This window comes from Carassius carassius, chromosome 48 (assembly GCF_963082965.1).
Source record: "Carassius carassius chromosome 48, fCarCar2.1, whole genome shotgun sequence".
Taxonomy (NCBI): Eukaryota; Metazoa; Chordata; class Actinopteri; order Cypriniformes; family Cyprinidae; genus Carassius; species Carassius carassius.
The window spans coordinates 2,913,844-2,985,020 of record NC_081802.1 but is presented as its reverse complement, the minus strand read 5'-3'; the positions used below and the strand labels follow the sequence as shown (position 1 = coordinate 2,985,020).

Here is a 71,177-nt window from a genome sequence, read left to right as displayed (position 1 = left end):
AGTGCATCAGATCAGTTGTAATTGTTAGTTTGAAGGTGAAGAGTTTCATCCGGTCCTGCTACTATATGAACAGCTTTGAACTTTAATCTACAGAAACATGCCGAGAAACTGCACAATAATTATATTTAACACTCAACAGTTGAAATGAACACTGAAATGCTTTTATAATTTTATTATTTTGTTTTAGAAACTGATTAATTTGTATCATCTTGGCAATAAAAACACATTTTAAAAGGTGTACAGCTCATCTTATATATGCATATAGTGTTAAATTATTAAAAGAATTTACTCTATATATATTTATGCAAACCTGCATGCAAAATCAAAAGAGACTGGTGCCATTACACAATCCTGGGATAATCAAACTGTAAATATGAAAAGAAAGAAAACAAATAAAGAAAATAATAATAATAATAATTAAAATATTAAATAGGAATAAATTCTGTGAAAATCACCAAATGTTTACTTAAAAAAAAAACACTGCCTTTTTCTGGTGCTATTCTATGATTGGTTCTACATCTACCAATCAGTCCACAAATTGTTCAACACACGGGCTGCTTCAGATTGACATAGGCCTATGTGATGTACACATCCTGTTTCCCCTTCAGCACGTATGCATGAAATCATGACGTCAAGTGTCAGTTTATTGTTTGTCAAATACATAAGAATGCTAAATGCTAAAGCATAGAATGCATTGTTTCCATAGGTTTTTTAGCTCTGTATATTACTCTGTATATTAGCTAATGCTTTAAGTTTAATAAACGAATTTCAACAGTCGTTTACATAATTATGTTATTGTTATATTGTTGTTGTTGGTATATGTTGATTTTGTCACACAGTTTTATGTTTTCCAAGTCAAGTCAAGTCACCTTTATTTATATAGCGCTTTAAACAAAAATACATTGCGTCAAAGCAACTGAACAACATTCATTAGGAAAACAGTGTCAATAATGAAAAAATGATAGTTAACGGCAGTTCATTATTGAATTCAGTGATGTCATCTCTGTTCAGTTAAATAGTGTCTGTGCATTTATTTGCAATCAAGTCAACGATATCGCTGTAGATGAAGTGACCCCAACTAAGCAAGCCAGAGGCGACAGCGGCAAGGAACCGAAACTCCATCGGTGACAGAATGGAGAAAAAAAAAACCTTGGGAGAAACCAGGCTCAGTTGGGGGGCCAGTTCTCCTCTGACCAGATGAAACCAGTAGTTCAATCCCAGGCTGTAGCAAAGTCAGATTGTGCAGAAGATTGTGTTTCCTGTGGTCTTGTCCTGGTGCTCCTCTGTTTATTTTTTCCATAAATAAACCATATTGTACTTTACAGTGTTGTCATTATTATAAAGCTGCTCACCTCTAGAAGAACTGTCATCCACAGAGGTGTTGCTCGTGATGTATTTAAGTGTCATCTTTATGTGTAATCATCAGCAGAACAGTCCCATACTATGAAAACAGAGGAGGAACTATGGCTCTGCATTGTGCTGATGCTGTTTAACTGCTGTTCTTCAAAAACACACCAGATGGTGATATTTGCATTAAATCAGTATCATACATCTGATGATCAATGTAGAAAGATGTTAATATCTAAAAAAAATTGTGCTGTCAAACAATTAATCGTGATTTATTGCATTAAAAAAAATTATTTTCTTTTAAGTTTATGTTTGTACAAATGTAAATATATATTAGGGCTGGTAAGTGATCAAATGTTTTAATCTAATTAATTACATGATGTGGTGATTAATTAAGTCCACATCAAATTTGGAGAAATTACTCTGAAAAGATAATTTAAAGTCATTGTTGTGCAAAGCATCAAACAGAGATTACAAAAAGTAGGTTCAGCAAGAAATATTTTGTTTGATAAAATGTATTATAGTCTTTTGGAACATGTGAGTAAATGATGACAGAATTGTCATTTTTGGTTGGGTGAACTATAACTTTTAATATTTTATTTTCTTAATTTTATTATTATTACTATGAAAATATTAAATTATTTATTTAATGAAATCAAACTCTAAATAATAAACTAAAACTGCCAGTAGGTGGTGGTAATGTCTTAATGATTAAGTCATCGATTCAAATTACATTCTTGACATTTACTTAAGACTAGCTGATTAATGTCACATGAACAGAAGAGGATGACTCAGAGTTAACTTTTACACCAAGTCTTTATTAGAAAATATTTCAGATAAGTAGCAATGCAAGCAGGGGAGTTAATCAGTTCATAGAATGACTTAAGACACAACTGAGTGAGTAACAATTCTTTGTCTTTTTGCGGTTGCTGACTGGTCTAGGTGGAGTTGCTGACAGTATCACCATGCCTTCACATAACCATAGAGACAAAGGCACATATGTGCATTGAACTTCCTTTAAATTGGGACCCTGCCCTAAAGTCAGGAAGTGCATGAAGACAGAAGGTTAATGTGTCAGACACCTGGGCTGCTTGACTTGATCTTCTTAGAATGTCATAAACATTACCTCAAAATGTAATACACAATGTACATAACCTTAGTTTTTCATGTGAGGCTATGTCAGAACATAGGATCAGCATATTTTAAACATATTCTTAAATTTGTAATCCCACAGTTCCCCCTTTGAGAGTCCTAATAACTCTCATATAAAACAAATTTAAACCTTCATTAGTACATTCTATGGCATATGTTTATTAATCTTGCAGTCATATAGCTTGAAAAGGTTACATGCACAGTGTCTTGTTCTAGATTTACTAGTGAAGTCTGATTTCTGTAGTCTATTTCCCACGCAGATTCTCTCAGATGACTCTTTGTCCTCATGAAGCTTGTTCATGGATGTCATGGAAGGTGATGCTTTACATCAGGGTGCTGCACACATACCTGCAACACAAGAAAACAAAGAAACAGCAGACCAGCAGTATTCATGCATAGACATTTTTAGACTTCTGTTGATCGTATAGTGGTTTTAAGTCTGGTGATCGTAGTGTTTTTCTCAATCTAGTTTTAATAATTTGACACCTATGGACCAGTGAGGTGGGGATAAATCTACAGGTAGGGTTAACCTATGAGGAATTCTTCACCAAAGAGTTGGTCCCCGAGGCCTGTTGCACTTCGGTTCTTCCCTGGGCCCCCAACTGGTCTGTGTGTGTCCTAGTCTGTCCCTGTAGTTGGTGTGTGAACTTTACTGTACAACATCCCCATTCTCTAATGGAACATCAGTCATAACACATATCATAACCCAAAAAGGATTGGTGAGTGACTGGAGTGTGCTATAGTATAGCTTTGAAGACTGTGAGTGTACTTAACAAGTGTTCTCTCAATGGGAGGAAGTGACAGTCACCTTCCTGTAGTTCTATTTACAAAGAATCTTTCATTTTGTTGTACATTACCGGGGAAGTTAAACACTCACCGCCCTAACAGTTAAAACCTCAGCAAGCTGCTCCAACAGTTAGGTGAAGAGGGAAGGGGCTGCTTCAGAGAGGTAAGTAGACTGAGTAGGTGCTGAGTAAAGATGTTAATGTTCTCCTAATGTCTTCTTGCTTTCCTACACTCTTTCATCCAGTGTCCAGTTTTACCACAGCTATGACAACTGCCATCTCTTTCAGGACTTTTACATTTCTGTCGATTCTCTGTGTTGACCTGAATTTGTGACAACTGTGTGACTTCTGCTAACGACATGTCATAGAGACGCATTTTGCTGATCAATGCTCTTCTAAATTCAGTAACATCTGTGCATGCAGAGGATAAGCTCTGGGATAGTCTCTCTATATCTTTAGGTCTTAGTGGTTTGGTAACAGTTTGTACTTGGACAACAGAAGAGTTGGGAGGAACACTTTCAATTCCCTCAGTTCCTTGAAATCTTCTCCTAGCGCCACATACGTTCACTGAATCTACAGACACATCAGTTACTGATTGGATGGCTACATCTGTTTCAAAGAAAGCTTGCAAGTCAGAATAATCAACTAACTTCTTCCACATTAGTTTTTGCTCAGCTTTGTTGTGGTTAAATTTCTTAGTCAAAGAGTTTACTCTAGCTCGGAGCTCTTTGTTTTGTTCCTCTAGCTCTGAGTTATGCTGAGATTGTGGTGTAGCTAGCGCTAAATCAAATTCTCGATGGCAGCAGATAATGCCTTTCAGATTGTTCTTGCAAATACATGATCCTAGTACCTTTTTAGATTCTTCAGCTGACCATACTTTTTCTGAATCAATACCAAATTTCGTTATCAAGTCCAATATGACTGACTCTGTCACTACTGAGTCCATGTGCTCTCCTAACAATGATTTGAACTCATTGTCTGTCCATGAAGGAGTAGCTAGTCCAACTTTCTTAGTTGTTGGAATCAGCTTAGAATTCCTTCTCAACATTTTGTAAAGTCTTTCTGACACAACGGGACACTTCTAACACTTCCCTGGCAAGCACAGGATACACTTGTTAACACATAAAAACTGTTAACTTTCCCTGGCAAAGCAGAGGATGCACCAATAACTTTATGCTAAACTTCCCTGCCGAAACAGAGGGTAACAAAATATTAGCATGTGATGCTAATCTTCCCTTTGTAATACACATAACCTTGGTTTTTCATGTGATGCTATGACAGAACATAGAATCAGCATATTTTAAACATATTCTTAAATTTGTAATCCCACATACTAAAATGACAATACCGTGATGATGATTGAAGCTTCGAACGTCATGCAGTATCAGAAGGGAGAGCTGGTTTAAAAAAATCGCCAGTTTGCATGTATTTAATTTTAAATTGATTTGTTTGTGTGTATGTGTGTGTGTGTGTGTGTGTGTGTGTACACTTATTTGGGATTCAGTAGAATAGTTTTAAGTCAAATGTAACTTCAACACGAAAAAAAAACTTAATGCAAGTATTTATTTATTTATTTATTAAGTCATAGTCATTTTGGCCACACAGACACTGCGAGTTTCAGGATTGACAACCACATTCAAATGCGGGAGTGAGTCCTGTTAATTAATGTTCCATGTATGTATGGAACATGACTCACTTTGAGGTCATTTTGAGTAGAAAATAAAGTTCAGATGTCACAAAACAGTATGTTACTAAACCTAATGACAAAATCAACCATAAAACAGTGTAAATACAACTCGAAAACTGTGAAAATCTGTACATTTTTAATTATTCGTGCCCCAGTGCATGATGGGAAATATGGGATCATAACTTTGATATTTACTTAAAGAATCCTTGTAAACATAACAAATGGTTCCACGTAAACTATACTTATAAGTTCCAACTTTAATTTCTACAATTTTAAATTGAGAACTAACATAGAATATACTTTTATTTTTTTTTAATTCTTGCCTTAACTAAATTAATGTAGAAATTACATGTGTATTTATGTAGTATTTACTTCACTTCAAAATAATTTTTATCAGGCATGATATCATGTAGATTAACTTTAACTCTATTCACTTTCTTTGATAAAAACTTAACTTTTATGTGTACAGAATTTGGCTCGCCACCATGTTCGTGTGATATCAGAAACTAGACAGGCGACTGCATCAAAGTTGACTTACACGTGAGTTGTAGGCCTACATCTGATGTTAAGTGGTGTTATGTAACTTTTTTTCTTAGTTAAGGTAGGAAATAGTGACTTCCTGAGTTGAACTGAAAGACGGAAACCTACTTATGTGTGTAAACTTTCTTCTACAGTTTCAGTCTAATGTTTCTTCAGAGCTTTCTGTTGTTGAGGGGACGTGCTGCTATTATGCTATTTTATGCTTTCAATTTCTGGGTGATGAATCAGATGAAAAGTCCCTTAGAAGCACAAAACCCATGCCATATAAACATTCAACATACCAGAATATCACAGAAAAGTGGGCTTTTGACCAGTAACTAACTATGTTCTAAATAGGTTCTGATATCAACCAGTACACCATACTAACCTATTTGTATAAACTATAGGCCTATTTCTTAATAAAATTAAGTATTTCTTTTTTTTACCCCCAATAAAATTAAAAAGCAAATGGTTTACATTTTATGTTTGAATAGCAGCATTGTTATGGTACTGAAAATGAAAAATAAATAAACGATTAGCATCATTGCTACTTTTTGTTAGTTTTACAGTACCTCAAAACTGATTAAAACGACAGTAAATTTTAACCATCAATCATAAACTGTAAATCATATATTACATTTATTCATAAAATGACTCCCAGACATTGACAGAAAAACATGATATCAAGAATAGTTCTTAGAAGGTATTACAGAAGAGCTGGAAATAACTTGTGAAAAAAGCAACGCTTAGCTGCAGGATCACTGCAGTAGCATATATATAGAAGATCATAATATATATGCACACAAATTTATATTTTTATATTCCACACTAAATTCTCTGTGCGATTTAAGACGATTTAAATGATTTCATGTGAGCAGGAATGGAAAAAGCATTTCAACCACATGCTATTAATAAATATGCACTTTCCACACCTCAGAGACACACTCACAGACAGACACTGACCACAAGACACATTCTCATGAACAAGCAGTCTGTGACTGTCACAGATCAAAACACATTTGTGTAGAGATAATGTGAAAACAGCAAAGTCTTCCTTCCTTATGATGAGTATCTTGCATTTTATTCTATTTTCATGAGTTTACACACATTTAAGGGTAAAACAAAAACTTGCTCCATTTGATTTAGAATTGTATTACAAGGTAAGTGCTTTTGATGTTTTTAAGAGACCATTTCATTTTTTACCCCTCAGGATGACTGATTCTCACCCAAGATTCAGACTCAAAAGTTGTCACAGACAACACAGCTAAACTGATGTTTGATAAGCTTCTCTTTGTGATTGGTGCATAAGCCACATGATCCTCCTCTTCAGCTTTCTGTATAAAAAGAAAAAGAAAAAAAGGAAGAATGAAATGTGATATATACTAATTTTCTGGTATGAAATTATGCTGAAATTATACAAAGACACTCAAAAAAATAATTAATTGTCTTACTAATTTATGTGTGTTTGTTTTGTTGAATGTTGGCTCAGCATATGTGATCTCATCTTCATGAGTCTGAACTTTTTCAACAACAAAAAGTAGATGCATTAAAATTGCATTAACAAATTTAATTTGACATTAGGCGATTGACATAGTCTTTAAACATAATTCTTTAAAAAAATTGAGGATGTTAACTACAAAAATGCTTGTTAAAGTCAGTCACACTTGCCTTGTTGTTCAGTATTTCTGTGTTTCCTGTAGATGCAGACGATCCCAAATCCAGCCATAATCAACAGAGATGCAGCAGCAGCAGCAGAGATCAGCACTATCAGAGAGACTGAGTCTGGAATGGTAATCATTAATGTAAGTGAATGTGTCACAACAGAAGACAGAGATCAGGTCAGAAAATAAACACTAATATCAGCTCTGCTGTACCTGAACATGTGTGACAGAGCTGAGTGATGTCCAGATGTTGAGTCTGGTTGCCGATGGGATTGTTGAGCACACAGCTGTAGCTGTTTTTATCCTGATATTCCACCTCCAGAGGTAGAGAGAGACTGATGCTGAGATCAGACACACTGATGCTGGACAATAAACTGTTTCCTTTGTACCAGGAGAGAGTCACATGACCCACATTCACCACTGAACACACCAATGAACAATTCTGCTCTGAGGATGATGATGAGGATGATGAAGAACATTGTGAAGAGTTACTTCTGATAACAGGAACAGGCAGACGAGCTGAAAACATCAGAGAAAAAGGAGAAATCCAGGTAAATCTTGGCAACAGTCGTATTTTGGGCTCAATGTGTTCAGAGTGTTGCCATTATTTATTTTTAACTAATACTCGGCACTAATGTGTCACATTGGTTTGGATTTTGGTTAACTTTTTTTCTTATGTCTTTAACGTTGTAATTTTGTTCATGTTTCCTGTCAAGTATTTCCTTGTACCTCATGTTGGCCTGCCATGTGCTCCCCATATATGTGTTATGTTCTGATTGGTTAATTTTTTGATTGTTCACTGTTGTTATTTGTTAGTCATTAATCTCTCTCTCTCTCTCTCTCTCTCTCTCGCTCTCTCTCTCTCTCTCTCTAGCACTCATTTTTCGGTTGTCTCGTCTAAGTATTGTTAAAAGTAATCTACTGTTTGATGAGTCCATGTCTAGGTCAATGCTCAGGTTTATGCTATGTAGGTCTATGTTTATGGATATTTTCAAGTCAGGTCATGTTTTAAGTTTAGTTTTCCAATTATAAATTTGTATTTGTTTTAATGTCAATAAACTGCACTGGGGTTTATCAAGCTCACCTCCAGTGGAGTATGTTACATAATGACAGTTGTGAGTTTGTGAATGTCCTCACATGCCAAAATCTTAAATCACTTTAAAATTTAAAAAGTTTCAAAAAAAACCAAAAAAACAATAATATGTTGAAAGATAGGACAAAAAAATGATCTCTACTCACCATAGACAGAAACATTGAATGTTTTTTTTCTCGCTCCACTTATCTCTAGTTGATAATCTCCAGTGTGTTCAGTTGTGATGTTTGTGATGATCAGAGATCCAGTTTGATCGTCCAGCTTCAGTCTGTCTCTGAATCTCCCGTCAGGAACATCAAATGTAGAGAACATTTCATACTTTATATTGATTTCAGCTATAATGAACTTTTCAGCTCCATATTTCCACAGCATACTTTTATCTTTCTGTATTTTAGTAACATTAATGTATAAAGTGACAGAATCTCCCTCCATCACTGACACTGACTGTGTTTCATTTGTTTCAGCACCAAACACACCTGAAACACAGAATTGACAATTTAATACATCAGCTGTAAATTTTATTGTTTATATGTGAACTTCAGAACATTTAGAACAGCAACAGAAATGAAAACTAAATGAACGTTGAAATTAAAAAAATGGGGGGTGACAGTTAAGGTGTTAGGAACAGACAAATGTTTTTTTCTTTATTCTACAGTTCATTTTGACCGCCTTGTAATTAAACATCAGTAATGTTAATTTTTCCTTTTTGACTGACTAGAAGAAAGTTTCTTTCTGACATAAGTAGCTATTGCAGACATGGAGAAAATAAATGTGTAAAATAACATCTGTCTTTATAAACCACCAACGTTACAGAGAGAATTCTAAAATCAAACAGAGAAAACATTCTGTTTATGGATTTCCTGTAAATATTTCTTGTGTAAAAAATAATAATAATAATAATCATATATATATCCTTAATCTTTAATTTGTTTTAAAGTTATATGCTGTAGAGGAAAATATGTGTTTATAATTACATAATTTATTAACAACAAATACTTGATAATTATTGCAGGTTTAAAGTACAAGTCAAATTGTGCTGGATATTTTCAAAACCTTTAAAAATTAATTAATTACACTTTCAACTGACTAATTCAGACTGATTCAGGGTCCCTACGCATTTTGAATATACATTTCCATAACTTTTGTACATGTCTATGATTACTGCAGAAGTATATATAAATGTAATTCTTCAATAGAATATAAAAATGGCCTGATATATGAAAGCAAATAAATAAAAGGTTTTGACTTTCTGAGCCTCAAAGCAGAGCAAAAAACAGAGACGTTTACATTTAGTGTTATCCTGTCCTTTCCATATGTGGAAGTTTTAATATAAAATTCGGAATCATCTGGTACAGCAAAAATATGAACGGTATGCTGTCAGGAAAAAGTACCCTTTCAAAAGGTGCACTTGTGTGGCTTATTTTTATACAGGTATATACCTAAATAGTGCACATTAGTTCTTAAAGGTATATATATATATATATAAGAAAAGTGTGCACAGTAGTACCTAAATTCATATAATAAACCATAATAAAATTATGAAATAAACCACAAAAATGTTTTTAAAACTTACCAGTCAGACTCAAGCAGCACAAAAAGAACAAAACAAACATGTGAAACATTTTCTTCAGTTGTTCAGTGTCTGAAAACACTGAAGCTATATGTGAATCCCCCTTTGATCAGTCTGACCTTCCTTGTTCATACACTGCATTTGCATACAGAGTTGGGGCAGGGGGTACTTTTAAAATACCGTAACATTTACAAGTCACTGACATCAACGTCACATGCAAATAAACTGTTGTGATTTTAAAATTATGTGTAATTCTCAATTTCAGTGTTTGAAGAAAGAAAAAGTACAAAGTTAACAGCATGTATGCTCTAACAGTGGCAGTTTTACTGAGGTTCAAACTGAAACCTACTGTGGTTGGGTTTCTTCAGAAATGTGGTTTTATTTGGACAAACATGTTGAGGTGAGAGTGCATCAGATCAGTTGTAATTGTTAGTTTGAAGGTGAAGAGTTTCATCTGGTCCTGTTTCTATATGAACAGCTTTGAACTTAATTCTTCAGAAACATGACAAGAAATTGCCCAATGATTTTATTTGACACTCAACAGTTGGAATGAACACTGAAATGCTTTTATTATTTTATTATTTTGTTTTAGAAACTGATTACTTTGTATCATCTTGGCAATAAAAAACACCTTTTAAAGGGTGTACAGCTCATCTTATACAGTAAGTAGACATTCAAAAGGCCCTTTTTACCGCCGCATGTACCGCCGCAGCGGCGGTATAAAATGCATTTGCAGCCTTTGACTGCTGAGTGGCGCTTTAAGCACAAGTTATCAAACAAGCGCATCAAAGCACATTTTCGCTAATAGACGTCAGTTTTGCCTCACTGATGTGTTAGATTTGATGCTTTCAGTCAGGGAAAATGAAAGAAAAACACTGTAGTTAAAATATTTAATACATTTAATATTTAGTATCCACAGACAAAAGTTTGGTACTTATGAAGTTATGTGCATTTCTTAGAACGAATTCAAGCAGGATAAATGTCAAGCCTGTGCCTTTGCTTATATTTTCTCTAAGCTACATGGTATTAAACCATATTTTAGATTTGACACATTTAAAAGGTGTGCAGTATTATTTATGTTATATTAATTATGCGTTATATTAATCAAAAGAAATTGTGGTTTACTTTGCATCAGAGCATTAAAAGTGGTAGCCTATTTTATGGGGGTAGGCTACATGGATTAATATGCAAAATGTCAATATTTTCATATATTATGCCTATATTTTAATTTATATTTTCAATATAAAAATATTTTTTCCTTTAATAAAACAACATGCATTTTTGTTATTTGTTACCTGTCCTTTAACTTATTGGGGAAAAACATTTGTCTGTAAACTGATTAAGAAATTGTTGCATGTTTAAACATGAAGCAATGTATAATTTCGTTCCCATTATTTATGCCTAATTAGCCTAAAACAAGAAATGAATAAAATTAAACCTGCACGATTAAATCTTTGAAACTCTAATAAATGGACGGATTAATAAACTGTCCTCACGATTAAACTCAAGTTCTCTCATTAAAATCAACAAAATACACAAGATGTAAAAGATAGCTTTAGTAATTGACAACTTAAGTGATTTTAAAGGGAGCCTTCTTTACTTGCTTTTAAAGTCGGGCAATAGCATATGGACAAAAAAAATAAAAATAATTGCAGATTAAAATCTGATTTATGATTTAAACCGATTTTTAAATCAATATTCAAACGACGAGGAAATTTTACAAAACAAGTTTTAACATAGTTCTTTATCATTCATTTAGCAGTCAAATTTATAACTGCAACAAGATGATAAAAAAAAACAGTAATGTTATTACCTTAATGCTGGAAAGACCTTTATTTTTATTTATTTATTTTTTTAATACTAGCCCATCATGCATCTAACCATCCACTCGGTGTTAAGAGCTGTTCAGATTAAAACTGGCAGCTCAGCAGTGGGTCAGTGTCATGGACGGAGGACCTGTTAATATATTTTCTAGTCTATATATCCATCTCGTTTAGTTTTTTTTTTTTTCTTATAGAACTTATTTGTAAATAGAGCAGACACTTTCTGTGTGTCTACACCAGACAGGTTAGTTGTCATCTGTGCCCCACAGCGAAAAGTGTGTCTAAACTTGATGACATCACACTATAGTGTCAAATCATCTGAACACAGTGTCAGAACATTTCATCATAAACAGAACGAGCATCAGTTCACTGATGGGGATCGTGTCCAGTGTATCCATCACTGTGTTCTGTTGTCTTTTGTTGGATGACCCCAACCCATGTGTCCGGTGTAGACCTGGCATGCGTTTTTTATTGTTTTATTTTACCGCCCTGCTTGTTTTAATGTTTTTATTAAATATCTGTATTGACTGCATGGTCATATTATCGTATTATTTACTGCCATGCGACCTACAAAAGTAAAGCTTGGCGAGTCTATCAACAAGGATTGCTGCAGGTTGATTTTCGGCAGATGTGCTGTGCTTGTGTTCCCGCGGTCATCTTCATTTCGTCAGGTGAAACATCTCTCTCACTCGCAGCAGAGTCTGTGAGCAGCAACAACTTCCCCTGCGCGCGCTCTGATACCAGAAACTCGCTCTGCCTTCACTCCGTGAATAAAGTATTTCAGTATGTTTGAAATGTTATGTTCATAACGTAGCATATAAAATAATAGTAATAATAAAAAAATAACAGCAAAGTGTTTCAAAAGTTTCAAAGTTTCAAAGTGGCTATTTTGTGTAAAGTTTTTTCCCTATATCACATGCCAAACAAATAACATTGTAAACATTAAATCTTTAATTGCTGCTTTCTGCTGTGAACATTTTGTTTGTGATGAAAATAACAGTACATTTTTGTCAGTTATTTTATCTAAACAGATCAATTAACTTCTTCAAGATTTCAAAATCAGATAGCATGCTGATAATGTAGTAGCACTGTAAGATTACATTTGTTTGAAGGCATTATTGCGAAAGCGATTGCGTGTGAATCTGTTTAAATCATGCTTTAACCCGAAAATAATCAGTAAAAGACTCTTGACTCTCGACTCTTGCAGTCATTGTAACCATCTGGTCAAGCTATAGCTAAATATGTTTAACAAAAAATTATTGCTGAATATGCAGTTATATTATGGGCTGTTGGCATGAATTTTACTCGTGATGGAGCACTCTTGAAGCGAGTGAAAACCACGACGCTCATATTCAAGTGTTTGTGCAAAAATTATTAATGTGCATTAATGACAGAGAGGTGCCGTCTCATCACTTTAATTTTTTTCCTGATAATGAATTCATAATTTTTTTTAATTAACATAATATCGTGGTGTATCACATACATTAAAAAATCTACAGAAAGCTTGAAATGAAAACGAATTGTGCAATTTGTGAATGGTGCATTTCTCTCGTCGGAGAGAGCCAGCACTGTGAATTTCATCCTGCAGCCGACAAGAAAACATTTGTTTATTAATAAATAATTGAAATGTCTAATTTTTCACAATTATTATGCTGCTTCTGCGTGTGCTTTGTTGCAAACTTAATGCATGTGCTTGAGCGCGGAATATATTAAGATTTGATTATGTAATTTTGATATAAACCTCTGATTAGTTTAAAAATCTTACTTGGGGACAGACCATTTTTAGTGTATAACCAAAACAACAGTCCTATATAAACCAGCCTCATAAGACACTGTCCATATGAAAGAGCAAGAGATTCACACCTTTATCTCGACCCCCACAAGCCACACATAACTACCCCCAAAAAACCCAACCCCCTCCAGCTGAACTGAATTCGGTCTGTTTTTTGGCTCTGAGGAACGATGTGTTTTCATGTTACTGAGTTGAAACTTGCCTGCACTGAGTAGCACTACTCTCTGTATTCATTATTTTCTCGCAGCCCATATTATTATTTTCACAAGACCATAATGATAATAACAAATTATCAATTGATATTGAATCATTATTTTATGAAAATCATTGTTATTTGTGAACATAGCGTTTGCGGCAGGCTTTAAGACCAAGCGGAATCCTCTGTTCCCGCCTCACAGCGTGCGGATCTCAGAGGCTTCACTGTCTGCTGTTTGACTTTACTAAATCAGATTGAGGCGAATACAACTTATTGATCACGAGACCAACATTTAGCAAGGCAGGAAAACATTCATTCTAATGGAAGGAAGATGTATTTCATTGAGCTAATGCTGTTAAATAGAGAGAGAGAGAGAGAGAGAGAGAGAGAGAGAGAGAGAGAGAGAAACTAGTCTAGGGCTATTCTTAAACTTGGAGCTCAATATATTGAAGTACAAATCCAAACACCAGAAACATTTTGCATTTAATCAATAATGAAATGTTATGAAAATTATGCATTTTATTTTTTCACATGCTGTATGGTTGAAATAATATTTTTGTTCACAACTTTAATTTCCGTTGTTTAAAAAAATGCTTTATTGGCTAATGTTTCATAAACCTTCAGTTGTTATGCTCTAAAATCCATGCCATTATTAATTTCACAGTATTTTACCACCTAAATCACTAATCTTTAAAGTCACAATTCTATAATGGTCAAAATTACTCAGGCCAATGGTATTTTTTAATGACATTATTTTATTATTATTATTATTATTATTTTTTTTTTTTTTTTTTTTTTTAATAATTGTAGCCTACATAAATAGGTGAAGCAAAACAAATATTCGGATCGTCCCTTATTTTTTCCCTTATTTTCTTAAAGAATAAACAGGTATTTTCTACAAGAATAAACATTATAACATATTATTAATTAATAAAAATAATTTAAGCAATAAATTATTTTAAAACTTGAATTTAAATACTATTGAACTAACTTTAAATTATCAAGGAGTTTATAAGTAAAAAAGGATAAAATGTCACAGTGCATGTTAAATAGTCTAAATGAACTTGTGTTAATAATATAATTAGAACTAACAATATAATTCGATTTTTTTAAATGAACAATTCCTGTATAAAAACTAAATTACTTAAAACTAAATTAAGTTAGTCAGAGGAAAAAATATATAAGTCGTCTATAGGTTGCATTTTAACGGATTCATCACCTATTTTCTGTTTGCTGCATGTTTTTTTTTTAAACACGCTAAAAAATTAATCAGAGTTTGTGAGAGGAAAAAATATAGGTATAAGTAGGGATGTGTACCGAAACCCGTTATTAAACTGGCCCCGGGGCTAAATTATGAAAGACCGTAGTATCAGTAAGATCTGACGCTATCGGTTCTGCTTTCGGTACTGGAGGGGGGAAAAAAATAAATGTACTATGTATTTTTGCTTAATAATGTTATCGTGCACATCTTGTCTCACCAAACATTTCTAATGTACGATCATATTAAGACATTTGTCTGTGTTTATGGATATTTTCAAATCAATTTATGTTTTAAGTTTAGTTTTTCACATCTATATGTTTGTATTATTATTTATTTTCATGTCAATAAATGCACTTGGGTTCATCAAGCTCACCTCCAGTGGAGAATGTTACATAATGACAGTAATGAGTGTATTTGACATATGTTACAAAATATTAAATCACTTTAAAATGTTAACAGTTCCAATAAAATAAAACAAGAATATGTTGAAAGATATGACAAAATGATCTCTTCTCACCATAGACAGAAACATTGAATGTTTGTATTCTCGCTCCAGTTATCTCTAGTTGATAAACTCCAGTGTGTTCAGTTGTGATGTCTGTGATGGTCAGAGATCCAGTTTGATCGTCCAGCTTCAGTCTGTCTCTGAATCTCCCATCAGTCTCATTATATGTGAAGAACATTTCATACTTTATATTTATTTCAGCTATAATGCACTTTTCGGCTACATATTTCCACAGCATATTTTTTTTGTAAAATCAATGTTTAAAGTGACAGAATCTTTCTCCATCACTGATACTGATTGTATTTCATTTGTTTTAGCACCAAGCACACCTGAAGAACAGAATTAACATGGATTAGTACATCTGATGATTTACAGAGCCTGAAATCAGCTGTAGATTTTTATTGTTTACATGTGAACTTCAGAACATCCAGAACAGCAACAGAAATGAAACCTAAAGGTTGAGGTATATGAACAGACAAATATTTAGTGTTGGTTGCATAACTTAAAGACAGATGAACAAATCAGGGGCTATAAATCTAACCTGTGGTTATGTGTTAAATTTCAGCTCATTTTGGCCGCCATGATTTGCAATTGTAATTAAGCATCAATAAGATTAATATAAAATTTCCTTTTTGCCTGATATCAATGTGTAAAATGTCATTTGTTTTTTCTGAACCACTAAGGATACAGAGAGACTATTAGAAAAACAGTGCAGCTGCGCTTTTGAACTACATGTTAATATTTATATGTGTAAAGGATATATAAAATGCATCCTTAATCTTTCATTTGTTTTAAAGTCATCTGCTGTAGAAGAAAATCAGTGTTTATAATGACATAATCTTAGGAAAACAGATACTTGGTAATTATTACAAATTGAAAGTACAAGACTTATTGTGTTGGATATTTTCACAACCTTTTTTTTAAATGCTAATTTTGATTAATTTATCATAACTTTTGTAGACTTTTTTAGATGGCTTTATATTTGAAAGCAACTTAATGGAAAGTTTTGACTTTCTGAGCCTCAATGAAGAGCATGTTGATATTTCCTGGGAATTTCAATAAAAAATTCTGAACAGCAAAATTAAAGTTAGTGGATTTCACAATAGGATTCATCAGAAAATAAGGTACAAAAGGGAGTGGTACCCTTTCAAAATGTTCACCTGGACATTCACATACATTTTAAAAGTGTCAATGACCTTTAGTTTTGACTGTGTAGCAGCCACTCTTTTGCTCTAAAATGAAAAAATAAATAAATAATCATAAATATGTGTTATAACTTACCCGCCGGACTCCACCAGTACAAACAGAACAAAAAAATCACGTGAAACATTTTCTTCAGTTGTTCAGTGTCTGATCTAAAAAAAAAAAACTACCTGCTGAAAACATTCAAGCTGGTATGAATCCTCCCACGACAGAGTTTGACCCTCCTAGTTCTCTCGTTGCATTTGCACAGTTACAAATTACATTTAAAAAGTATCCAGTAATGTAATCCAATCACCACAATATGCAAGTCATTTAATCTGATTATTTTGGATTCTTTCAAGGTCACATATGTAAATAAGCTGTTGTGAAATTCTTTAGAAATGTGGTTTGATCTGGACGAAACTTTGAAGTGAGAGTGTGTATTCAGATCTAGTGTGATTGGGTTAGTTTGTAAGCGAAGAGATTCTTCCTGTCCTGCTTCTTTGAACTTTAACCACAGAAAATTTCTGCAAGCCTTTTTTTAAGTCTTTCATGCAAATGTCCACAGATATGCAAGGGAACATGTGCAACAAATCCAAATCCAATAACAGCACTATTAACAAATCACATTGTTCATGTAGAATGTTGTAAAACAACATTATACACAAAATGCAACAAATGCGCCCTACGAGACCATGCAGATAAAGGAATTCTTTTTCAGGCTGTATATCGTTTCTCTGCATCCATGTTAGCTCAACCCATAATGCAACTCTCCCACACTCAACTCAACCTGGTCATGTGACTTGATACACTTTAATAGTAAATCTTTCTTGAAGAACCCCTAACTAACATTTCAATGGAACACATTCTCTAGTTATTACCTTCTGAATATCACATTCATACATTTTAGTCAAACATTTTAAACAATGAATTATTTCAATATATATGAATTTATAACAGAAACATAAATACACATATTTGTGAAAATGTATTTGACAATTACAGCCACTGTGTTCAAGAAATAAACAGATATGTCTGTGATTAGCTCTTTAGCTCAATGGTGCAAAAAAAAAAAAATGTTGTCAATAGAGACCTTTGGTGCTCCACAGAGTGCAAACACAAAAAATGCAATGGGCCTCATTCATGAAACTTGTATAAATATACGAGTAAATTCTGAGTAATTTGCATGTAAAACAGAACTTCCCGAAAACTCTCCTCCAGATTCACAAACGTAGATTTAATGTCTGATTTGATAGCTAAACGTGTGTGTTAATGAATTCCAATCATTCAGAAATAAGGCGCTCATGCACTGTGCCTGAGTAATTATCTATCCCCCATCCTCCCTGCAGGTCTACCCTTCTTTCCAAGTTAGGATTTAACCCACAACCCAATGTCTAATGCAATACCTTTTTTTTGTGATCATCAATAAGGCCTTAAAAAAAAACAGAAAAGCCTGCATTTGTAACCATTTATGCATATTTTTATGTTCATTTTGTTTATGCTCGGTTTATTTTATTTAGTTTTTGTGTTTAATTTTATTTTATTTATCTGTGTTTCATGTTTATCCATTTACTTAAATTTTTCATGCTTAGTTGCACTCTTATATATTTTGTTATCTGTTTAAAGGGGTTATCTGATGCTAAAAAGAACTTTATTTTGTATATTTGGTGTAATGCAATGTGTTTATGTGGTTTAAAGCTCAAAAAACACATTATTTTCCACATAATGCACATTATTGTGGCTCCTCTATGCCCAGCCTTTCTGAAACATATAGTTTATTTACAAGGCTCATTGTTCTGAAAAGCGAGGTGTGCTCTGATTGGCCAGCTATCCAGTGCATTGTGATTGGCTGAATAACTCAAGCGTGTGATGTAAATGTTATGCCCCGTAACATACATTCCGTGTCCGGCACGACAAGACAAAAACAGTAAAACCCATTACAAACGAGGCATTTGTTGCATCCAGTGGGGACATAATTACTAATTATAATGACTTATTCAGAACAGCTGAATTGTTACCTCTAGTTTAGATTAGGTCTCCTGCTAATATAAGCCTGAAATGTGAATTGAAGAACAACAGCAAAGACACATAATTAAGATATTTGGAAAAACATGTTCAGAGTCTGATCTAATAACAGCAGAACGATTTGTGAATATTCCCACAACATTTAAACCCTTTTTAGTTCACACACACACACACACACACACACACACAAATGTTTATATAAGTTAAAAACTTTTTATTTTATTTAAATTGATTAAAGATAGCAGTCTATGTTAAATAGCTAAATGTACAGAAATATTTTGTGTAAAATTGTTTAACTACATTTTATATATATATATATATATATATATATATATATATATATATACACACACACACACACACAGTGGCGGCTCCTGCCAATACTCTCAGGGGGGCCAAATGTTTGCTTGATTAATGAGGATAGGTCACACATTAAATTGATAAATTAACGGATAGTTAAAGATGTAAAGGGAACTGAACTACTATAGTATTAATTAAAAATAAACTGACATTAGGAATCAATCTCTTGTTCTCCTTATGTTTCTATATGCGTGTTAACACAATTCAGCAGCAAATGAAGACTGACGCCAGGATGTGGTTTTTCAAAAATAAACCTTTTTACTTCAATTTCAGTTTAATAAGAAATTAAACTCACATAAATCACTGTTTACACAACTCACTTATATAACACTGCTCATTTGTATTACACTGCTCATTTATATCAAATTCCTCACTTACATTACACTTCTCCCTACTATCCATATGCATCTTTGCTCTTTCGTGTTTTTTTCATCTTCTCCGAGAGATGATGCATTTCGGTGACGCCTGTAGTTGTCCATGCGATGTCCGTCACGATCTCGGGATGGAACAAAATGCAGCGGTAAATTAGCAGAATAAATCGTCAGCTACTTCGCAGCCTGCTAGCCTTTTCTCCTCTCATACCAAGTCCTCGAAAATCCTAGTTTATACGACTTTGCTCCCTTTGTTGATACTTGTTTGATATTTAAATTTGGTCTTGGTGGTCTTAATTCTTTAATTGTCAATTTATCCTTATTGCTACGACAAATTTATTGTATTTCTTTCAATGACACGATATAATTTATCTGTGCTGAGGTAACGTTCGCCGTGATGTCGATCAAGTTCAGCTGAATTTGAGTTGGCAAAGGCATAGCTGTCCCCGTCTCTCTTTTGTTTTTTTGTTTTTTGTTTTGTTTTTTGATAAAGATATTAAAGAGTTTTTTTTTTCTTGTTGTTTCTTGTTATTATTGGATGTCACTGTCCCACCAGTTGTTGCACAAATTAAGGTTACGCACGATGACGAAAGCACATTATGGATAGCCCTCCTAGAACTCATTGAGATTGCATTGCATTGCATTGCTTTTGAATGGAAATCTATGGCTGCATCCGAAAACTGAAAATTATGTTTTCGGAGGTCGCATTCCAAGGTAGGAAGGCATCAAGGCACGTCCGAAATCAATGTCAGCTTCATTTCCTGTCTCCTGAGATGCCTTCATCTGGTCGATTTTTGAAGGCAACAGAGATGTATCCTTCGCTGCCTTTGATATCCCACAATCCTGTGCGTTCCATTCTGTGAGAGTTAAGCCAAAAAATAAAGATGGCGTCTGAAAGTTGTGGTCTGTGGTCAGTTTGTGTGTAAATGTATGTTTCTGAACAACCTTTTCCACTTTTTATGTAATTTCTAGCGAGAAATTAATATTGCAGTAATGAAATATTTACTTAGTTATCACCAAAGCTCTTTATATTTTGCTGTAGATCATTAAACCATTACTCCGCCTCAGAAGCCTGTCTAAAATCAGTTTCGTGAGGTGCCTTCAGGCAAAAATGCTGCCTGCAAAGTCAATAGTGAAAGCTAGCATAGCACTGTGGTTGAATGTAAAGGAAACAAATCCCCCCCCTTTCGCGCTTTTGGTGGTAACTATAGTTACAGTTTTTGTGTATGGAGTCATCAGAATACACTGAAAAAAGGTAACCTCAAAATGACAATATCCATTAACTGTTTAAGTTTAAATTACTTTAAGATCAATGAACCAGCCTAAACACATTCATTTATACCAACAACCTAATAAATACTGTGGTTAAAACAGGTGGAAATAGGTCTTTAAAGTAACAATTGCAGGTTACAGCTTTTTAGCGTCTTCCATCTCACATGACCAGGTTTACTGAAATATACACTGACGCTCACAGCTCAGCCTCTGAGTAAAACTGAAACCTGTGGTTGGTTTTCTCAAGAAAACTTCTTTGATGTTTTGGGTCACATAGCATCTTGTGCATGACATTGGGTGGGTGTTTAGTTTGTAGGAGAGGGGCTTCTTCCTGTCCTGCATAAGTCTATACAACAGAACAAGATGAGAACCTGCATTTGACAAAGAAGGAGAAAACACTTATACAATGGCTGACATCATTTATTTAGTTTTTAAAAGAAATTGCTAAATGTTCAGTGGGATTTATATAGAATATTTACTTGTGCACCTTGTGTATGTTTATTGTATATATGCGATTCTCATACCCAGCGATACAACGTTTGCAGATACCTCAAAAAATTCTACGATACAATTTTTATACAGTTCGATCCAGGAGTATATTGATTGATTTATAGATATTATGATATTTAAAACAATATATATATATATATATATATATATATATATATATATATATATATATATATATATACACACACACACACACACACACAATAGAACAAAGACACAAATCAAATAAGCAGTGCCTTTCAGGTTCTTTCAGGTAGGTCTAAAATAAATTTCAGATACAGAAATGTAATAATTATTGGTAAAATAACCCTTCATAATCTTCACTGTATAAATTAAATATATCCTTATTAAAGTTACAAAAGTTGTTCAGTCAAGAGCAGTTAAGAGATTTAGTTTTCTTTGACAGAGCTTTATTGTCTGCTTCCACTTTAAGAGGGAAAGCACAGATCCAATATACTGATACACACGTGTTTTCTTTTTCAACTGTTTACTGTAAGACATAAGCCTAACCAACTGTGTTTACTAAGACGTGCATGCTAATGTGATCTTGTCTGTAGGTTAGTCTGTTTGTTCATCCAAGCACACACACACACACACAAAGTAAAAACGGAAGAGAAGTCAACTTGTGCACTATTTGTGCTATGTTGTATTTTACACCCCTGATCTTTCAGAGAAATACTCTGGGGTTCACATTAAATACAAAGGTGCCTTTTTACATTATAGTTTATTAGGACCCTCTCAGAGCACAGGATGAGCTCCCCCTGCTGGCCTCACTAACACCTCTTCCAGCAGCAACCTGTTCCTCCCAGGACATCTCCCATCCTGGTACTGACCAGCCTCAGCCCTGCTTGGCTTCAGTGAAGATGCAGGTGAAAGCTTTTCTGGTGGTATATTAGATAGTGAATCTAGAATATCAGCGTCCTTTGCTTGATAGCCTATGCATTATAGGAGAGTACTGTAAAGGTTGAAATGAGTCATTTTATATGCTTTTCAATAAAGGTAAATACATTTTAGGCTTTAATGTTATCTGATATTTGTTTGCCAATTTATAAAAGTATCTTTTTGTGTTTGGATTTAAGCCGCGGTCTTTGAGCACGCAAAATTCCTTCGGATGCTGAAAATATATGACAATGCAAACAATCCAAACTGTTGTTGGATTGTTGGAAGAAGTTGCTGTTGGAGGGTGTTTTGGTACCATTCTTTATTCATGGCTGTGTTTTTGGGCAGAATTGTGAGTGAGCCCACTCCCTTGGATGAGAAGCAACCCCACACATGAATGGTGTCAGGATGCTTTACTGTTGGCATGACACAGGACTGATGGTAGTGCTCACCTTTTCTTCTCCGGACAAGCCTTTTTCCAGATGCCCCAAACAATCTGAAAGGGGTTTCATCGGAGAATATGACTTTGCCCCAGTCCTCAGCAGTCCATTCACTATACTTTCTGCAGAAGATCAATCTGTCCCTGATGTTTTTTTTAGAGAGAAGTGGCTTCTTTGCTGCCCTTCTTGACACCAGGCCATCTTCCAAAAGTCTTGGCCTCACTGTGCGTGCAGATGCACTCACACCTGCCTGCTGCCATTCCTGAGCAAGCTCTGCACTGGTGGCACTCCGATCCCGCAGCTGAATCCTCTTTAGGAGACCATCCTGGCGCTTGCTGGACTTTCTTGGACGCCCTGAAGCCTTCTTTACAAGAATTGAACCTCTTTCCTTGAAGTTCTTGATGATCCTATAAATTGTTGATTTAGGTGCAATCTTAGTAGCCACAATATCCTTGCCTGTGAAGCCATTTTTATGCAACGCAATGATGGCTGCATGCGTTTCTTTGCAGGTCACCATGGTTAACAATGGAAGAACAATGATTTCAAGCATCACCCTCCTTTTAACATGTCAAGTCTGCCATTCTAACCCAATCAGCCTGACATAATGATCTCCAGCCTTGTGCTCGTCAACATTATCACCTGAGTTAACAAGACGATTACTGAAATGATCTCAGCAGGTCCTTTAATGACAGCAATGAAATGCAGTGGAAAGGTTTTTTTTGGGATTAAGTTAATTTTCATGGCAAAGAAGGACTATGCAATTCATCTGATCACTCTTCATAACATTCTGGAGTATATGCAAATTGCTATTATAAAAACTTAAGCAGCAACTTTTCCAATTTCCAATATTTATGTAATTCTCAAAACTTTTGGCCACGACTGTACGTCTGCTTCAGGACTGAGTTTATCTGCCATAACGGACTACTGTGCCAATGACGAGCCCACCATACAAGGACATTCTTCTGTATTGACCGTATTCTGTGTTCTGTAAACACTAGACGAAGTGATGAAGTGGCCTGTTTTGCTACGCACAATAATCATTGCGTCACTCATCGCTTCAAATCTGCGCTTTCGCTGAGCAATAAACAGCCTGAGTAATATTATTTTATAGAATGACCAGTAAAGGCTCTGTGGGAAGCTAGCTGAAAACCAGGAGGGGGCACAGAAAAAACCCGCAGTATTTAAAAGCTGAAGAAAATGCCTTTGACAGGAAAATACAACAAAGAAAATCGTTTACATGTAGCGCATCAATTCTCTCTCTCTATGGGTGTCATGCCATAAAATATTGTTAATAGGACTGACTTTGTATTTAATGTGTATTTAATAAAAATATTGTAAGTTACTAACATTTTCATTTTACAGAGAGCAAATAACATTCACAATATCAAAGAACATTTTCACTTCAGTCTAGCCAGAGTTCAGGTGCTTTCAAAACTCCCATTTAAATCACTGAAGCGGTTTACACTGTGAAATGAAAATCTTACTTTCATTCGTACGCACATCTGTACAGTCAGCGAGTAAGTGAACAAAACACAGCGTTTCTGTCACGTGTGGTGATACAAGAAACACGGAGAGATCCAAGTGCGGGTATGATATTTATTAAAGGGTAATCCGAAGGGGTAAACAATCCAGGCAGGGTCAAAACCAGAATATCCAAATCCAAAACATAAACAAAACATGAACACAAGGCAAGGGCACGACTAGATGACGGACATGAATTAACATCACATTAAACAAGGACTCCGTAACACAGACTCAGACAGACCGGGTATAAATACACAGAAGGATAATGAGGGAACAGGAGACAGGTGGGGAACAATCAATTACTAACAAGGAGGAAGGTGACCAAATAAGGGAACAGGAAGTGATAAGGTGACAGACACCGTGAGAAAGGGGGACATCTAGTGGAAACCCAGGGACACAACCCAGACACTGTGACAGTACCCCCCCTCTACGGAGCGGCTCCCAGACGCTCCACGACAGACACAAAACAGAGACCAGGAGGGAGGCGGACAGGTGGAGGCTCAGGGGGAGGGACGGAGGACCAGAAAAAAAAAAATCATGGGGAACAGATACCAGAAGTGTAGACACAAAACAGAGAGACCAGGAGGGAGGAGGACCGGAGGAGGTTCAGGGGGAGGGACGGAGGGCCAGGCTCACAGAGAGGAACAGGGACAGGAGTGAACACAAAAACAAAAAACAACATGAAGCCCCTCCAGGGCGGGGCAGAAGACCACACCATCCATGTGGTGGAGACTGGAGTCCCCCAGGGCGGAGCAGAGGACCACCACAACCGTGTGGTCAGGGCGGAAGCCTCCCAGGGCAGAGCAGAAGACCACCTCAACCGTGTGGTCAGGACGGAAGCCCCCCAGGGTGGAGCAGAAGACCACCACGTCCTTGTGGACGAAGTCAGAGTCCTCCAGGGCGGAGCGGAAGACCCCCACAACCGTGTGGTCAGGGCGGAAGTCCCCCAGGGCGGAGCAGAAGACCACCACAGCCATGTGGTCAGGACCAGAGCCCCCCAAGGCAGAGCAGACCTCCGTGCGGCTGGATCAATGGGACAACAAAACTCTGGTAATCCCCTGGTGTCCTTACTGGACTCCAGAAGATTGGTGCTGGCCTGACACTGCTCATGAAGATTATTGGTGACTTGCATTTGCTCATGAAGATCAATGGTGACTTGCCTTTGTTCATGAAGATCAGAGGTGACTTGACTCAGTCCTTGAAGACCACCGGTGACTTGACTCAGTCCTTGAAGACCACCGGTGACTTGACTCAGTCCTTGAAGACCACCGGTGACTTGACTCAGTCCTTGAAGACCACCGGTGACTTGACTCAGTCCTTGAAGACCACCGGTGACTTGACTCAGTCCTTGAAGATCACCGGTGACTTGACTTGACTCTGAAAGGTCAACGGTGACCAGCCTAGTCTCTGGAGGATCCGCGGTGACCAGCCCTGACTCTGGAGGATCAGCGGTGACTAGCCCCGACTCTGGAGGATCAGCGGAGACTAGCCCCGACTCTGGAGGATCAGCGGTGACTAGCCCCGACTCTGGAGGATCAGCGGTGACTAGCCCTGACTCTGGAGGATCAGCGGTGACTAGCCCTGACTCTGGAGGATCAGCGGTGACTAGCCCTGACTCTGGAGGATCAGCGGTGACTAGCCCTGACTCTGGAGGATCAGCGGTGACTAGCCCTGACTCTGGAGGATCAGCGGTGACTAGCCCTGACTCTGGAGAGTTCACTGGCACCTGACTCGACTCTGGAGAGTTCACTGGCACCTGACTCGACTCTGGAGAGTTCACTGGCACCTGACTCGACTCTGGAGAGTTCACTGGCACCTGACTCGATTCCGGAGGGTCAATTGGCACCTGACTCGACTCCGGAGGGTCAACTGGCACCTGACTCGACTCTGGAGGGTCAACTGGCACCTGACTCGACTCCGGAGGGTCAACTGAGACTCTCATCCTGTGCAACGGCGCTGGGCAAGCAGCCATCTTGGGCCATGACTCTGGACAGGCGGCCCTCTTGTACTGTGGTGCTGGGCTGGCGGCCATCTTGTACTGTGGCGCTGAACCGGTGGCCAATTTGGGCATTGGCGCTGGGCTGGCGGCCATCCTGTACTGTGGCGCTGGACCGGTGGCCAATCTGGGCATTGGCGCTGGGTTAGCGGCCATCTTGTGCTGTGGCGCTTGGCTGACGGCCATCTTGTGCTGTGGCGCTAGGCTGATGGCCATCTGGTGCTGTGGCGCTAGGCTGACGGCCATCTTGGGTTGTGGAGCTGAACCGGTGGCCAATTTGGGCATTGGCGCTGGGCTGGCGGCCATCTTGGGCTGTGGTGCTGGAACGGTGGCCAATTTGGGCATTGGCGCTGGGTTAGCGGCCACCTTGTGCTGTGGTGCTGGACCGGTGGCCAATTTGGGCTGTGGCGCTGAACCGGTGGCCAATTTGGGCATTGGCGCTGGGCTGGCGGCCATCTTGGGCTGTGGCGCTGGAAAAGTGGCCAATTTGGGCATTGGCGCTGGGTTAGCGGCCATCTTGTGCTGTGGCGCTTGGCTGTTAGCCATCCTGGGCAGTGGTGCTGGACTGGTGGCCATCTTGGGTTGTGGCGCTTGGCTGGTTGCTATCCTGGGCAGTGGTGCTGGGCTGACGACCACCCCGCCGGAAGAGACCGAAGTGGCTGGGGCATCCCACCGAAGCCGATGCTGCAGGTAGCGCACGAATTCCCAGAATTCCAGTGTCTCTAACTGCGCCATCTCCTCATGAGACACTGGATCATCCAGCCCGCCATTGAAATAGTCCTTGAGGGCCGCATCGTTGTAGCCCATGCCCTCGGCCAGGGACCAGAACACCTGAGCCAGGGCACCCACTTCATTGCCCTCTTGGCGGAGGGCGATCAACCGAAGGTACTTGGTTCGCCGCTCCGCCATCTTGGCTGGGGAACGGAAAAATGACATACCGCTGGTTCCTAGTGTGACGGAGTCCTTCTGTCACGTGTGGTGATACAAGAAACACGGAGAGATCCAAGTGCGGGTATGATATTTATTAAAGGGTAATCCGAAGGGGTAAACAGTCCAGGCAGGGTCAAAACCAGAATATCCAAATCCAAAACATAAACAAAACATGAACACAAGGCAAGGGCACGACTAGATGACGGACATGAATTAACATCACATTAAACAAGGACTCCGTAACACAGACTCAGACAGACCGGGTATAAATACACAGAAGGATAATGAGGGAACAGGAGACAGGTGGGGAACAATCAATTACTAACAAGGAGGAAGGTGACCAAATAAGGGAACAGGAAGTGATAAGGTGACAGACACCGTGAGAAAGGGGGACATCTAGTGGAAACCCAGGGACACAACCCAGACACTGTGACAGTTTCAGCGGTGACTCATCTGAACGTTTCTGATTGGCCATTGCATTCATAAGCTCAACAGAATCGTGTGATTGTTTATAATGCAGCACTGTACAAACACATCTGTCTCTGATTCAGTTCCAGCCAAAGCGTGAACACTGATTTGAATTTTGCAGATGATGCTGTGCCGCACTGAACCGATGTGATTGTATCAAATATAGAAAAAATATAATATAATTTTCTACAATCGATTCTGAAACTCAATCCAGGAGTAAATTGATCGATTTATCGATATTATGGTATTTTAAAGAAAATATATATTTTATTAACTCAAAAATGCAACACAATTATATAATAGATTTATAACATTTATCTGAAATGTCCACATCCTGTACCTCAATTGGAGCATTCACAACAACAAAAAAAGCCTATATTTCTTTCTTTCATAATAAAGAAAAATAAATAGTTGGAAATCAGACTTAATAAGCTTCTTTTTTTCTGGTCAGTCTCAGCCATGCTTAGCTTCAGTGAACATGCAGGTGAAAGCTTCAGCTGTAGCTGTTGAGGTCTTGTGCAGCCAGTCTCCTCAAGCATCCCAGAGCTTTCCAGATTTAGACCAGCATCACTGTCTTTGGAATGTTGTTAGCATTTAGTAGTTCAACTTTATCACTACAGATTCATGTCTGCAGGAACATGTGATGGTATTATAGTTATTCTGCTGGTAGCTGAAACTGCTGTGATTTACGGTCACCACAATAACTCGACACAAACATGACGATGGCAAGCTTACATGTATAGTTGAGCCTGATATAATAACATACAGCCTCCATCTTTGATTTACGCAAGTAAAAATAGACTCAATCAGGAATCTTGCTGTTGAGACAGGCTTTAATAGCAGTAGCCTACAACAATTTTTCGTGCATTGTTTATCTACAAATAACCTACTGACAATTTTGGTTTGATTTGTTTTGGAAAAACTACTGCTGCAGAACTTATGGTAACAATAAATAGTTGGTCGCAATAGCCTCTGGGTTGAGAATGAATGTCTTTGACACAAAAACAACTTCAAAGATATTTGTTGTATCTCATCTACAAATTAATGCCACTAAAGTTTCACCTCAGACAATCATCCCACATGAAAAAATACTATAGTAACTTATAGTAAATACTGTATTGTTTTTAACCATACAAAAGTGTATTATACTGTATATATTATAGTATTTCCAACACTTTTTAATGAATGCTACAGCATACTGTATTATTAACTATAGTGAACTGATAAACTGTAATAAATACTGTAGTATAATTTAATTTTTACTACAGTAAACTGTAGTGTATTTTTTTATAATATAAACTTAATACAGTATTGGGTAAAGTAATTTGTTTATATTAATATAGTTGTTATATTACCACATCAACTATAGAATTACCACAACAAATGAATCGAAGTCCTTTACTATAGTATGGTTCAAAAACACTATAGTATTTACAATAAAGTTCTATAGTATTTTTATTTTTTCATGTGGGATGAACCGCAGAGCAGCTGCAGCTCGATGCCAGACTTCAGCACAGGCTTCCTATTTCTAATCATTTTTGGTGGTATATAATATTTTTGGACAGTGAATCTAGAATATCAGCGTGTTTTCTTGATAGCCTATGCATTATAGGAGAGCACTGTAAATGTTGAAATCATTTATTTTATGTGCTTTTCAATAAAGGTAAATACATTTGAGGCTTTAATGTTATGTTACGTCTCCACGTCATCGAAGTGCGTTGCTGAGCGTACCAAATAATATTTTTTTTACTGTGAGACACTGCTCAAATACGCTGAAAGTCAAACAGCGTAAAACCATAATAATAATAATAAGACAACACGATGGCTTCGGGTTTAATGAAGAGGAACAACATTGCACTATTATATATCAAAATCTGGTTTATTTTTTAGAAAACCTGGTGAAAATGAAGCTTCTCTTTGTTTCTCCCTTATTTTTCTGGTGTTTTCTCGTCCATGGTAAGATATTTATGCTATCTCTATCTCTCTGCGGTTAAAATCGTGTTTTCATTAAAAACAGCAGGCTATCATGCGTAGGATGCTCGTTTGTACAACAAAAGATGTGGTCTACGTCTGCGTCAGGGATGAGTTTATCTGCCATAACGGACTAGCCTACTGTGCCGATGACCAGCCCATCATGCAGGGACACTGTTGTTCTTCTGTATGACAGTATTCTGTGTTCTGTAAACGGTAGACGGAGCGATGAAGTGGCCTGTCCCAGCAAAGACTCGGACGTCTTTTGACCGTTGAAAAGACGTCCGTCCGACACGTCCTGTAATGGATCGAAAAATATTTCCAAAGTATGGCGTTCGGACGAGGTCATTAAAATGACTTTTTATAACATGCACTCGTCTCACTGAACGTCACGTCTGCGTCTGTAGAACGTGACGTCTGCGTCTGCCGAACGTCACGTCTGCGTCTGCGTCTGCCAGGGTGTCCGCGGATCCTTAAAAAGTCTTAAAAAGTCTTAAATTCCATAATGTAAAAATAAGGCCTTAATTAGCATTAAAATGTCTTAAATCCGCCTTTCAAAGGTCTTAAAAATACAATCAAACAGACACCATAAAGATTTTATTTTCATTTTAAAATCATGAAACATTTCGTCTCTTTGTCACGCAGAAAAAAAATAGGCGGAACCATCTAATAAATTACAAGTTCGCGGGGAAATTTGATATGTGCGTGACTGGATATTAACGTTAGCAAATGGTGAAAAATTCTTGCTTTAACCATGGAGAAGTTCAAATATAATGAAAACTGGTTACATAACCCTAAATTTGCGTCGTGGTTAAGACCAGTTTGTGGCAATGCTTTCGAGGTCCGGTGTATATTGTGCAAGAAAGTTTTAAAACTCGGAACAATGGGGATCAAAGCTTTGGAGACCCACATGCAGTGCGAAAAACACAAAGCGGCTGCGGAAACCTGTCGAAAAATACCAGGTATTTCTCAGTTCTGTTCCGTTGCGCCCACCTCAGTACCACAGAGCGCAGCTCCATGCCTTACTCCGGCATCTGCATCAGCTTCAAGCACCGCGGTTTCTACACCACAAGACATCCGAACAACGTTTGGCTCCACCGCAACGCTCAGAGCTGAGGTACTCTGGTGTCTGCGTACTGTAACAAAGCACCAGACCTATAACGCTAACGATGCTGTCGGGGACATTTTTCGAACCATGTTTCCTGACTCAGAAATCGCTCGTACATTTGCGTGTGGTAAAGACAAAACTGCATACATTGCCAGATTTGGACTAGCTCCTTACATAACCAAACTCCTCGTTGCAGATGTTACCAAGGAAATGTTTGTTTTAATGTTTGACGAGAGCCTTAATGAAACGTCCAAAAATAAGCAATTGCATGTCCGATATTGGGGACAAGATCACGTCCAGTCAAGATACCTAGGTTCACAATTCATGGGACATTGGACAGCTCAGGATTTGCTTCACCAATCCAAAGTAAGTACCAACCCATCACTAATCATTTTTATACATTCTAGCTAGCAGTAATTATTCTTTTTTGATATGTAGTGTATATGTATATATTAGACACATTAATATTTGTAATGTTTTTGAAAGAAGTTTCTTAGGCTCATCGAGGCTGCATTTATTTGATCAAAAATACAAACAAAAATAATAATAATAATTTATTAAATATGTATAGCCCAATTAATTTATTCCTGTAATGGTAAAACTGAATTTTCAGCATCATTACTCCAGTCTTCAGGTCACATGATCCTTCAGAAATCATTTTAATTTGCTGATTTATTATTAATGTTGGAAAACTTTTGTGCTGCAATATATTTTATAACCTGTGATACTTTCAGGATTCTGATTAATACAAAGTTATAAAGGAAGAATGTTTATTTAAAATAAAGCTTTTGACTGACACCATCAGAAAAGGAACGCATAACTTTTCAGATTTTGATGAAAGATTACCATGGCAAACAATTTTTTTTTCTGTGTATTAACTTGCACGGATTAATTGTTCACCACAAGATTAGTAAATTCGCTAACAAAGTAAATAGGGTCAATTTTGATTTCATGCCGACTTTGAAATAGAAAACCATTGTTTTAAATTGTAATAATATTTGGTAATATTACTGTTTTTTTTTTCCATTTTTGATCAAATAAATGCAGCCTTGGAATATTGGCATACCAATATGCCAAACTTTGATCTCATTATTTTATTTAACTTTTGTTTGTAGGAATGTGCACAGCAGCTAGACTTGCAAAAGCTTCTATCTGTTTCTATGGATGGTCCAAATGTAAATTGGAAGTTTTTAGAACTGCTGCAACAAGAGCATCGTGAGCAGTTTGGTGGCACACAGCTAATTGTGGTGGGGAGCTGTGGCCTCCACACCCTACATAACGCCTGCAAACATGGTTTCTCCATTTGGAAGCTAGAGAAGGTTCTGAGGGCCTTGCACATACTCTTCCACAATGCGCCAGCTAGGAGGGAGGATTTCACTGCTCTGACCAAATGCACAAAATTTCCACTTCCATTCTGTACACAGGTGGCTCGAAAATCTACCAGTCGTGGAGAGAGCTTTGGAATTCTGGCCATCAGTGACCATATACATGGATGCAGTCAGGAAAAAGAAGCTACCAAATCCGGGAACAGCATCGTATGACACTCTTGAAGTTGCTGAAAAAGACCCTCTTATTCTGGCGAAGCTACATTTCTACATGGCTATCACAAGGACCTTCAGTCCTTTTCTTACCTTCTATCAAACGGATGTACCAGTGATTCCGTTCCTTGCCAAAGACTTGGCTGAGCTGATGAAGGTAACTCTATTACTGCACTCTACTCTGATAATGCTAATAATTAATCTGGTCATTTTAATTGTAATATTATGGAAGTTTGCATAGCTTAGCGGACAATGGTATTAAGCAAACAAAAATAACAATACTTGTTACAATAGTATACTACAATAGTCGTTTTATGTTGAATGTCAATTAATTAAATTGAAAGAAATTAAATGAAATATTTGGGTAACATTCTTTGTGTGTCTTTTGGCAGAGTATGCTGAGGCGTTTTGTGAAGAAAGAGGTACTCAAGGATATCGGTTCACTGCAGCTGGTCAGGCTGGATGTCAGTGACAAACAGAGCTGGGTCAACCTAAAGGAAGTAAACATGGGATTGGGTGCAGAATCACTCCTTAAGGTATTCTTTCACCTATAAAATTGTAATTTTGATTTTTTCAAATTGATAATCTTTGATTTTATAATAGGTAATAATAGGTTATAATAGGCTGTTTACATCCTCCCACCGGGAACTACAGAAACAGAAAAAGATAGGTGAACTCACAGCCCTGGAGTTTAGGAAAGACTGTGTCAAGGTGGTGTGTACCATCACCCAGAAAGTACAGGAAAAGAGCCCATTAAAGTATCCTGTAGTGAGGCAGGTGGCCTGTTTGGACCCCAGCATGATGATGTCTGACCCTGACTGGTGCAAGAGCAATATGACAAAACTGGTGCAGAGGTTTTTGCAAGCCCAACAGTTGTCAGGAGGTGTCTCTGCTGGTAGGAAAGAATAGTTTAGTTCTATCAGAGTGTATTAAATCAAGTTATGAAATATGCTTTTAAATGTAAAAAATGACTTGTGTAAATATTATGTTAATTTATATGCATACATTTTTATAATTAAATTAATATTATTTTGTTGTTTTCTTCAGGTGATGTTATAATCCAGCAATTCAATGATTTTTTTATCTGTTGAAAATGAGAGCTTATTCTCATACAAACCAACAGAAACCAGGCTAGACATATTCCTGCATGGAGTTCTTGGGCAGCGTGATGAGTTATGGAGCTTTTGCAAGAAACTGCTTCTCCTGTCCCATGGGCAGGCAACAGTGGAGAGAGGATTCTCCATTAATAAAGAAGTGGAGACCTGCAATATGCAGGAGGAGACAATGGTCAGTCATCGACTAATATGTGATTATGTCAGCATCTGTGGGGGGCTCCTCAATGTCCCTATCTCAAAGGAGTTACTGGCCTCTGCTGCATCTGCTAGATCAAGATACAGAATGCACCTTGATCAGCAGAAAAAAATCCAAATCACTGATGTCCAGGCACAGAAGCGCAAAGCTTTGGAAGACGACATCGAGGACCTGAAAAAAAAGAAGAGAATTCTGGTCCAGGTATCTTCGAGCCTGCAGAAGGATGCTGACCAGCTTGCAGAAGAAGCTGAGGGAAAAGCTGGCACCTTGATGGCACAGCTCATTACAAAATCCAACACATTGAGAAAGCGATATAAAGAAAAAACAAATGAATTACAGCAAATTGAGACAGAGTTAGATACAAAGGGCAAAGAACTGAGATCTATACAGTAAAAACCCAATGTTCAGATTATTGGCATGCAGTGTACATGCCTCATGTTAATGCTGTGCAGTTTGTTTGAAATCTTTGTAGGCTGTCGATGTTCTGCCTAATGTTTAGTCAGTCTTTGCACTATGTTTTGCAATTTATTGTTCTTTCACGCCTTCAATATGTCAATAAACAATGTGTGTTAAGGATCGTAATTGGTGGTATTGTTTGCTGTTTGCAAATTTGTTGATATGAAATTGGTCTTAAATTTAATTCTGCATGGTATTAAAAAGGTCTTAAAAAGTCTTAAATCTAACTTTCAGAAACCTGCAGATACCCTGTTAGCATCCAACTCACACACTGGCAAGTAAAATCTTAGAATTGATTACTATTGGCTAATATTAGACAGAATTTAGTCGCCGAGAGTGAAGATTTACTTGCAACGTAGAGAGTTGACCGTTAACTATATCAGGAAATATCTCTAGTCCTATTCCCAAACATGTTTATGTAAATGCGTTTTGCATCCGATTGTCATTTGAACTATAATGGGTGATGGGCAAAGTAGAGTAATTGTGTAATCTATTAACTACACTAAAAAAAACGACTTTTTACTTAAAAACCAGATATGGGTGTCATGCCATAAAATATTGTTAATACGACTGATTTTGTATTTAATGTAAATTTAATGACAACATTGTAAGTTACTAACATTTTCATTTTACAGAGAGCAAAGAACATTCACATTATCAAAGAACATTTTCACTTCAGTCTAGCCAGAGTTCAGGTGCTTTCAAAACTCCCATTTAAATCACTAAAGCGGTTTACACTGTGAAATGAAAATCTTACTTTCATTCGTACGCAAATCTGTACAGTCAGCGAGTTAGTGAACAAAACACAGCGTTTCAGCGGTGACTCATCTGAACGTTTCTGATTGGCCATTGCATTCATAAGCTCAACAGAATCGTGTGATTGTTTATAATGCATCACTGTACAAACACATCTGTCTCTGATTCAGTTCCAGCCAAAGCGTGAACACTGATTTGAATTTTGCAGATGCACTGAACGATCTAATCACACCGGTGTCATTGTATCAAATATAAAAAAATATAATTTTACGTATTTCTTCTTTTTTTTTTTTTTTGTCTTTTGGAAGCTGCACTTTTTAATAGGCAAGACGCCTCTGACCATGACCATATTGGGGAGTCACTTTATATAACTGAATGTTTTCACTGAATGTGTAATATTTGTCTGTGAGTACTTCAGTTGTCTTTAGTATGAAGATGGATTTCAAAATCATAGTCACTGCTGTTATTTGTTCAAATACGCAGGAGATGCTGGAAAACTGTGTTTAACTACTCAGGACAAACAAGGTCTTCATGGACAACTATCACAATCATAACAGATTTTAATCACTTAGGTACTAATGCAGTATCAAGAATCATGTAAATGTAAACTTTTGAACCCGTTCATTTGTGTGTTATTATAGTATTCTCATCAAGGCAAAGAGTTGCATTAATGGTGTCAACTGTGGTGGAACAGAGCAGTTTTATTTCAAAGAATTTGCATTCATTTGGAAGAAATGGTAAATTGGCTAAAAATAGTGATTAATTTCTTCTGCAGGAGCATCTGGTGTTGATATTGATGAAGTGTCAGCGATGGAGGGAGATTCAGTCACTCTACACACTGATGTTAACACAAACCAACGAGAGATAATCAGATGGTATTTTAATGACATTCGCATTGCTCAAATCACTGGAGATCTCCGTAAGATCTGTACAGATGTTGAGTGTAATGAAGGAACTGAGAGATTCAGAGACAGACTGAAGCTGGATCATCAGACTGGATCTCTGACCATCACTAACATCACAAACACAGACTCTGGAGAATACAAACTACTGATAAGCGGCAGCAGCGACAGTGAAAAGATCTTTAGTGTTAATGTTCATGGTGAGTCATGTTTAAAAATTACTCTTGTATGTGTAAGTCACGTCATTAATATGTTTTTAGTTATCATTTTGCAGTGACATTTAGATGTGATTTTATGTTTAATTCTCATATAGTATATAGACAATTTAATCAAAACACATTACTGTTAAAGTGGAATTTGCAGACTTAAATTTTAATTTAATTCAGTATGATTTACAACATTTTGTTTTTTATTTGTTATTACAGATTTTTCAGTTACCATCTACTGATCATCTCTTTAAATCCATCTCTTATTTCACAGTCAGTATGTTTTCCTCTCCCACCAGGAATCCAAAGTATTTAGTTTCAAATCTCTTTAATAGCACAAAATGTTAATAAATGTTGCTTTCCAGATGAAGTCAAGAGGGCATGTTTTATTACTTACATATTATACTCAGTTCTTTAATCTTATGTGATATTTCCCCCAAAAGATCCTCCAGCAGCTGTTGGTTTGTGTTTCAGGTGTTTCTGCTGCTCAACGAGATAAAATGAAGAGAAAGTCAGTGAAAGAGGGAGAATCTGTCACTTTAGACTCTGATGCAGTAAAAAACCCAAATGATTTAAAGGTGTGGTATTTTAATGACACTCGCATCGCTCAAATCAGTGGAGATCTCCGTAAGATCTGTACAGATGTTGAGTGTAATGAAGGAACTGAGAGATTCAGAGACAGACTGAAGCTGGACAATCAGACTGGATCTCTGACCATCACTAACATCACAAACACAGACTCTGGACTTTATACACTACTGATCATCAGCAGCAGATTCAGCATCATAAAGACATACAGTGTTAGAGTCACTTGTGAGTATCATTGTAGTCATTCATGCTTTTTCACTTGAACAGTTTTAGAAAACAGATAGATTTAAATTGTCTCAGTAAATGTTTTTGTTGTGGCTTGTTTGAAGAAGTGAGCTTTGATTCAACATTAAATTATATTAAAATCAAATAAAATATCACACATTTTTGTCACCTTATACATTTTGAAACTTTTAGATAATGAATTTTACAATTGTAAAAGTCTATTGTTAAAAAAAAAATCATAATATTAGTCAGTTTCTCTGCTGTTTCTTGTTGCTGTTTTACCATCCACCAGATGCCATCTAATCAAATAAATCAATGTCATACAACGTTCTACTAAATATTGGTCAGGAGTACTAATAAAGTTGTTTATCAGTCCACCTCTAGTAATAATGACTGTCTTTCTTTAGCTGTTCCAGGTTCATCTGCCGCTGTAGCTGCTGTTGTTGTTTCTGTTTTGCTGGTTGCAGCTGCTGGTGTCATTTACTGTTACTGCTGGAGATCTAATCAAGCAAGACAAAATGGCAAGTATTGCATACAGCTGATTTGAAAAGCTGGAATAATGAGATTTATTGTAAAAAAAAAAAAAAAAAAAAAACAGACTTTAAAATACTTTTATCCTAATTGACCAAAGTATAATTTATTGTTCGTACAGGAAAAAGGCCACAGCGCAATGATCCTGAACTGGTGAGATACTATGTACAAAATCTGTCTGTCTGTAAAAACCTATGAATGTACAGAACTGAGAACTGTTAAGGCCCTAATATACTTAAAGTGAACTGGTGTGATGTCATTTTAAACAATTTTCTTTTTTTCTTTTTTTTTTTTAAATGCTTGCTTTGAGCTACTATTGGTCTGTAGTGATTATGCAATAGGTAGGTGTGGCTCTTGGGCTCCTCCTTTTTTGACAAGGAAGTCTTTTCCAGCTGATTTATTCTGTTCAATCCATTGAAATCAGACATTCGTAAGTAAAAACGTGAATAGAGACTCTGTTTTCCTGGCTTGACGCTGGTTGGTCGGCAACAGCTAGACTGTGACTGGGCAGGAGATGGTGGAAAGGAAGTGAGGAGACAGGAAGTGAAATGGGATTTGAAGAAGAAGGCGGGATAGATAGGAGTGTTTGGAATGTAATGCGGTCAAGAAAACGGAAAAAAAGGAGAAAGTAACATCTAATATAGATGAAACAGATAGTGAACAAAGTAAGACAATAGCAAATAAACAACAAGAGGAAGATTATTCAGTGATCATGAAACTATCTCAGGAGGGGTCATCGTTTGGTAAATGGAATCTGATTCAGTTAACAAAGTCGATGAATTGTTAGGCGAGGTTAAAAATGCAAAAGTATTAAGAAGGGGAGCACTGCTGATTTTTTGCAGGAATAAAACACAACAAGAGAAAGCTATAGAACTGAACAGAATAGATGGCAAGAGAATAAAGTGCATCTTGACTGGAAACAAGGCGTTGATTCGAGGGGTTATCACAGGAATACCGGTAAATGTCACAGAAGATCAAATCAAAGACAGTGTAACAGAGGCAAAAGTGCTGGAGGTAAAACACCTAAGAACAACCAGAAATGGGGAGAAGTGTGATAGCCTGTCTGTAATAATTAAGTTTGATGAAGCAAGACTTCCAAGTAAGGTATATAGGTTAACATGAGCTACGAGGTCAGGCCATACACCCCTCCACCACTGAGATGTTTTAAGTGCCAAAGATATGGCAATGTAGCAGCAGTGTGTAAGGGTAAACAAAGATGCAGTAGGTGTTCAGGCGAGCATGAGTATGGGGAATGGGGAGAAGGAGTAAAGCTGAAATTCTGTAACTGTTGAGGGGAGCACAGTTCAGCCTACCATGAATGTCAAGCTAGCAAGAGGGCAATGGAGGTGCAGCGAGTGAGATCGCTGCAAGGAATAACTTACGCAGAAGCTGTAAAGAAAGTGTCTAAGGAAAAGTGCTGTGGTGGAATGAGAGCTGTAGAATAGCAGTTATAAGAAGAAATAAAGCATTTAGACAGCTTAAAGCTCATCACACACTGGAAACTTTAATTAGCTACAAAAGGGCACAAGCGGTAGTTAGGAAAACGATTAGGTCAGTCAAACGTGTGTATTTTAGACAGTATTGCAATAAAATTGGAAGTGAAACACAGTTGTCAGACATATGGGGAACAATCAGAAGAATGAGTGGATTGGGTAGAAAGGTTGAAATGCCAGTGTTATGTATAAATATAGCAATAATAAGATTGCAGTTAGTAATGCAGAAAAAGCAGAGCTTTTGGTAGAAACTTTTGTGAAAATCCACAGTTCTGGAAATGTATCCACAATAGATAACCAGTATAGGAATCAGACATTGTTGGAAAACCCTGGAATGAAAGAAAGTAGATTTGCACCAGGAGGAGATATGGACCTGACTTTTACTATGTTTGAATAAAAAAGCTCTATCCTAAACGCGCGCCAAATAACACCAGGGAAAGATGCTATATGTTATAGCTGTCACGTTCGGTGATACAGGAAACACGGAGAGAGAACCAATTGCAGGTAGGATATTTATTAAAGGCTAATCCAAAGGGGTAAACAGTCCAGGCAGGGTCAAAACCAGAGTATCCAATAACAAGAATAGGCAAAACACAAGGCAGGATCAAGACTACGGATAACATAAGACAAGGACTCCGTGACACATACTCATACAGACCGGGTATAAATACACAGAAGGTGAATGAGGGAACTGGAGACAGGTGGGGAATAATCAATTAACTCAAACAAGGAGGAAGGTGACCAAATAAGGGAACAGACAGTTAATAAGGTGACAGACACCGTGGGAACATTACATTTACATTTACATTTACTCACTTAGCTGACACTTTTATCCAAAGCGACTTACAATTGCCACATATGTCAGAGGTCGCACACTTCTGGAGCAACTAGGGGTTAAGTGTCTTGCTCAGGGACACATTGGTGTCTCACAGTGGATTCGAACCCGGGTCTCTCACACCAAAGACATGTGTCTTATCCACTGCGCTAGCACCACCCCACAAGACATCTAGTGGAAACCCAGGGACACAACCCAGACACTGTGACAGTACCCCCCCTCTATGGAGCGGCTCCCAGACGCTCCACGACAGACACAAAACAGAGACCAGGAGAGAGGCGGACAAGTGGAGGCTCAGGGGGAGGGACGGAGGGCCAGAAAAGAAAAACATAGGGAACAGACACCAGAAGTGTGAACACCAAACAGGGAGACCAGGAGGGAGGAGGACCGGAGGAGGTTCAGGGGGAGGGACGGAGGGCCAGACTGACAGAGAGTAACAGGGACAGGAGTGAACACAAAAACAAAAAACAACATGAATCCCCCCAGGGCAGAGCAGAAGACCACCACGTCCTTGTGGTCGAGGCCAGAGTCCTCCAGGGCGGGGCAGAAGACCACCACAACCGTGTGGTCAGGGCGGAAGCCCCCCAGGGTGGAGCAGAAGACCACCACGTCCTTGTGGTCGAAGCCAGAGTCCTCCAGGACGGAGCGGAAGACCACCACAACCGTGTGGGCAGGGCGGAAGACCACCACAGCCATGTGGTCAGGACGAGAGCCCCCCAAGGCGGAGCAGACCTCCGTGCGGCCGGACCAACGGGACGACGAAACTCAGTTAATCCCCTGGTGTCTTTACTGGACTCCAGAAGATCGGTGCTGGCCTGACTCTGCTCGCGAAGATCATTGGTGACTGGCATTTGTACATGAAGATCTCCAGTGACTTGACTCAGTCCTAGAAGATCACCCGTGACTTGACTCTGTCCTTGAAAATCACCAGTGACTTGACTCGGTCCTTGAAGATCACCAGTGACTTGACTCGGTCCTTGAAGATCACCAGTGACTTGACTCGGTCCTTGAAGATCACCCGTGACTTGACACAGTCCTTGAAGATCACCAGTGACTTGACTTGACTCTGAAAGGTCAACGGTGACCAGCCTTGTCTCTGGAAAGTCCATGGTACCTAGCTCTGGCTCTGGAAGGTCATCGGTGACTAGCCCTGACTCTGGATGGTCAGCGGTGACTAGCCCTGGCTCTGGAAGGTCCGCGATGACTAGCCCAGGCTCTGGAAGGTCCGCGATGACTAGCCCAGGCTCTGGAAGGTCCGCGATGACTAGCCCAGGCTCTGGAAGGTCCACGGTGACTAGCCCTGGCTCTGGAAGGTCAGCGGTGACTAGCCCTGGCTCTGGAAGGTCAGCGGTGACTAGCCCTGGCTCTGGAAGGTCAGCGGTGACTAGCCCTGGCTCTGGAAGGTCAGCGGTGACTAGCCCTGGCTCTGGAAGATCAGCGGTGACTAGCCCTGACTCTGGAGGGTCAGCGGTGACTAGCCCTGACTCTGGAGGGTCAGCGGTGTCTAGCCCTGACTCTGGAGGGTCAGCGGTGACTAGCCCTGACTCTGGAGGGTCAGCGGTGACTAGCCCTGACTCTGGAGGATCATCGGTGACTAGCCCTGACTCTGGAGGATCATCGGTGACTAGCCCTGACTCTGAAGGGTCCACGAACACCTGACTCGACTCTGGAGGGTCAACTGGAACCTGACTCGACTCTGGAGGGTCAACTGGAACCTGACTCGACTCTGGAGGGTCAACTGGAACCTGGCTCGACTCTGGAGGGTCAACTGGAACCTGGCTCGACTCTGGAGGGTCAACTGGAACCTGGCTCGACTCTGGAGGGTCAACTGGAACCTGGCTCGACTCTGGAGGGTCAACTGGAACCTGGCTCGACTCTGGAGGGTCAACTGGAACCTGGCTCGACTCTGGAGGGTCAACTGGAACCTGGCTCGACTCTGGAGGGTCAACTGGAACCTGGCTCGACTCTGGAGGGTCAACTGGAACCTGGCTCGACTCTGGAGGGTCAACTGGAACCTGGCTCGACTCTGGAGGGTCAACTGGAACCTGGCTCGACTCTGGAGGGTCAACTGGAACCTGGCTCGACTCTGGAGGGTCAACTGGAACCTGGCTCGACTCTGGAGGGTCAACTGGAACCTGGCTCGACTCTGGAGGGTCAACTGGAACCTGGCTCGACTCTGGAGGGTCAACTGGAACCTGGCTCGACTCTGGAGGGTCAACTGGAACCTGGCTCGACTCTGGAGGGTCAACTGGAACCTGGCTCGACTCTGGAGGGTCAACTGGAACCTGGCTCGACTCTGGAGGGTCAACTGGAACCTGCCTCGACTCTGGAGGGTCAACTGGAACCTGGCTCGACTCTGGAGGGTCAACTGGAACCTGGCTCGACTCTGGAGGGTTCACTGGAACCTGGCTCGACTCTGGAGGGTTCACTGGAACCTGGCTCGACTCTGGAGGGTTCGCTGTGACTGTCATCCCCTGCAGCGGCGTTGGGCAAGCAGCCATCTTGGGCCATGACTCTGGACTGGTGGTCAACTTGGGCATTGGCGCTGGGTGAGTGGCCATCTTGCGCTGTGGCACTGGGCTGGCAGCCATCTTGTGCTGTGGTGCTGGATTGGCGGCCATCTTGGGTTGTGGCGCTGGCTCAGCAGCCGTGACGTGAACAGTCTTGGGAATTTCTAGGATCTTTGACAGCATGGAGAAATACTCTAAGAATGAGACAGCGGCCATCTTGGGCATCGGCGCTGAGCTGGCGGCCATCCTGCATCGTGGCACTGGATTGGTGACCACTTTGTGCTGTGGCGCTGTGCTGGCGTCCATATTGCCTCGTGGCACTGGGTTGGCAGCCATGTTGCCTCGTGGCGCTGAGCTGGCGGCCATCTTGTACTGTGATGTGAGGCTGGCTTCCATCTTGCCTCGTGGTGCGGGGTTGGTGGCCATGCACCGCAGCGGCGCTGGGCTGGCGGCCATCTTGTGTGGTGGCGCTGGATTGGCGCCCATCTTGGGCCCGGACTCTGGACGAGCGGCCATCTTGTGTTGTGGCGCTGGGCTGGCGGCCATCTTGGGTTGTGGCGCTGTGCTGGCGTCCATCCTGCCTCTTGGCGCTGATCTAGCGGCCATCATGGGCAGTGGCGCCACCATGGCGGGCGTGCGCTTCTTCTCACCTCTCCGTCCTCCATGGTGAGACGGTGGCTCTGACCCATTCCACATAACCCCCGGGTCAACGGGAGGCCATGGTTGAGAGCGATGCTGAGTCTCCTCTCGACCACTCCCTCCTCGGCGACCTCCCCTGGTCCCCCGGAAAACCACCAGACGAGTTCCCTCAAAACCGCCTCTCTCCCGCTCTGTGGCTGGGGATGAGACATAGGCAGACATACCACTGGTTCTCGTGTTGACGGAGTCCTTCTGTCACGTTTGGTGATACAGGAAACACAGAGAGAGAACCAATTGCAGGTAGGATATTTATTAAAGGGTAATCCAAAGGGGTAAACAGTCCAGGCAGGGTCAAAACCAGCGCATCCAATAACAAGAATAGACAAAACACAAGGCAGGATCAAGACTACGGATAACATAAGACAAGGACTCCGTGACACATACTCAGACAGACCGGGTATAAATACACAGAAGGTGAATGAGGGAACTGGAGACAGGTGGGGAATAATCAATTAACTCAAACAAGGAGGAAGGTGACCAAATAAGGGAACAGACAGTTAATAAGGTGACAGACACCGTGGGAAAGGAGGACATCTAGTGGAAACCCAGGGACACAACCCAGACACTGTGACAATAGCATGCTAGGGCATATGAGAGCTTTATTTAGGCTGATCAATATGATATTGAATGAAGGTAGAATCCCACTTGAATGGAAACAGGCAGTGATAGTCCCAAAACTCAAACCTGGTATGAAAGCTTTAGACCCGTCAAGTTATAGACCTATAGCATTAACATCACAATTAGGGAAAACCATGGAAAGGATGGTAACAGATAGGTTAAGTTACTATATGGAAAGTAAGGGTCTCTTTTCAGCATATCATTCTGGATTTCGTAAGGGTAGGGGAACAATGGATTCTGTTTTGTGCTTAGAAGCAGGAGTAAGGAAAGCACAAACTAGTAAGGAAAGTGTAATTGCTGTGTTCTTTGATGTCAAAAAAGCATATGATATGCTGTGGAAGGATGGACTTCTTATAAAACTTGTCAAATTAGTAATAAAAGGTAAATTATTTGGTTGGGTATTAGATTTCCTAGACAGAAGAACAATAGAAGTTAAGGTTGGTACAGAGTTGTCAAGTAGGCATATAGTGGAAAATGGTACCCCAAAATAGAGTCCTGCAATTGGTCGGGTACCAATGGCTACCCGCATAAAAGTGGCTGAAACGGGTGGATTTTGACATTCCTAAAATTCACAGGCGGGGATGCGGGCGGATAATTAACTCCTTGCAGGCGGGTAGTAGCGCGGATTAAAAATATGTGCAATATTTGTATGTTTAAATTACCATTAAACATACGCAACAACGATATGACATTTGACCCATCACGTCACCACCACTGCAACAGTGCGACAGTGCTGCAAGTGAGAGAGAATTTTCCACAGCTGGATTTGTAATTCAAGAACTGAGAACGCAACTTAAACCTGGTCCTGTGGACAATATCCATACACTCCCATTTATCAGCATTATTAAGCATTCAATCTGGGAGAGCATCATGTAGACAAGACCTCATTTATCAAATACTTCACTTGCTTCTCACACTTCATAATAAGGGAATGGTTGTCTCCTTCCTTTGGGTTCCTGCCCATGTGGGGGTGGAAGGAAATGAAGTTGTGGATATGCAAGCAAAAAATTCTATAAAGCATGAAACAGTAGATGTACAAGTACCACTAAGCAGAGCAGATGACAAAACCATCATAATGCAACATTCACTTAATATATGGCAGGAATAATGGAACACAGCGGATACAGGACGTCATCTATACAGCATACAAAATCAAGTAGTCACAAGCATGAGCATGTTTAAATACAACATTGCACAGAATAGGAAAACATCCCACTGGATTATGCATTGATTGTAATGTGCAAGAGACAGTGAAGCATATACTGTTAAGTCTGCAAAAAATATTAAGAAGATGATGAACAAAGCATGACACTTGAGCATTTAATAGGGAAAGCATCTGGGAGTATACACAATTTATTAATTTTGTTTTTGAAAAACACTGGGTTAAGTGAAAGAATTTAATAGGAAGGAATTTTCTTTTGTAAAGGTTTTATATAAGTTTTTTTATTAACTTAATTTTTATTCTTTACCTCTCCTTTGATGTCATTCTAATACCCACACTCCAGTCTAGTAGGTGGCGGTAATGCACCTTTGACATTAGTTGCCAACCGCCATTAAACCCGATAGAAGAAGAAGAAGAAGAAGAAGAAAAAGGTGAATACTCTAGAGAGCTGCTTTATAGAAACTGAAGATGTTATTCTAACTGAGAAGTGACACTGACACTGTTTTTCGTGTTTAATACCGTAAAGTTTCTTGCTTTAAAGTTCTTTTGTATAAAGTGCTATATAAATAACTGACATGACTAGAGGACCGAATTGTAGCTTGTGCAAACCACAAAGCTATTGATAAGATGCTTTCTTAATTTTTTTTCTGCTCAGCACTGTTATTTTTTTTCTATTTATTCTGCTATTGAGAGAAAAGTGCACAGCACATATTTACATATTCATATTATGCTGCTTTCAGCAGTACAGACAGCATCGAGTTCACCTTGAGTATATTGGGGCTTTATGTGGTACAGGATGTAGATGGTGCAGTGTGTACATTTCTGTGAGATGTTTTCTTTGAGATCTTTACATTCAGCAAGCATCGAAAAGACAAAAATATAGTCTTTGTGTAACTGAATCATCAGGGTTTGGAATCATCAGCAGGGAAACCTGCGAACAAGCAGGGGCGTGTCCTTCCAGAAAAACCTGCGAGCACGCCGGCGCGTTTTGTTCCAGAGAAACCCGCAAGCACACAGGAACCTTTTGTTCCAGGGAAGCCCGTGATCACGCAGGAGCCTTTTGTTCCAGAGAAACCCGCAATCACGCAGGAGCGTTTTGTTCCAGAGAAACCCGCGATCACGCAGAGGCCTTTTGTTCCAGAGAAAGCCGCGATCAAGAAGGAGCCTTTTGTTCCAGAGAAACCCGTGATCAAGCAGGAGCCTTTTGTTCCAGAGAAATCCCCGATTAAGCAGGAGCCTTTTGTTCCAGAGAAACCCGCGATCAAGCAGGAGCCTTTTGTTCCAGAGAAATCCCCGATCACGCAGGAGCCTTTTGTTCCAGAGAAATCCCCGATCACGCAGGAGCCTTTTGTTCCAGAGAAATCCCCGATCACGCAGAAGCCTTTTGTTCCAGAAAAATCCCCGATCAAGCAGGAGCCTTTTGTTCCCGAGAAACCTGCGATCAATCAGGAGCCTTTTGTTCCAGAGAAACCCGTGATCAAACAGGAGCCTTTTGTTCCAGAGAAACCCGCTATCAAGCAGGAGCTTTTTGTTCCAGAGAAATCCCCGATCAAGCAAGAGCCTTTTTTTCCAGAGACACCCTCGATCACGCAGGAGCATTTTGTTCCAGAGAAACCAGCAATCAAGCAGGAGCCTTTCATGCCAGAGGAACCCGCGATCACGCAGGAGCCTTTTGTTCCAGAGAAACCAGCGATCACGCAGGAGCCTTTAGTTCCAGAGAAACCCGCAATCAAGCAGGAGCCTTTAGTTCCAGAGAAACCCGTGATCAAGCAGGAGCCTTTTGTTCCAGAGAAACCTGCGATCAAGCAGGAGCCTTTTGTTCCAGAGAAACCCGCGATCAAGCAGGAGCCTTTAGTTCCAGAGAAACCTGCGTTCAAGCAGGAGCCTTTGGTTCCAGAGAAACCCGCGATCAAGCAGGAGCTTTTTGTTCCAGAGAAACCCGCAATCAAGCAGGAGCGTTTCGTTCCAGAGAAACCCGCAATCAAGCAGGAGCGTTTAGTTCCAGAGAAACCCGCGATCAAGCAGGAGCCTTTTGTTCCAGAGAAACTAGCGATCAAGCAGGAGCCTTTTGTTCCAGAGAAACTCGCGATCACGCAGGAGCGTTTAGTTCCAGAGAAACCTGCGATCAAGCAGGACCTTTTTGTTCCAGAGAAACCCGCGATCAAGCAGGAGCCTTTTGTTCCAGAGAAACCTGCGATCACGCAGGAGCGTTTAGTTCCAGAGAAACCCGCGATCAAGCAGGAGCCTTTTGTTCAGGAGAAACCTGCGATCACGCAGAAGGGTGACGAAGAGTAATCCGCGAGCATGCAGAGGGGTGAATCTTTCATTCGTTATCTGGCTCAGCTCTGTGTTCATCTTCAGTTCTCTCTTCACAGCAGTTCAGTCAGTGTACTGTTTGAGTAAATGAATTACTCCGGGATATTGGTTTGTTTTAACTCAGAGGGAGTGTCAGCCACATTAAAAAAGTTAACAGTTTAAGTCATTTGTGGATTAATGCGTTTTGGAGACATGAACCGTTTAAAACGATTCAGTTCGATTTAGTGAACTGGTTTCATCGGTTACATCGAATGATTCATTTGCGATCCAGATATCACAAACTGCTTTGTTTTGAACTCTCTCACAACAGACACGGAAGAGAAGACAATGATTAATAAAATCGTAGTTTTTGCTTTTTTTGGACCAAAATTTATTTTCGATGCTTCGAAAAATTCTAACTGACCCTCTGATGTCACATGGACTACTTTGAAGATGATGTTACCTTTCTGGACATGGACAGTATTCCATACACACAGTTTCAGTGGAGGGACTGAGAGCTCTCGGACTAAATCTAAACTATCTTAAACTGTGTTCCGAAGATAAACGGAGGTCTTACTGGTTTGGAACGACATGAGGGTGAGTTATTAATTACATAGTTTTGATTATTGGGTGAACTAACCCTTTAATACAGGAACATGACTGGTTGTAATTTATGTCAAGAGTTTAAACCACACACCTTGTTCACATTCCTTCTGAAGCCCATTAAGGTTAAGGCATCAGTTTCTGGGGCATTTTGTGAAAAATCCTACAATAAAAGACATGAGTGCAAGACACATTTGTGTGACATTCAAATGTGTGCCATAAAACAAAAAGAATAAAAATAACAAACCTCAGTAATGGCTTCAGAACAGAGAGAGAGGGTCTCTTCATAATTTGCTTCACCCTAATAAATAAAATAGGCAAACTTAAGCATAACTGTTGTGAAGTATATTCATCGTATTCTGTCTGCTGCATGGTCACCTCTGTGTGGATGACTTTGTGAACATGTGCTGGCTTCAACAGGGAGACACAGCATTACCCTCTACGTACTGCAGAACATACAGTCAGCCACGTGTAAAACTTCTAAAATGTATTAATGCATTCCACACATTCCCAGTGTCACTTGCTTAGAGGAGCCAGCACCAGGGTCAGATTCTACCACACCTGTACAACACCTGAATATAATAAGAAATTATGCTAAATACTCACCACTTTGAATTATATTTTTATTTTTTGTCTTCATCTGCTGCCAAGAATGTTTGTAGTTGGTGTTGTGTTATGTTGGGAATCAGTAAAATAAAGATCAAGGTCTTCACCAAGGTCGTCAAGAAAATAAACTATATAAAATCACACCTTCATAAGATATCAGTCAGCATTTGAACTGCTATGTGTGTGTGTGTTTTGTAGTTATCATTGCATTATTCAAGTAAGCTCCGAACCAGTACCTGCATTTAAAGCTGTAATCCGACAAAGGGCTTGGGTGTCGTCACGTCATTACTTGGCGAGGCCGCCATGTTGATGGCCTCCTTTACTGCTACTCGGACTTCTGCGCAGTGTTTAGACTTAGACTCCCTCTCAACATTGAACATTGAAAATAAGGGAAATTTTCCGAGTTACTCATCCAAAAATACATGAAAATTTCAACATTCATCTTTCTGTTGCTATCCCTCTGCTGACAGCATAAATTCACTTAGTTAAAAATTAACTAAGCGAGTTGTGAAGCTAGGTCTAACGTGACTTTGCTAACAAATCTGTGGGAAATCGTGCTTTCACAACATTGCAATCGTGCTTTCGTCGTCGGTGCTCCACTCTTTGTTGGGAATTTCATATGGATCCAAACCGTTAATAGTGCCGATTTTGTCCACATTTGTCCTGACATCCCTATTTAGTGTATCCCTGTAAATCCCACAAACTTTTCATGATTTTAATATCTTTTTCCGATCTCCCAACTCTGCTTCTTCTCGTTCGACTTGCTGTATGTTTACATTCACGAGGCCATCAACATGGCCGCCACATCCCAGAATGTAACGCAGTGCCCAAGCCCTATTTACCTGGCCTCGGTCTTGGCTAAGCCTGAGGTACATCACGGTCTCCTCCATTATGACGTAAAACATAAAAACAAAAACTATCCTGCCAGGATTGTCCTCTCGTCAGCACTCATCTAGCACCGTTGCTATGCGACAAAGCAGTAATCAGAAACACCTGGTGGCAGAATTAGGAAAATCCTGCAAAGGCGGAGCATCTAACGCACTTCGGAGGGCCCTTCGTGTACTTCGAAGTCCATGGCCTTCGAAGTGTGTACACTCAACTTGGGGACACAGCTTTGGTCTTTACTTAACTCTCTTCTTCCACATTACTATCCTACCGTAGAACATGAACAACAGTGCCTTCTAAGGGATGCCTTAAAATAGCACAATTATTCAGACACAACATCTTCCTCTTTTCAAGAATATAGCAGGTGTTAAACAACAGAAATATGTATCAGCCAAGAATAAACAGGTACTGTGAAACACAATTAAATATTTTAACTTTTTATATTCTTGACTCAATTACTTTAACAGTTCAACCTATCTTAATTTTCTTCCTCATGTAAAACATAGTCCTTAGTCCAGGTAGGTTTCTGCATTATTCTAGTATACATGAATGGCACACTGAGAGTGTTAACAGTTGGTGATGCAGATTGTTGCTTTTCATAAGTGTCAGCACCTCTCGGTTCTGGCCCTCCAGCAAAACGTGAAAGATTACATATTTTACCATCATCCAGGTGCTAGGAATCCTCACCTCTCTTCTGCACAACAGATCTTGGTTCTGTGAACTTTTGGTACATTTCTTTCAGTGCTTTAAGTGGCCCGGTACGCACCAGTACTCAGTACCGCCACTTCCAAATATAGCTCTTGAGCGTACCGCCACCTCTCCGTGCGCCCAGAGCGTACCGGTACGCTCATTTGGACATCTGTTTTAATAGAGGTTTTAGTCTTTTGCCTGCGCTGCCGCTTTTCAGAGCGCCCTTCACATTGCAAGCTTCCTAATTCGTCCCACCGAGAGCAAAGATTACATTACCCATACACCCTTGAGTTTTACAAGTGAAAAGCGCATGTGTCGCTTTTGCCGCTGTCAGTAACAACTCAACGTGGCCGGAGAGGGTGTGTGAAACGCGCACATTCGGCTCAGTAATAATTCAAGTACAGTGAACAACACTTAATATGCTCTCCTGGCTTCAGACTCTGAGTACTAAAAGAACACGGTCAGAATCAGATGACTCGCTGGCTGACACCCCACCAAGCCAGAATGATATCACTGCAGGTCAGACGCAAGCTAATGAAGTAATGCAGTAGCTCTTTTAGGTAGGGTGACCAGACGTCCAGAAAAATTCGGGACAGTCCCGAAATCTAAACTGTTGTTCCGAATCCCGAATCTGGCCCTAATTGTCCCGAAAATTATACTAAAGCAAAATCTTGAGTAGTTATTGTCTGATAAACATTAAAAACTGTCCGCGGAGGTTGAGTCGTCCTGCAACCAGCCCCCGCCGGCTGCTCATTGGCTGCAGCATCTTTTTTCTAAGTTCTAAAAAAATACTGTAGGCGGCTAGGCATGAATTTAGATATTCATTTATCTAATTAATCTATATGCACAAAGACAATACGAGGAGGACAGTGATGCACGCATACAGGAGTGATTGACAGTTCGCGGCACTGTGTACAGAAATTAAGTTTAAGCTCATTAGCGTTAGTGTTACAGAAAGGTCTGATTTACGCACTGTTACAACAGTCATTGTTTTTTATTTTTTTATTTTTACAATGACATTTGAGTTCATGATTTTAATGTTGTTGTTTCTTGTGGCAGACTGAAGAGTAATGACAGACGGTTGATCTTTGAATAAAAATGTGTTTAGTTAAGGTTTGAAATTCATTATCTTTTATTATAGGCTACGAAGTCTAATATCATAAGCCCCCCATCCCATCACCCAAGACTGCAGACACCCCCCTACCCCCCCCCCCCCTCCTGATTTTAAGCCAATCTCATCTGGTCACCCTATTCTAAGGGTATTTTTTCAAAATCCTTTTGCACATTTTATTTATGTTCAGTAGCTCTTTCTAGCTCAAGCAAATTCACAAACTAATAAAAGGATTTATTATTTTTTATAAGGTCGTCTGTTGACTGCTGTATATAAAACCCCTTCAATATAGTTGTTGTTACCTCAGAGGATGAGCGGAGTCATCAAAAAAAAAAAAAAAAAACTATATATATATAGTCTATAATAGAGTACCGGCACCTCTTTTATGTCACTTAAAGCACTGCTTTCTTTACTTTTCAGGGTTTTCTAATCCGCACCAGGTCTCCAGGTTGGAGTATAAAGGACTTAGCATTTCTCCTGGCATCATCCTGATTTGTAGTTTTGTTTGCGTGTATCTACCATGGAGCAACTTTAAGGGTGTAACGCCCAGGGTAGCATAAGGGGTGCTCCTGTAGTTCATCAGGAATGTTTGAGTGAATGATTTCCAAGGCTCCCCCTGAATTGAGTCAGTTTGCTTTTAGGACCCTGTTAAACCTATTTAATTTTTTTTTTTTAGTAATCTAAAATCTAATACAAATGTGATTTCTTTCCCAACTGTTTATGTACACAACTTTGTGTGTTTTTGACATAACCTTGTATGTATTTTGACAGTTTAATGGCTATAAGGCATTAAAGACAACTTAGTTTAGTACTCATAGGACACGTGCCGTTTCACAGCCCATCTGTGTGCATTCTTCAATGAGCTCAGAAACGCACATATGTTAACTTAAGGATTAATAATTTTTTTTTTATAAAATGAAAAAATCCAGTGTTATTTTAGATTTGATTAAGTTTAATTTAAATTTCTGAACCTGAGATTTGTTCTGTTGTGTTTATTTGAGCTATTTCTTATTTTATTACTGACTGTTGACTTGCCTTTAAATGTGCCATAGAAAGGATAAATAAAATAAAAACAGCTCTGTTCATGGAAATGACTATCGTGAGCCTCAAACACCAGTTTCCTCCTTCTTATGTAAATCTCGTGCATGCAAAAGACCACTGAAAAATGGGCAAATCAGAAAATAACACCAACTGTGATGTTAAAGTTGGGATCACTAACAGTTATGCCCCCAACATTTACATATTCCTGCCCATGTTCTATGCCAGCCGCCAGCCGAACCTGCACAGCTGAATAATCAGAAGTTCTGCAGGTGTGGAGAAACAAGCAAGGATAATCATGGAAATAAATATTATGTTCCAGGCTGTGGAGGGGATGTGATGTGCAGGGATGGGTTGGTGTCTCTACCGTATTTTCCGGACTATAAGTCGCACTTTTTTTCATAGTTTGGCTGGTCCTGCCACTTATAATCAGGTGCAACTTATTTATCAAAATTAATTTGACATGAACCGAGAGAAATGAACCAAGAGAAATGAACCAATAGAAAACATTACCGTCTACAGCCGCGAGAGGGCGCTCTATGCTGCTCAGTGCTCCTGTAGTCTACACTAAAGACATAGAGCGCGTGGCTGTAGACGCTAATGTTTTCTCTTGGTTCTTGGTTCTAAATAAATGCGACTTATAGTCCAGTGTGACTTATATATGTTTTTTCCCTCATCATGACGTATTTTTGGACTGATACGACTTATACTCAAGTGTGACTTATAGTCCGGAAAAATACGGTATTTAAAAAGGCACGGAAAACAAATAACGCATGTTCTAATAAAATAACACGAGCCACTAAAGGGACATGGCTAGCTGTTTGCTAGCGGTCACCTGTTACATCATAGCTGCCAACTCTCACGCATTCAGCGTGAGACTCACGCAATTGACCCAATTCTCACGCTCTCACGCCACACCCCCATATTCTCACGCAGACTCGTGCAGCAGTGAGGAAAAAATTGCGCCGCATGATCTCGCAAAGCAACTCGCAGAGAGACCAGACAGACAGTTTAGTTAGTTTTTTTGTGACAATTGTGAGGGGAAATACACAATTTATTCCCATAAACTGTGTAGTCAGCCATTCTCCCTCCCATCTGAACCGTGTGAATTGTGAACGCTGTACCTGCCAGTGAGATACAGGGCGCTTCTTGTCTCCGTCCAGTTTAGGCTAGTAACTAATAGACCTATGCTGTTATATACTGTAGTTTATATAGAATTAAGTTAGCTTTAGCACAGTTGTTTGTTGCAGCAGCATTGAGCAGTTATTTTACACAACTTTATCATAAAAAACAGTATCTGGAAATGCCTAGTAACGTTAGGGCTGTCAAGAAAAAAAATTTTTTTCGAATATTTGTCAAATTTTAAATAAATTTTTTTAGGTGTGCGTTAAGGAGGCTGCTTTAAGGCCCTGCCCAGGTATACTTCACATTCCAAGCTTGCCAAAGGCGGATGAGCTCGACACGCAGTACCACTTCTGTCTCATCATTCACCTCGTGCGTGCACTGTTGTACGTCTCATAAATTGCCTGCACGCGGGCGGTGTGTGCAGCTGTCCGCAAGCCCTCTTGATGATGAAAATGACATATTGCAGCGTGGATGCGGATGGCCCAAGTATATTTTGGCCTTTATCAGTGCAGCTCGAGATGTGATGACAATGTAAGTTTCATTGCATTATAATTTTCTTTTTAGCCTTTCCAGTTAAAGCCACTAGATGCAGTGCTGCAGCGACATTCTTTCAAAATATTGCGGAAAAAAAGAACAACAATGTGGAGAAGACGTTGTTTACATCAAAACCTAAATCAAGCTGTTCACATAGAACGCATTTCGCACACTCGCGTCTCTCACAAGAGAGCCGGATATTTAGAAAGCCATGTAAAATTAAAATTAACTTTTTAAAAACTTATCTCGAGAATTTATGGTGGGTTTTTCCCACCCCACTGCATCTCATGTTTTAAATGTAAAATGGACTCTGTGATTGGCTTTCCGCGCTCTGTATTAAACTATGCATGTATACATGATGCTGTTTTGTTTATAGTTGTTTAAGCAACTTAATTATAATTGGTTTATAAACTTTTTTTAAAAAATATCATTCACTTAATAGTCATGTATTCTAATGCATTTATTAAACGTGCATTAGTAATATTTTGCTTGATGCGTCCTCTTCAGGATAGAAGCAAAAAGCTTCTCTTCACCCTAACTGAAATTATGCATTTTAAATTCGAATATATTTAGAATTTTGATAATATACAATTAAAAAATTCGAATTTAGTTTTTCAGCCATTTTGACAGCCCTAATGTAGTAAATTTCCCATATTAAAATTATTTTATTTATATCAATCACAACTTATCAATCATGTCCAGATATTTGATATTTGGCAGTGTCAGTATGGATAAATTTGAATTTTCTGTTATAGGATGTTATCTAAAGTGTCAGGGACAGGCAAGAAAAGAACGCTTGTATCAGCCGTCCACTCTTCTGCTAATGCAAGGATTTTTTGTTTGTATTTTTTTCCATACCAAGCCACGCCCCTCCATAAGCCCCTCCCCCATAACAAAGTCACGCCCCCAGAATCTCACTCTAAGCTGAACTCAAAAGTTGGCAGCCCTGGTTACATTACAGTACATAAGATTTCACTTACCACATAAACAGAGTAAGGAGAGATGACTGAGAATGATGAGCATCACTGACAAGCATCTGATCTTGTAAAATGTGTGGTAAGTGCTGCCGCTGTAGTTTATACTGAGCTCTTTTAGTTAGTCCAGTTGTTCTTGCAATGGAATTTTTTGTTAAAACCATAGGCAAACGTTCTTTGTGTAAGGTTTCTTTATGCTAATTTTTGTTCATGGTATCCAGCTGCAACAGAATGTTTTGCAAAAAATAAATAATAATAATAATAATAATAAGTAGGCTATAGTCTGGAGCCATGTTTATAAAAAAAGATGTGAGATAAAAACAGTTCTTCTTAAAATATATATGCTTCTCTTTCTAGAGCTGGAAGTAACTCCTGAAACTATAGCACTGATTATCTGCTTTTTCTTAGACACAGTAAGATCTCTCAATAATATTGCAATTTAGTTTGAGTGTATCTTTTTTTCTGTCAGATTTAGTATTTTATAGTAAAACTGTTTCTTCTAAAACAGAAGTCAAATAGTTTCATATGAACAAGACACACCTCAGACACACACACACACACACACACACACACACAGTCTTCCAGCAGTAGACACATTCTCATGCTCAAGCTGCCTGTCGACCCAACAGATCAAACCACAATTCTGTACAGATGTACATAAATGAGACAAAGACAAATTATTTTTAGGAGATCATTTCAATAAACAGTCTTTAGTTATTACACGAGGTGATTCTCGACAATCCCTAAACTCATCCCAAGAGTCAGAGTCTGAGGTTGTTGCAGGAGGAAAGCAGATCTGAGACTAGAAACACACCGAAGACTGAAGATCATCATCTTGTGGCAATGGGTGCGTACCCCACACGATCTTCCTCTTTAACACGCTGAAAAATATCATGCACACGCACACACACACACACACACACAAAGTGTGACTCTCTTAGAAACACAGATTCTGTGATTCTGGCTTCACTGATTCACATGAATATACAATATAATGTACTGAAGTAATGCCAGATTGGACAATCAAAATCTGATCTGATTTGCTTTCAGATGGTTTACCGGTTCCTTTCTGCTAAAAAGTAAGCACACACAAAGTTCAGTCCACTTAAATTTATAAAACAGAACATTTTTATTGGGAATATTAAATCTGTTCTTCCCTGCATGTGTTTCATAGCACAGCGTTAGGAGAGTAACTGTTGAAAAAAACTGAAAGTAAATGTGTTTTTTTTTTTAAGCAAAAGGAACGAGATTTAAAGTGTTCATTAGTGTTTAATGCTCTTTATGTTGGGGATTTAAAAGAGTTTCTGTTGTGTTGTTGAGTCATGGTCATCATTGAGCTGAAGAGTAACACTTGTGCTTTTGGTGTGCGTTGCACAATCATTACTCGGTGAGAAATAACTCTGCTTATTCCAATAATCAATGATGTTTACACTAATATGTGATTCTGCTATATAGTACTTAGCTTACACATAAACCTGGATTGATTCTGTTTTATAAATCTGAATTCATTTTCTGGAAATATTGTCTTCTGTTAAAGTCTGTAGATCAGTGTAAGTGACCTCTTCTGTATGAGTCTGAACTGTTTTGACATCAACAATAAAAGATGCATTAAAACAACAAAACACAGTATTAACTAGATCTGTTTCTTTGCATCATGGTATTATTAAGGCTGTCAAATTTAAATTAATTGCATTAATGCATTAACACTGAATTAATTTTGCCATCATTAACACGTTTAATTTTTAAAGGTAGAGTAGGCAATTTCGGGAAAGGCTAGCAATAGCAAGCTAGCTCTGAAACCATAAGATCCCATCCTCACTGCAAATCCATCTCCAAATCCACGCCTCCTCCAAAACACATGAACACACACAGACAGAGCAGAGGCTGATCTGTGAAACGATTAGAGACGGAGTTGATGGAGGGGTGAATGCAGCGCTGTCAGATTCACTCATATCTCATTCACCAGAAAAAAAACACTAGAGTACAAATCTCATAATATTACAGTTATAAAGCCTTTCATTCTTGCTCATTGTGCAATAGTGTAATGGAGCGTGCTGATGACGAATCATGTCTGTGCAAACAGGGTGCATGAAAGTATGCAAATACATGTGTACCCCTCAGACCGAGGGACATGAGTGGATGAACATTTTATGGTCCTGCGTCTTCCATGGACATTATAAATCCACATAAATACATTAAGACCACTTAACTCAGTGATTGCTATTGGGATGTGAAGACATTTTCAACCAGCTTAACAAAAAATACACCTACCCTGCCTTTAACACACAAGACATCTACATTTAGAGATGATTATTATTGTTCAGAAAATTGTCAGCACTGCTCTACGGCTGGTTTTTGATAAATAATTATTTGCACCTAAAAAGCTACACATAATTTAGCTAACACTTGCCTGCTTGGTCAGTTTTTATGTGCTTCCTGCAGATCCAGAAGATCCCGACTACAGCAACAATAATCAGAGATCCAGCAGAGATCAGCATTATCAGAGAGACAGAGTCTGTGATGATAATCATTACTGTAAGTGCACGTGTCCGTCAGAGATCAGCTCAGTAAATAACCACATATATCAGCTCTGCTGTACCTGAACATATGTGACAGAGTTGAGTGATGTCCAGATGTTGAGTCTGGTTGCTGATGGGATTGTTGAGCACACAGCTGTAGCTGTTTTTATCCTGATATTCCACCTCCAGAGGTAGAGAGAGACTGATGCTGAGATCAGACACACTGATGCTGGACAATAAACTGTTTCCTTTGTACCAGGAGAGAGTCACATGACCCACATTCACCACTGAACACACCAATGAACAATTCTGCTGTGAGGACGAGGAGGATGAAGAACAGTCTCTGATAATGTTAGGAACAGGCAGACGAGCTGCAGAACATGGGTAAATGTACAAAACAAGTTTACTTTCAGTTCAGATTGTTGAGTAAGTGTTTGATCTGTCACCTCGAACTATAAAGCAAGAATATGTAAAAGACAGAACAAATGATCTCTACTCACCATAGACAGAAACACTGAATGTTTTTGATGTTAGTTTTGCTCCCCTCATCTGTAGTTCATAGAGTCCAGTGTGTTCAGTTGAGATGTCTGTGATGGTCAGAGATCCAGTTTGATCGTCCAGCTTCAGTCTGTCTCTGAATCTCTTAGTATTGTTAAACGTGAAGAAGGTTTGTTTCTCAATGCTGATTTTAGCTATGAGAGACTTTTCAGCTCCAAATTTCCATGCTATGTCATAGTCTTCAGGTATCTCATTAACATCAGTGTTTAAAGTGACAGAATCTCCCTCCATCACTGACACCGACTGTCTTTCATTTGTCTCTGCACCTGATGAACATGAATGGGTTTTGTCACAGTTTAAAGCTCCTGATGATTTACAAATCCTGAAAACAGCTGTAGTTTTAACCATTTCCATGTGAACTGAAGAACATCACAACTGCAGCAGAGACACAAAATAAAAGGGAATATATGTTGTATGAAAAAATAGATATCACACTTTTTTTTAAGTTATCTGCTGTAGAGTAAAATCAGTGTAAGGTTACAGTTTAATTGTGCTGAATATTTGACTCATTTTGTCTCATGACTTTCCATGACTTTTTTAGACATTTATGGTGGCTGCAGAAGTATATAAAATTTGATTTTTTTAGAAATAAATTTTGAAAAAAAAAAAATAGATAACATAAATAGAGACATCTACATTTCCTGTGGAGGTTTAAATTATTTCCCACAAATTTTAGCTTTGTTTTTCAGTGTAAAATTTCAGAGAAAAAAGAAAAGGGAGACCTTATTTTAAATTAAGTATATCTCATAATAATGATTGAATAGCCTAATTCTTTACAAAAAATTCAACCCAACACACACACACACACACATACATACATACACATACATATATATATATATATATATATATATATATATATATATATATATATATATATATATATATATAATAACTTACCCATCAGACTCCTGCAGCACAAACAGAACAAAACAGACATGTGAGTCATTTTTGTTCAGCGGTTCAGTGTCTGATCTAATAAAACCTTCACTAAAGACGTCCCACAACAGAGTTTGACCCTCCTTGTTCACACACTGCATTTGCATATTATATAATATTATAGTTCAACTGGCCCTTATTAAGACATCAATATTCTGTATTTGTATAATATAGCATACTTTTTGTAAGGCAGTTGCCTGAATTTGTTAAATGGCTAAAAGTGGAAGAATATTTTGTGAGATTGTCTGGTTTAACTACATTTCATGGTTAAACTGAATTAAAGTACTGATTTTTAAATTGTTGTGTGATGTGTATTTATTCAGTTCTTAATGTTTGTGTATTAAACAAAGTGCAAGGTTAAAGCTGTCTGCCATCTCACAGTATCAGATTTGTTCAGCTTCTGAGTCAAACTGAAAGCTGCTTTCTTTAAAATGAGCCGTGTGTGAGTTGGTGAACTGAATGCATGAACCAAATACACATAATACTGGGAGAGAGGAAGAGGAATAAGCACTGAAAGCTGAACTGAAATCTAAATGTGGCTGCAGATGGTCAGTTTGTATGTTGAATTGAGTTGGTTTAATTGAATCGATTAATTGTCCCATTTGATAATTTTAATAAAATTATAATTTACACTCATTACTGTTTTATAGTGTTACAATAGTGAGGTGCAGATATCTGGCACTATTTGCAGCAAGTAGTATAAACAGCATTTAACTACAATTATTGCAAAGAAAATACTCATAATTTTACAGTAAACAATAGAATCTATCGCTATTTGCACTTAGCAAATTTAACTTATCACTAAAAAAGAAATACTACTATTTCCACAACTGCAGTGGAATACGTGCATCACAGCATCCACTTCATTCTTGTACAGGTGTTTCTGTTGCTTCATGAAAAAGTCTGTATTTGTAATTGGACACTAGATGGCGCTCCGACAAAGTGAAAGTGAAAGTCGTGACATTAGCCAAGTATGGAAACCCATAATCTGAATTGGTGCTTTTGACAAAGTTTAAAAATGATTAATTTTACTAAATGTGTAGTTGTTGCATTTTTCCTTTGAGTGGCAGCACTGTTATACTACTGAAAAAAAATCTAGTTTGTCTAGTATCATCACAAAAAATAAACAATATTATCCCAAAATCTGCTAAATGTGACTAAATAGGGCAGGGGCGAGGAACATTGATCCTGGAGGGCCGGTGTCCTGCAGAGTTTAGATCCAGCCTTAATCAGACACCGCTGAACAAGCGGATCAAGCTCTTCAGGACACAGGGAGGGGTTTTATTTTATTTTTTCAGGGTTGGACCTAAACATTAACATCATGGTTTTCTGTAAATCTGATTTGAAATAATTGGTGCAATGAAAAGCACTTTATAAATACATCTAGTTTTACTCGAATTGACTGATATTTTATCACACACTGTGTTATCTGTGTGTCTGTTAGATCCAGTATTTCACAGTAAAGTCTGTTTTGTTACAGCTGAAGTCAGACTGAGTGTTTTATATTAGCAGCCACACACTAATGACATCTCAGCATGTGTCTGTGTCTAATGTCAACCACAAAAATGCTGTTCACGCAGAACCTGTTTGTCCAGCAGCATATCAAGCCACGTCTCTGAAATGCGGACGCAAAATGTTTCTTGTTTTGAGGATTCGTTTAATGAAAAAAAAAGGTTTCAGAGTCAAACATGAAAACGTTCCAGTGGGCCACAAGATTGAAATAATTTGTTAAAAGTATTTATATTTCAGAGCACATTAGTTAAGTGGGAATTTCTAAAGTCCATCACTGATTATCGCACTTCAACAATCTCAAAACTCAATCCACGTGTTTTAAAGAGCTCAGACTCAGGAGCTTCCTGTTAAAGTCACCAAAGCACGTCTGGTATTTACTTGATCATCTTCTCTTGACGAGAGGAGCTTACTCTACACAATCCTCCTCTTTAACATCCTGTAAAAACATTAAATCGCAAAAGCATGTCCAGTATGTGAATCTCAGATTTGGACTGAGACGTCATCTCAAATACTTCAGTGAGCAGTGGAAATATTCACTAATGTAGATCTGTTACTCTTTAGTTACACTTCAGAAGAAGTGTTGTGAGTATTATGACATCGCTGTTTCTCACATTGAATAATGATCTTATGACTTTTATACATATCTAATATGGTTCTGTGTAGTATTTTTGTCTGTATTACACTGTTGAAATTACACACAGCATGAATTGGTGATGAATAATCTTACCAGTTTCTGTGCTTTTCTTTTGTAGAACATCGGCTCGTCTTCATTAGTCTCAACTGTTTCAGAGATAATAATAATGGATTAAAACAACATAGCGTTTCTGTTTTCAGTGTGTTTTAATAAAGCATGTGTAAAACAATTAAATAGTCCAGTGTCACCTATATAGATATTTGTCAAACCCTACACGTACATGTATTATTATGTGTTTTTTCCATTGACCTGTTTGCTGAGCTGAAAGTCCTATATCTAATTTGGCCTCATTGACCCGAGTGTGTGCTCCTTAGTTTTTGTGTGAAAACAGTGTGGATCATTTCGGCAATGTTCACTCAAAACCTGAGGTGCGTAAGTTCAGTTTAAAAGCTTTGTTTTTGTTTTTAATTAAAGTGGAATAAACATTCAATTGTATTTCCTGTCATGATAGAACTGAATCCGATTAGATTGTGCAATAACATTCGTTACATTTCATAATGTCTTTTTTTTTTATGGATATAAACCATAAATCTATCTTACTACTCTATATAAAAACCAAAAAGCTTGAACTAAATCAGCACAGATATTAAATTACAAAGCATAATCCTCAAATTGTAACTCACATTCAGTTGCGACACGCACAAGCAGAACATAATGACAACATGAACCATTTTCTTTGAGCACGCTAATAATGAGAATCTCTGAAAGCAGGCTGCTCAGACTTGACATAAGTGTGATTTTAGCGTGTGTGGATCCTCCCCAACAGGATTGACCACCTTCACTGACCACACATTAGGGCTTCACAATAATAATAATAATAATAATAATAATAATAAATCATTCTGCACAACCTGTGTAGAATAGCATATATTAGTGTATGAGTGATAGTGTAAGTAAGAATAATGTGTACATTATTGGACAGTTTATCAAACATCAGTAAAGCTGTTTTTTTTTTTTTTTTGTAAGTCAGATTGTAAACTTCATATTTAAAAGAGGGGAAATGTAGTAGGCCTACTTTTTAACCACATCTACTGACACATGCACATAAACTCACATCCAACAGGTCAAACTAGATTTCTGTGTAAAGGAATGTGACCACAGAAAGTTTTTAACAGATGAACAGAGCGACTAGTGTCGCCTTCGGTGAATCACGTTCATTCTCTTCAGCTCATGTTTTCATTTTTGGCGAACTTCCCGTGAATCAGACACACAGCACTTGCTTCCTTATGTTTTAAATCCCCTTTACTATTTCTGGTGGCATACTCACAGACCAATCTATAACTAAACGACACGACACTTTGCCACCGATCACGATCACGTGATTTTATGAGAAACTAAATGGAACTTAAAATGCGCTGAATACACAATATACACACTTTGTTTCATAGTTAACATCACTGATAGTCTAAATGCTCTTCACTGGTTTAGTCTGGTGTAGCTGGTTGTAAAAGAAGTTAACAGAGATCGTTTGGTGTCCGTGTATCTTTTGGTCATTTGATTTTCTATTTAAAAATAAATAAAGATAAATGAGAAACGGTTTGATTTTCGTTTTTTCGTTTTGTTTAAGAAACGCAAAACGAAAATGTAGCTGGATTTTTCGTATTTTTGTTTGTGGGTAAAAAATGAGATTATGCTTTAATATTTGTTTGAATGTGTGGGCGGCGCTGAAACGCCCCTTTCATCCCTTCTGTACTGCACCGACAAGCGGCAACCGCAAACTCAGTTCATTTTCACCAGGAGAGAAGCGGCAGACAGCAGAGCATATTAATCCCACGGATTCTTTGCTAGTGGTGCTTGCAAGATAAAATAATAATAATAATAATAATAATAATAATAATTAATTAATTAATTAAATTAATAATAAAATAAAAAATAATATTATAATTTTCCAGCTGCTGCATGTTATTGACAAAGCAGACTTGACAACTTTATTATGTTAATTATTTTAATTTTTATTTATTTTATTCTAGGCCATTCATAAAAAAAATAAAATGGGAAAAACCCAACCCCACATTTATAATAAAATTTATATTAAAATAGGTTGAAGTTTTCCCCATAATTAGTCTACTTTAAATGTTTTAATTATAGGCTATAGGCTACTTAGAATTATGAACTGAATTCACGAATTCTGTAGATGACAGTATGAATATAGTGATGGTGTGACATCATTACAGATAATGAGTTCAGACGGGAAACACTGCACCTCTCGTTGGTTTCATTTGAATTACATAGGCCTAAATATAAAATTATTATTATTATTTTTCTATTTAAATGGATTATTTTAAAAGTAGACATGTCCAGCTAGACATGGTTCGTCTGATGCATGAGCCTGGTTCATTTCTGACGTTTCAGAAAGAAGTTAATGTAGACCGAGATGGCAGAAAGCACATCGTGTTGAGTTTTGTAAGGTTTTCGTGTTATTTAGAGTGTTTTACGATCCAAACTGACGGAGCTGAAGCTCTTTCCCCTGTTTTCGGGATGGAAGGTGTGGATCGGGATCCGCCGATCAGAGAAGTGCAGCAGACTACACTCTACAAGATAAAGCTTCAGTTGCTGTTGTTTGTAAGTATAGAATCCGCGGGATTAATATGCTCTGCTGTCTGCCGCTTCTCTCCTGGTGAAAATGAACTGAGTTTGCGGTTGCCGCTTGTCGGTGCAGTACAGAAGGGATGAAAGGGGCGTTTCAGCGCCGCCCACACATTCAAACAAATATTAAAGCATAATCTCATTTTTTACCCACAAACAAAAATACGAAAAATGCAGCTAAATTTTCGTTTTCCGTTTCTTAAACAAAACGAAAAAAACGAAAATCAAACCGTTTCTCATTTATCTTTATTTATTTTTAAATAGAAAATCAAATGACCAAAATATACACGGACCGTTTGGCTGCACGATAGCTGAAACCAGCAAACAAGCTGAGACTGGTTTAAGATGTTTTTAAGCAGGGCTAACTATATCTAATTATTACGAAATCGTATTCAAAGTAGGCTCTCGTGCTCATTACGCGTTGCAATGGGCCCCGCCTTCCTAAAACACACACACACACACACATCACCTTTGCATTCTGTCACAATCATGTAACCAGGAACATCGCGACCAACATGTAGCCTAATACTTGTCCTTTATTGTTTCTTTTTTCTTCACGTGTGTCTTTTTCAATCTTGAAGAAAACCTTTTAACAGAACTTCTTTCTAATCGTTGTAAAGAAGACGTCACGATTAGACAAATGTTTCTGAATCGATTGACCAAGTGAAGAAAATCAAACAATGGAAGGCTTTATTATGCTCATTATGATTGTTTTTGTCGTCGAAGGTAAGTTACATGGAATTTAAACTGTTCCTTGTTTTTAGGGATCGATTTAATTTCACATTAACTCTGTCTTTCTCTTAACCCTTTGTCTTCTGTTTTGCCTGTTGCTGTTTTAAACAATTACATGTAATTTAGTATAATTAAGAGATGTGGAGTAACATGATTTTCAGTCTGAATAAAAAAAGTAAGCAGGTGACTAACTGGTAAAACTAGACTAAGCTAGGTTTTGTTTTGTTTAACATATAGCCTACATTCTTCTTTGTGTTTTAGTCATTCAGATTTAAAAATGAAATTACAAAATGAAGCTGATGATGCATTATAATTTTGCATTTGACATCTGTGTTGTGTTAAATAAATCGGAGAATGTTTTAAAATAAGTAGTTACAAAATGTGCAACAAGTAGGCTCTGTATTTTAGTCCATCGTGGTTTTAAATGTCTTTTATAAAAATGGCTTAAAATGTCAGTAGAAGGAATTTTCAGATAATAATTCATGCATGAAAGGGTTAATTTAGATTTTATTATCCTGTGTATTGCCTTCAGTTTGATGGGTTCCTTGTTTTGTGTTAAATCACTGTTACATGTTTTTCTCAGCTATTCCTGACACAAAGTGTTGCATTTAGATCTGTCTCTCCAAATGTTTCCCAATTACTGTGACACTGTCATTACTGTAAAATGAACACACACGCAAACACACTTCAGTAATTATTGTTTCTTTTGTCTCCAGCTGTGGTTGGATCAAACTCCGTGTCAGTGACGGAGGGAGACTTTGTCACTCTTAAAAGTGATGTTTCCATGCAAGAGCGTGACAAGATCCTGTGGTATTTTAATGACACCCTCATTGCCCTGATCAGAGAAGATCCCAGTGAGGGTTGTGTGTATGATGGAGAAGGTCAGATATTCAGAAACAGACTATTAGTGGACTTTGAGACTGGATCCCTGACCATCACAAACATCAGATCTGAACACGCTGGACGCTATGAAGCAGAGATCATCAGAAACGAGATCTCAGAAACCAGCCAAAGCGACAGCGAGTGTGACAGAACAAAAATCATCACAAAAATGATCAACACTGGAGACACCGTAAAGACGTTCAGTGTGTCCATCCGTCCTGATTCATTTAGTGATCATTCAGTCATTAGTGGTGAGTCATTCAGACATATGTCCTTCTGCATTTACAAACATGATTGAATGTGAACTATCTGAACACACATTCAAAACACATTTACAGTCTTTACCTATTGTGAATAATTCAACATTTTGATGATATTCAAAATATTATAATCGGTAGACCCTTTATCAAATTGATCACTTTGTCTGGTGAAACGTTGCCACAATGCAACCAATATTTATAACAAATCAGGTTTGTTCTGTGTTTGGAAAGGTTTTCCTGCAGCTAGAAATGGATATAGAAAAATAAATGAATTAAAAAATATATATACTAAATGCAAATTATGTATATATATATATATATATCATTGTTATTTCCTTGTGTTTCCCAGCCTCTCGCTCTCGTCCTGACAAATCCAATAAAGGATCATACTATAAGGAGAAGGAACAAGTGTGTAAAAAGAGTATGTTTTCTATTCACTTCCATTTTTATTTTTATTTATTTACAATAGATGACATGTTTATTATCTTACAAAGGGTGACATCTTCACATATATTCCTCCTCTGATTTCTTTCAGTAATGTTAAGGTGTGCCAGTTTTGATTTTAGTGTTAGTATTATTACTATATTGTTGTTTTATTTATTTTTACCGGAGATAAAGTGGAAGAAATAATCAGTCAAATGATTTAGCAATATATCCCACATTTCATAAACCATCTCCAACATGGAAAAATCCCTAACGGAGGAATTAGTCTTTCACATCTCTGCCATGTATCTCTAAAAGAGTCATTAAGAGAGTTTATCCAATGAGAACTGTGTAACAAACTGTCAGATGCACTGCCACTAACGTCTGTCTTCTTCTGCTCTAGGTTCAGTTCTGTCTGTAGCTCTTGTAGCAGGAGTGTGTGCTGTTGGTGTTGTTCTGGTGGCTGCAGCTGTTCTTGGTGTGTTTTACTATCGGGACATGAGCTCTAAAAAGGGCAAGTATTATAGTGAGAGCAAAACATCATCTTTATTAAGCAAAATCAGTATTTAACTGTCTCTTTTTTTAAACAGAAGACAGAGAGAAAAACAAGTCTGAGCATCTGCTGACAGTCTCAGCATGAGGTAAGATATTGTACTACTGTAGCATGTATAAAATATAGAGTACGCAAATGGGATGTTAGAATTTGTTAGAAAGACAATTATATACGTAACACCTGGAGCACCAAACCAGTCATCAACAGCCAACAAAACATTGCATGGGTAAAAAAAATGATCAATTTTCCCTTTATGCCAAAAATGTTCCATGAAGATATTTTGTAAATGTCCTACCGTAAACAAATTTCAAAAACATATAATCATTAGTAATATGCATTGCTAAGGGCCTCATCTGGACAACTTTAAAGGTGATTTTCTCAATATTCAGATTTTTCATTTTTTATTTTATTTTTTGCAACCTCAGATTCCAGATTTTCAAAAAGTTGCATCTCAGCCAAATACTGTCCGATCATAACAAACCATACATCAATGAAAAGTTTATATCTCAGTTTTTAGAAGAAAAATGTTACTCTTACTCTTTTGCTTTAGGGTGCCAGTAGGAGATGTTAATTTCCAAACATTATTTTTACCATGCAACGTAAATATCCAGTGACATTTCTATATGAACAAAGACTGTGACATCAGATGGCATAATGCAAACAGAGACACGATCTCACCATCATCCAGTCCGTCTGGAATGACACAGTGACAGAAAAACTAACCAGAATAAATGCATGGCATCTTCAAAATGCTTGGAGAAATCTTTAGTATCTCTACATTAACTGTATTTTTATATTGCCACTGACTGAACAGAAATGGAAAAAAAAAAACTTCAACTCAATCTTATTAACCTAGTATTGATGACAGATGTGTAAAATGGTTCATTTCTCTCTCTTTACCTTGTGATTCATTGTTTTCTTACAGAAGGGACGGTTCCCCAAATGGTTCAGTGGACATCTAAGGGTTAAACAGGACTAAAGGCACATTTGACTGTATGCTCCTTTAAAACACTAAATGGCACAAAAAGTCACTATTCATCTCATAATACTAAGTGGATTCATGCCACCCCTGAGCTGTGGAAATCCATCTAAAGCCACTTCAGATGCAGACTCTGTGCCACATCTGCAGTGCAAGCAGGAGTTTGTTGAGCCTTATTTCATTGAATTGTTAACAGCCTATAACACAGCTGTCAAACGAGGTGGACAAGGTTTACATGGACAAACCCTCGACCTCTCAGTTTTGACAGAGGGAACGAGTCCGCTCTGTAGACCACAATGCAACACGAGTATGACATCATCTCAGACTGTTATCCCTACCTCAAACAACTCTATAATATATAAATGATTTGAAATAGCATAAAGAATGTTACATCAAACAAATCAGTGTGTTTTGTGTTTATTTTTTTATTATAATTACAATAACAACGGCAAATAACTGTTAAGATGAATAAAGTTGTACTCAATTCACAACAGTATGTATTAAGAATGAACATTAGAAGAACAAACAGGTTTGCAATCCAAGTGTGAAAATATCCCTCTCTTGTCAGCGTTGCACTCGGGAGCTTGATCTAAGGACACTCCATACACCTGTCATAAGAGCTTCTTCTTCTTTCTTCATGTAAAGGTTGGATTAAAAACTAAAATAATGCATGACTGCTTCCTGCTGTTAGCCAGGACCAATGACATCCTTCTCCACACCAAGTCCTCCTGGGTATTCTATAGTCTTTGGTTTGACGTAGTGTCTTATTATTTAAAATACATATATATTAAATTTGAACAGAACTGATGTTTTATGTGCAATAATAAGTTGCTCAATGTTCATTAAGGGCAAACTGACTTTAAACATATATATATATATATATATATATATATATATATATATATTGGTGAATGTCGAAATGTATTTAATTACAGAAAAAAAATAGTTTAACTGTTTACTGTTGTTCTTAGTTTGTCCACAGTGGGGAGCTATGTAACAAGCTGTGACGTCATCGCTAGCGTTCATAAAATACATCCTTCAAAAATGGGATAGGCTTATATGAACTAATTTTTATATGAACTAAGACTAATTTTTATATATATAAAAAAATTAAGAAGAATTAAAAAGACAGCATTCTATTTAATTTTAAATAAAATAATGTATTTAAGGACAAGAACCCCAAGGCACTCGAATTGTATTGAAAAGTTAAAAAGCCTTTATTGCATCACTGGCTTTTGGTGTGATGTACATCTACGCGTTGCGTATGCCTTCATCAGGGTGTGTGTAATCAACATCATCTCAGTTCATTTAACAGCAGTTAATTACTCAAATTAGAAACACCTGGTCGCTCTATGTAGAGCAGCTAGAAGAAAGAAACACATTTCAAAGAGCAAGTCTCACACAATAATAAACAATGAGAAAATAGAAAATATAAAATATAAATTTATATTAACACAGTACACCTACTGTTTCTTTTGTATCAGAAGAGGGTTTTTAAAAAAAAAAATTTTTTTTTTTTTTTTAAGAAAATTAGGGTGTAACAAAGTTCGTAAACCAGGAAGGAGGAGGCGGGAACCGGCGAACATTTGAACAAAATGATATATTTATCTTTAATGATAAAATAAACAAACACAAAATGAAAGTAAAAGCGGCTACCCCTCAGGAAAGACATAAAAACATAAAACAATATAAAAATCCCTGTGATAGCACTGAGCCGGTTTCAGTTTTTACCCAGATAAGTTCAAGTTTAGTTTGCACAAACTCTGAGTTTTCGGTCTCAAGAAGGGATGTTGGTTTTTAGCGGGTTATGTTGCCATGGTAACTTAAGCTACACTGATAGGCTTTATTCTGGGTTAGAGGTCACACACCCAAACTGGACCAATCAGCTGTGAGCAGAGTGACAGCACTGTGCTGATCCGTTACATATTCTGTATACACTGATATTCATTTCAAATAAATGATTTATAATAACTTAAACTAAAATTGCTTGTGTGTAATGGATTCATAATAATATAATTTTATAGATCATATAAAATAACTACGTAATTATCATTAAAGCCAGATTTATTTATTTATTTTATTATTTTAATAAATTTTTTTTTTCTCTTTAATTTAGAGCAAAAGAAACGGGGGAATTACTTTTTGTGTCACTTTGCTCACATCTGATTGGTCCAAGTTGAGTCTGAGATCTCTAACCCAGAACATAACCTGCCCCTGAGCCGTGTGAGTGTAAGTGAATGGTAATAAACGCTGCTAAAAGGCAAGCCACTACCATCCCTAAAACCAGCACTTTAGGATTGTTGCAAACTAAACTGAATCGCTGAAGGAGCGAGAAACAAGAAACAATATCTAAAACTGCCTTATATTAAATCAACAGCTGTAATTAAGAGTAAACACCCATGTTGCGTACGCTTTACTAATAAAGTACCAAGTGTCAAGATTTGTCTGGTAAACTTGGCCAGTTTCTTCTTAGATGGTGTAATCATCTTTCCACACTGACCGCTATTCCACATGTGAGGCTTTGTTGTGTTTTGTTTTTTCCTGTAGAGGCAGTTAAAATACATGTTTTTCCAAGTATGACTAGTGATGGCTTATATGAATCATTTTCACATCTAAATGTGTAGTTGCTGCATTTTCCTTTTGGACAGCAACACTGAAATGCTACTGAACCAAATAACAAACATTTGTTAGCAGCGTTGCTACTTTTCATTTGTTAGCCCCAAGACAAGAGAGAAACTCTGAACATCAGCGCGATAATATAACCATTACAACAGTAAATCATAGACTGCATTTCTTCTTAAACTGACTCCCTGACATTGACAAAAGTATACAGGATATGCCCTATATATAAAAAGTTGTGAAGTCAAGAATGCTTCTCAGAAATGTAGCTGTCTTACTGGAGCAAAACCAGCCACTGAAACTAACAATGCTGATCAGGCATTGTTTTACATTATATTTTACATTACACTGCGTGAAATTTTCACATCTCACATTCACACCTCGTCTAAGTTTTAGACATCGATATTGCTATGTGAATTATTATTATTATTATTATTATTATTTTTGTCAGACTTTAATGGGTTCTGCATTAACAGTGAAGATGTTTTGCGTTAAGGCGGATGTCAAACTGTGAGCTTTGTGTGAACAAGAATGGAAAAAGCCCTAAACCCCACGCTATTCACACAGGAACACAACTAACACCTCACACACACACACACACACACACTGACAGCAGTACAGCAGCAGATATTCTCAACAGCTCTGATCATAATTTTTATATCGCTCCAAAGAGGGTCCAACTCTGTACAGAGCAGTCACTTACCGCTACTAAATGATGTGTTTCCTCGCTGTTTTAGCCAAATTAGCTCTAGGTGTGTTCATCTTCAGAAGCATTTAACTGAGAGGTGAGATTTGCCTCCTTCAGTTGGGAGAGGAATTAAAAACAGAGACCTGAGGTCGACCACTTTCTGTTTCCCCTGATGACGTTAGTGTGGTTTTTGCGTGGGCTACATTATGACATTAAGTGGATTATACAATATGTGTCAAATACACAGATGTTTTTCTTGTAGCAACAGAAACACTTTTCAGTCAATATTCCTGTTTAATACAGTGTCTTTATGATCAAGTATAATGTTCAATAAGGTGCGTCTATAAAATATTTTATTTTGATAGTCATGGCATTATATTACATTAAGAATAGGCTACAAGAAAATACTTTTTACTGTTATAAAAACAGAGATTTGTGAGCATTAGTAGAACTGAATGCCTGGCCCTGAAATCAAACACTTCTCTGCTATACAGTCTGCAAAAATCTGCATGCAACAAAAGAAGCATTCACAGTTCTCAGTAAATATTTAAATGCACCCGAAGTATAAAACATATCCAAAAGTTCTGCATGCAGCTTGCATTTGTCGGAAATGGTGGAAAGGTGCACTGTTTTAGTCACTGCCGGTGTGAACAGGACTTTAGATACTACATGTATCTAAGTGACAAGTGATTGTCGACAAACCCCAAAACTCATTTACAGTTTTTAAAGAACCTGGAACTCAGAAAAATATTTTATCATCTTCTCATGGCGATCGGTGCATACTCTACTTGAGCTTCCTCTTTTACATTCTGTAAAAAATAAAATAAATACAATAATATTAAAATACATACATTTATAAAAACTCTTACTAATGATGAAAAAATTGGAGATTCAATTTTAGTTCAGTTTTTTTTTTTCTTCTTGTAAGAGTGATCAGTGATCAAGTTGAGAAGTGGCCTACCATAAATGGTCTCTACAATCGACCTAAGCTAATAATGCTTTTGGAAAATGCAGCCAATGACAGTATGTTGTTTGTACAGTATGCACAAATTTAGAGGTGAAACATCTTGTGACTGGGGAATAGTCTTAACAAGGACAACTTTGTACCTTATCTG

At 38.2% G+C, this 71,177-nt stretch overlaps 2 protein-coding genes across 2 annotated transcripts; both read left to right on the top strand.

Annotated features, from left to right (window-relative positions):
- The first annotated feature begins 29,176 nt into the window (after nucleotides 1-29,176).
- LOC132131349 (uncharacterized) lies at nucleotides 29,177-36,956 on the top strand. The gene is made up of 4 exons (XM_059543369.1): nucleotides 29,177-29,304; nucleotides 35,264-35,590; nucleotides 36,071-36,409; nucleotides 36,817-36,956. Exons 1-4 carry the CDS (start codon nucleotides 29,253-29,255, stop codon nucleotides 36,954-36,956), a joined length of 858 nt encoding a protein of 285 aa, XP_059399352.1. The 5' UTR covers nucleotides 29,177-29,252.
- A 26,431-nt stretch (nucleotides 36,957-63,387) lies between these two features.
- LOC132131668 (uncharacterized) lies at nucleotides 63,388-66,983 on the top strand. The gene is made up of 6 exons (XM_059543737.1): nucleotides 63,388-63,652; nucleotides 64,375-64,791; nucleotides 65,150-65,221; nucleotides 65,627-65,741; nucleotides 65,821-65,864; nucleotides 66,702-66,983. The coding sequence occupies exons 1-5, from the start codon at nucleotides 63,607-63,609 to the stop codon at nucleotides 65,861-65,863; spliced, it is 693 nt and encodes a 230-aa protein (XP_059399720.1). The 5' UTR covers nucleotides 63,388-63,606; the 3' UTR covers nucleotide 65,864; nucleotides 66,702-66,983.
- The last annotated feature ends 4,194 nt before the right edge of the window (nucleotides 66,984-71,177 follow it).

Bases quoted from the DNA above. Each gene is read 5' to 3' on its own strand.
- LOC132131349 (XM_059543369.1), top strand. From the start codon at position 29,253: ATGAAGCTTCTCTTTGTTTCTCCCTTATTTTTCTGGTGTTTTCTCGTC. The intron at 29,305-35,263 runs GTAAGATATTTA...TTTCTTCTGCAG, and splicing joins CTGGTGTTTTCTCGTCCATG to GAGCATCTGGTGTTGATATT. The intron at 35,591-36,070 runs GTGAGTCATGTT...TTTGTGTTTCAG, and splicing joins CTTTAGTGTTAATGTTCATG to GTGTTTCTGCTGCTCAACGA.
- LOC132131668 (XM_059543737.1), top strand. From the start codon at position 63,607: ATGGAAGGCTTTATTATGCTCATTATGATTGTTTTTGTCGTCGAAG. The intron at 63,653-64,374 runs GTAAGTTACATG...TTTTGTCTCCAG, and splicing joins GATTGTTTTTGTCGTCGAAG to CTGTGGTTGGATCAAACTCC. The intron at 65,742-65,820 runs GTATTATAGTGA...AACAGAAGACAG, and splicing joins ATGAGCTCTAAAAAGGGCAA to AGAGAAAAACAAGTCTGAGC.